Source organism: Amphiura filiformis, chromosome 6, assembly GCF_039555335.1.
Source record: "Amphiura filiformis chromosome 6, Afil_fr2py, whole genome shotgun sequence".
NCBI lineage: Eukaryota > Metazoa > Echinodermata > Ophiuroidea > Amphilepidida > Amphiuridae > Amphiura > Amphiura filiformis.
Window position 1 is genome coordinate 67,484,085 of NC_092633.1, and position 72,089 is coordinate 67,556,173.

Sequence of the window (72,089 nt, forward strand, 5' to 3'; positions counted from 1 at the left end):
TTATTTACATTCGATTCATTTAAAATCCACATAGTAGACATTAATATTGGCAAGAGTTTTCTCTCTCTGGAACGATGATGCATCAACTGGCTCCGCGTAATGAAAAGATCTAACATGATTGGTCAATTTAGCTCCATGAAGCGTTTAAAAGTAAGCTACTGGCGTAGCAGCAGCTCCATCGCCAGGCGTGTTACGGCCAGCCATATACTGATCATGCGAAAATCGTAAAACATAGAATAGAAACAGTGTGGCCGGCTCTCAAAATCTCAAATTGTATGCATAGCCTGAGTCGCACGGCCTATCTCGAACAAAATCACCATGAGTAGTTGTTGAAAAACGCGAGGATTCATCGTACTACCACGGCAATTTTTAACACGAAGATATAGGGATGATGACGGTGTGTACCGTATACTTCTATGTGATCGCAGCCTTGTGAACAAAAAAGCAATAGAGGGTATGCAATACAACGTCACTCAGAGTCATCCTCATTTTAAAAAAACTCTGTCCTCCATAAGGTACCACAGGGCAATTTGCATGATACTAAAATAAAACAGGTGATAAGTATGAATGGTTGTGGAATCAATCTAGAGAACTGTCCCTCTGTCATCTTAAGCTATCTTAGAACTGTCCTCCAGCATGGCTGCCATTTCAATTGTTATACCGTTCCAGTTGATTTATTGCATACATTCTATAAATCTCATCCCCAATGGCAGTACACTACAATACTGTGTTCTATGCTATGGGCCTTTGTGGGATACACTTTTACTTCTTTGTAGTGTAGAAAAAAAACACCATATGAAAAATGGGATCACCCTCCTTAAATAAGGGAAGACTTGGCACAGCATCATGGGCAATTTGTAATTGACTGAAATATAGCACTAAATGATGGATGACAATAAGTTTACTATAACTTAGGGTGTTAATAATTTAAAAAGTAATATTTTAGTTTAAAAATGACCAAAAAGGATGCACATAGCTGCACATGTAGATATAATTTGAAACATAGCCCAATATATTGGTCATACTTGATTAAACATACATAATAATAATACTGATATAATTATCATTATTATTACCATAATTATCAAAACAATACTGATACGATAAATACATATAAAATATACATCAAAATTATATAAGCTGGTTAAGAGTTGTTCATTGGTATTGATCCCAACAAATTCCCTTTGAACAAATTACATTATACTTAGTTCAGCACCATTTGGGAGAAAATTGTGGTTTTTGGTATTAATGCATGCCAAAACTTGATGCACATTTTTTGGGCAATTTTCAACATTTTTTTTAAAGGTACGAATAAAAGTGCACACATGGCACACATACAGGCCATACATTCACTGTGTCCAATTTTAGAGATGCAATATTCCTATGAAGGATAGCAATACATATGCAAGCTATGTAGCCTATATCATATTGACCCATATTTAACAACCCTTGTACTCAAGCAGTCATGATTACTTTGTATACTGCTTTTTCTCTTGCACAATCAGTTACTTCAATGAGAGCAAGTTCACAATGTGAAGATTTGCTCAAAGTGCTGGCAGCACTAGTGAAAAAGCAGAGTAGACATTATGATCATCTTCCATTTTCTTTAGGAAGATGACAATTCACCGTTTCAGTAAATCCTAGAAGCCTTTGCAGGTAGACACGCACAGCTATACGTGAAATGTGCTGTTATGATGTTCACTGCCAATGTGCACATTCATGTGATCTGAAATGATGACATCAGAGGTCTACTCACAAAGGCTTAAATGGGATTTACAGAAACATTTAATAAATATTTCCAGTAACTGTACCACTTTCAGGAAACAACCAAAGAATTGATATTGAAGAAAGCATATTCCATTTGTTCACTAAGGGAGATTTGTCATTTTGGATTGTCAGACATGGGACCAAAAAGTGTCCCTTCAGCATATCCAATAAAGGCAAAGATTACAACAAAATATACGTCTTGAAAAGCATCACCTCAAATATGAGCCTGCTATTGGCAAAGTACAAACTTGCTTTCACTTAAAAATCTGAATAACAATTTTCCTTAAGTTGCTATTATGGAGTTGCATCAAAGAAAAAAATACATAAAATTTATGTTTATACTTTTTAAAAAGGAGCACTTAGGTTTCATGGAAACATCACTATTTGATTGAAACTTTGTTTCACATTAATAAAACCAACAAAACAAAAACAGCTTTTCATGCATAAAATACAATGATCCAAAAAATTAAACATGATACATTACATGTACTGCAAATTTGTACAATTTTAAATTGTTCATTTCATTCAAACTCATGCTTCTGCCTCTTGGCTTGGTGCATCGCCATTTGTTGTTGGTGTTTCTGTTTTGTCTGATTTTACAGGCTCTTCCTCTTTGTTAGCATTTTCTGCTTCCTTTTCACCCGCTGCTTCCTCTTGCGTTGATGGTCCATTCTCGGTAGGTTTTGGTTCTTCTTCTTTGGTCTCTTCCTCTTTTGGTGTTTCTTCTTCTTTAGCATTTGGTGTTTCTTCTTCTTTTGCAGTTGGTGTTTCTTCTTCTTTAGCATTTGGTGTTTCTTCTTCTTTTGCATTTGGTGTTTCTTCTTTTGCATTTGGTGTTTCTTCTTCTTTGGATTCCTTTGGAGTTTCATCATTGGATTCCTTTGGTGATTCTTCTTTGGGTGTTTCCTCTGCTTTTGGGGTTTCTTCATTGGGAGTTTCTTCTGTTACTGTAAAAGAAAAGAAATTTTGAGGTAAAATTAAAGAAGTAAATTTTTTTATCCCAATGGAAGCAAGATTTTCTTCAACAGATAAACATTTTGTGACTCACTTTTGAGAAAACTAAATGTCCAAGCGATGTGATCACTTTCTATGCAAAAATCTTTAATCTCTTCCATGGCTTACCTTCCGTCTTTGTCTCTCCCTCTGCTGCCTTCTCTGTAGGTCCATTAGCTCCTTCACCTGATGCATCAACATCCCCATTGGTTGCTGCTGCTTCTGCTTCTTGCCCTTCAGGAGCATCTCCACCTGGTCCTCGATACTTCTTGGATTTCTTGACAAAACCAGCTTCAATCACAGAGTAGGCCATCTCAATGATAGATTCCTTCAGGTCTCGTGGTTCAATCTTCAAGACGTCTTTCATCTGAAAGTAATGAAGCAATATGAAAGGGTTACTTGAATCTGGATAATTCAATTGTTACTATAGAATAGTAAATATATTGATGAATTTTCACTATCATCTACTGTGTCGAGATGATCGGTAGGTCTAAACTTTTGAGTAGTAGATGCTAGTAATAGAGAAATGTAAAGTAAATTCCAAAGTTTAATTCTCATTCTTAGTCAGTTATTTTAATAAATAAAAACTAATTTTATTAAGCAAACCATTATGTTACCATCATGAGAATTCCCCTTGTTCTAAATTGAATGAAAATTATTCAAAACTTCAGTTGCGCATACTGTGATCATAAGCGTGTATTAGGCATTATACCTACAACGCGCCAAATATATGCTGCTAATGAGGCTACGATGACCTCCAGTTACCAAGCACTTTGTCCCTAAACTATGTATTTGGACTGTATAAGTGATATGATATAAAAAATATTACACATTAAAAGGAGAAAAAAATTTACATGTTTGTTCTGCAGTCGTTTTGTGGATACAAGAAGCCCAACAGCTAGCTCTGTATGCTGCCATCGTGTGATTTGAATTATGTGCACACCTCCAGTAGGCTCTGTGATATGCGACTTCTGTAGTCTATCATATGGCTTCATAGTCAACACCCAAGAACCAATGAAATTTGAACTTACAAGCTAAACCACACATACTGACTAAGAAAGTACTTGTGGTTAACTGTGCCCAGTATTTTATCCTAACAGTCATCATAACAAGAACATTGTTGATTCCTCAACTATACACTTTTAAATTATTTACACAGGGCCAAAGTTCACAGATTTCTGGAAGAAAATCTTACTGTTAATGGTTCTTTTGAACAATTCCAGTAAAAATGTTGTTGATTACTCACTCTTTTTGTGGCGTTTCTCCACTACACTAGTGGTTTTTTTTCAGACTGGCAACTCATCACATCTGACTGTTTCCTTTTATAGGCAACAGGAACCGCCATAGAAGGTGTGATGAGTTGGTCAAAGATGTTGTTGAGTGAATAAATGTGAGCAACTAAAAAACGGCACTGAAAATGTGAGTAATCAACATGTTTTACTAGTTGTAGGATAGGCTTTTACGACGGGAATTCATAACAATTAGTGGATTCCACTCAATGATTTCTAGAATTGTTAAAAAGAACCATGTTAACAGTTGATTCCAAATGAACACGTTCAAAGATCTACTCTCTTATATTATTCTTACTCTTAAGTTGACCAAGAAATAGAAAATAAATCTTTTGCTAGGATCTGAGCTTAGGACCTCTGTGTCTCTAGATTAGTGCTCTTACCAATGTTTATTACTCACCCTTGTGCTGTCAAATTTGGCAACTTTATTCCAATTTGAAAGTGCAGCTTTTGTATCCCTGTTGAAGTAACTGTAGAGCTTCAAACCAAATTTAGGAGCCATCATAGACGGTACATTATATCCTGAAAAAAGAAATTTAGTAGATTTTAGTAATTTTCTTTATCTATAATTGTGTTAGATGGGATAAGATGTTGAAAAATTGTATTTTTACACACACTTTTTATGCTCTATATAGCTTCTCTGCTGTGCAATGAGTGAAAATAAAATCAAGATTCACTTTCGGTTTATACCTGGGTACTTTACTGTTTTCAAAGTATTTTGTTTCAGGTTGTGAATGTCCAATCTACCTATTTCTATTTTCGCATCATGAAACTTTTTATTTTGTTATCTATTAAGGGATCTGGAATGAGCGTTTTGACAATATTTTTTGTGGGACATGAGAGCACATCAGATATATCGAATTGCATTCTGAATACGAAGAATGTCTTTCTGATATTAAATAATTTTCATTTTTTGAAATTCATGATATAATACAAATTTTATGACAAATTATTAAAATTTGATATTTTTCACATTTTTGATACATAACAGTCCTCAAAGTAAATTTCATAAATCTAATGATATATTCTTAAAGTGTGTGTAGCTAGGAGGAAAAGCTGACGATCAATTGAAAAGTTTGACCTTTCATATTGAAGATATGGATTTTTTTTTCCCCAAAAGACCTTTTTTTTTTTTTGGTGTTTTGGGAAAAAAAAATCCATATCTTCAATACGAAAGGTCAAAATTTTCAATTGATCATCGGCTTTTCATCCCACCTACATACACTTTAAGTATAAATGATCAGATTTATAAAGTTTACTTCGAATACTGTTAAATATCAAAAATATCAATTTTTAATCATTTGCCATAAAATGTGTATTGCATATTTCAAAAAATCAAAAATTATTTGATATCATCAGGACATTCTTCGTATTCAGAATGCAATTCGATATGTCTGATGTGCTCTAATGTCCCACAATAAATACTGTCCAAACGTTCATACCCCATCCCTTAAGAATAAGAGTAAGAGGTATTGTAGAGTGTGATATTTTCACGATATTAATATTTCACGATTTGAACTGTTTGGAGCAGTTTTGCGGTTTCTAATATTCGGGCTGGCTTGTTAATTTGCGCTTCTGAAATTAACCGCATAAAGAAAAACCTTGCAAAATTTTCCCCGGGTATTTCTGCCATTTGGTTAAAATTACCTGGTGTATTCAAATCACTATTTATCGGGAAGATAATATTTTCCACCCTAGCAGTTTTTGGTGGCAAAGCTGCTTGATTTTCACAGTGGTGGAGCCAAAACTAGTCATAACAGTGATGATCTTTCAGAAATAAAGTTGCTCTTTCTTGTGTGTTTAATTTCAAAATTAGAACTCATTTGGGGTTAACTGTTTATATGTTAAAAGTAAGCCATCAATAGAGCACAGCTATCACAAAAAAACAGACACACCAAACCTTTATTTGTATTGCCTTTAGATTAATGACTTGTGGTTTGGGGCATTAAGCACTTGGTCAGATAGGGATGTGCACAATTTATTTTGTGGTGTGCTATATACTCCAGAGTACTAATTTTTGATGATTAAAAAAAGATATCCTGTTTTGTCAAATACAATATATAGTTTAATCGTTTATTTGGATCTAACTTGCAATAAAGTTAATTTGGCAAATTTTTGGAAATAGGGCCAAAACATGTGTGACGAAAAAACAACAAAAACCCTGTATTAAGGGCGGATGGAATTTTCCAGTAGGTTTAGTCGGTCAGGGTTTTTTTCTGGAAGCTAAAATATCACTGAAAGCTTGAAAATGTGGCAACAATTTTAATGATTTTTTCACAAATATATTTTGAAAATGTTCCAAATTTTTTTTCAAAATTTGTCAGTCAAAATCAATCAATTTTGGCCCCAAAATGGCTGATTTCACATGATTATAGCAGTAAATTAAAAACAAAATCTCCCACAACATAAAATCTGGGTCGGTCGGGCCCGGTAAAACAGAAAACAGGTTGGTTTGTTTTTCGTCACCTGATCAGTATACACTCTTAATTTTAGGAAACACATTTTCTATTCTATTTTATTACCAATAATTAAAACTTTAATCCCAAAAAATTATTGCTGTATTTTTCTGGAATTGAGAGTATATCATGTCATTTTGGTTCATTTTATGTGACACATTTTTTATACTCAATACTTATTGAATGCCCTGGCCTCATACCTTGTGGTTTGAATTCCTTGGAGAGTATGTCAGCCATTTCTGCCCACCACATATTACCAGCACACAAAAGATGTCTGTTACCTGGAATACGAGCATCATGAAATAATCAGCGATATCATCAATAATTGCATGTCTCTTTAATTATTACAAATAAAATGTAACTTATATCCAACTACTGATTGCTGTAAAAATAAATACACAAAATGATAAACACATTTATATGAATACATTTTATTTGGTCCAATGGGCTATTCCATTTAAAATCCACATATCCCCTGTGGAAGAATTTACTGCCGTCTCAATTCTAGTTGCACCTTATGGTCAATCCAGCTGCATATTGTTGACATTTTTAAAATTCAGGTGAAATTGGCACAATCTGACAATTTTGTTTGCAATTCCAAGATATTCTCACACCTCTTCCACTTTTTATGGATGGAAATGGATAGATCTGGACTACTGAGTTCCACTAGCAAAATATGAATTCAAAATATTGTAGTCAACAAGAAACTCGCCTTACATAAGCAAATCCTGAAGCGGCTGTTTTGGATGCAACCCAAGGTTATCAACTGCTTAATCAAAGACCAAAGGTTTCACGCAATGTTGCAATCAAAATAAGAGAGTTTCAGGTTGCCTAGAATACAGTATTTCATACTTGCATAAAAATTCATGATAATAATCGTTTTGATTTAAGTAGCAATCTTGACATAGCCCTAGCACTGTGATGATAGGGCCTATTTTAGTATTATTAAGAGGTTTATTGAGGCCATAAAAAATAATGTTTCAAACATATTTTATATTTCTAACATCAATTAGACTACATATCAAGGCAAATTAAAACAAAAGAAAAAATACCAAAAAAGTTAATATTTTGTTATATACTTGTTTGGTTTTAAGTTACTTTATAAATGGGTTGAAGCATACACTTTGATTTGTTACAATAGCCACTTACCAGCAGCTTCTGGGAGAGTGAGTGCCTTCACATGAGCCTCTGCTACATCTCTTACATCAATCATTGGAAGGTTCACTTTGATCACCATGGCTGGATTACGTTCCAGTAAACGTTTACTTATTTCAGCGCTTGTCCCACAAGTTGAATTCAGTACGGGGCCAACCACGCCAGTTGGGTTGATCACGGCTAACTCAATTTTGTCCTCATCTGAAAATCAAAATAAAAGGATTAGCATAAAGTTAATGGCATGGTTATTGAATTACATTGTGTCGCATTATTATAGTTTTTCGGTAAGATTCTTCAGCGGTCTACCAGTTTGGCACTGTTTACAATGTAAACATGGCAGTGGGGTTTTGATTGGCTAATTGAATCATGTGTCATGTCATCATCACATCGGCACTTCATTCACCGATCAAGCTGCGCAGCATTGCGTGACCTAGTTACTTCTATGCGATAATCAGGTTGAGCAGTTGGACACCGCTGAAGGGCCTGGCTGAATACCATAGAGCCCGAGCTACTGCAAAATGAACCACTATAATCATTTCCTGTAAACTTTTGATGAGAGCATATTTTAAGTGAACATCGCAGAACTTAGTGCGTTGAAATGCACTTGTCTCCGATTGGCTGCTGAGGCCACCTGATTTTGGGAGCACGTGTGGCCGAGTGGATAAGGCGCCCGACTCATAATGCATAGGTTGTGAGTTCGAGCCTCGCTCGTGCCAGCGTGTTGTGTCCTTGGGCAAGGCACTTTATCCTCATTGCCTTATTGGGGGATGTGGTTGGGTTGGATTGGATGTTTGTATAGTTGTTTGTTTCAATGTTGCAATATTGGCGCTGATTTAGCTGCTGCCTGCAAATTGCATTGTGTCTGTTTAGGTGTGTTTAATGTACAATTCTAGCAATTTGAGTTTGAAATAAAAACCTTCCTTTTTTTTATGAACTTTGCGCTATACATGTTTTTAGCTCTGACTTTGCAACATCACGGTAGTAAGCGCTCGTCAAAATATTATAGTACTGTATTGACAGCACATATGATCAATGACCAAATATTTCTAAAAAAATGAAATGTAGATTTTATTCATGAATTGTTAGAGATGAGCAGGGAAAGCTGCACAATTGATTTTGAGAAAAGTACGATAAATAAATGAAAAGTGAACAAATCTTTCTGAATGCTTGCATTACCAATTGCAGGGAGTGATGATGAAACACTCACATGAGCAGCTGTCAATTTAAAGTGTCAAATAGCTTTACATGACTACTGATATAGCTATCAATTTACATCTGCTTTTAGAAATGGTTTTTCCCTGCATTCATTTCACAATATTTACCTTTGAGTTCTTTCACAAAGTCCCAAGCAGCCTTTTCTGCTAAAGCTTTACTTCTTGGATATGGGTCCAGGCTGTCCATGTTTTCTGGCCAGTCTTTTTCTGAGAATTCTCCATTGTCTAATGATCCTGTCATGATGAGAAGAAAATAAGCAACAAAATCATTTAAATAATACTGAAATGGAATTTGCTTTCGCAAGTTTGTTTAATTTACTTTTTTGACAATATGGTTTTAAAGGTGCATTGCAGGATGTTTGTATACAATGACAATTTTTAAAAGTGGATTTAATAACAGATATTATTATCACACATGAGATATGTAAATTAGCTAGTGTGATAATGCTCCAAGTGAAACTGTCATTTCATAACGTAGGCTTAGATATCATAAGATACATGACCGATTTAGAATCCCCACAACAGCAATCAGTTTTGTTGGCTCTCAGACATGAAATTAGAAATTGATACGCATTTCTTGCACATGTCATTGCCTTTGGCTAATGTTTCAATTTCACAATATGAAAATCTCATTAGTACAAGCCACAAAGTCCTACAAGGCGGTTCTCGAACCACGAGTCTCGCCTGCTTTTGTGACCGCCTGCTTTTGCGATAACTGTTGGTAGAGAGGTAAATGAATTTGGCGGTTATCGGCTGGGCACGATTATCTGGCCGATGGTAACTGTACCCACCAAGTTTCATGTCCATACGACAGTTTTTACTAATTTGACCTCAGATGACCCCTGGTGACCCCAAAATGACCTTCCAAAAATTTGCCTTGAAATGTTGACTGTACCCATCAAGTTTCATGCCCATACGAGTTTTTAATAACTTGACCTCAGATGACCCCTGAGTGACCTCGGATGACCCCGTAATGACCTTCCAAAAATTTGGCAAAACCAAAGAACTATTTCATCTAAGTAATAAATCAAAACAGAAAGATGCTTCCTTTACGAGTTATCACTCATTGAAAGTGCTACTTTGCTATACTTTACATGGAAAGCGACTATCTTAAAGTCGTCATATTTCCTTAATTACATGACCGATCAAGCTGTTATTGGGATATGTGATGCACAGTTGAAAATTAATTATTAAAAGATTTGGTGACCTCAGATGACCTTTGACCTTGTATGTGACCTTGACCTCACGAAATTGGATAAAGTATGTTGCGCTGAAAAATCAAATTTGGCAATACCAAAGAACTATTTCATCAAATAAATCAAAACAGAAAGATGCTTCCTTTACGAAAGTTATCACTCATTGAAAGTGCTACTTTGCTATACTTTACAAAGAAAGCGACTATCTTAAAGTCGTCATATTTCCTTAATTACATGACCGATCAAGCTGTTATTGGGATATGTGATGCACAGTTGAAAATTAATAATTAAAAGATTTGGTGACCTCAGTTGACCTTTGACCTTGTATGTGACCTTTGACCTCATGAAAATCTAATCAGGTCGAGTAGCTCTAGCCACGCAACTCCCCCCACCAAGTTACGTCACTGTACCCCATACGGATCTCCAGATAATCTGTTCACAAGGTATTTTGCTTATTACGCATATATTATGCAAATTAGGTACTTAATTACCATATTTTACGCTCAAAATCTAATCAGGTCGAGAACCTCTGGCCCCGCTTACTCCTCACCAAGTTACGCCACTGTACCCCATACGGATCTCCAAATAATCTGTTTTGAAGGTAATTTGCTTATTACGCATATATTATGCAAATTAGGTACTTAATTACCATATTTTACGCTGAAAATCTAATCAGGTCGAGAACATCTGGCCACGCTACTCCCCACCAAGTTACGTCACTGTACCCCATACGGATCTCCAGATAAGCTGTCCACAAGGGGTTTTTTGCTTGATACGCATCAAATACGCATAAATGATGCAAATTAGGTACTTAATTAGCATATTTTGCGCTGAAAATCTAATCAGGTCGAGAACATCTGGCCACGCTACTAAATCTAATCAGGTCGACACCCTTTGGTCATGCTTCCCCCTATAAAGTTTCATCATCATAGCACTTACGGTTCTCAAGATAACGCGTTCACAAGCTTTTTCCGAACACACACACCCCCACCCACCCCTACCCACATAACCCTGAAAATGGGGACATGGGTAGAGATGTAGGAAATTGGGGACAACCTATTGCATGACATTATGCTTGAAATTTTTATTGCTTATGTGTAGGTATACCCTACTTATCAACAATCTGTAGTGGGAATTACAAATGTCAAATTCCTTGTCCTAGTGATTTTTTACATTGGAACTGTGGACACACCAATACACACTCAATGAGATTTTTAACATGAAATATGGGGATATAGAATATCCCCATTTTAAATGTAAAGTTCTGGAAGTGTGTATGGGTATTTAACATATTAACTGGGGACATTGGAACTGTGGACACACACCAATACACACCCAAATGAGTTTTTAACATGAAAGAGGGGAAAACGGAGTGTGTTCATATAAAATGTGAACAACCCCTCTCAAGTTCTGGAAGGGTGTGTATATAAATGTTTAAAGCCAATTTTAGCTACTTTAGGAAAAGTATTGAGAGCTAAAATGAAATGAAATAATAAGGAACCCTGAAAGTACATTGTATGTTTTAATTCTCCCAGTCCTGGGGTTCTTTCAGATCTGGAAAAATTATACTTGTGCAATATTTGCCACATTTCCCTTCAACATGGCAGGATTCCCACAGGAGTCAATTGGGGAAGTAGGGATATCTCCAATTCTGTTTTGATTACATGGGGGTGTGGCAGAATGTTGCAATTGGTCGTATGCCATGAACTGGGTACGCTAAAATGGGGGACCCATTTTTTGTCAAGTTTCATTCAAGTTTATTCTTAAAGTACTTGACTGTGTTCAAAGTATTTGGTATCAATTTATTGCTAGAGGTCTGCTCTAAAAATAAAACCATTTCCAGCACATTTGGACTAGTATTGCATTAGTGTTGCATTTGAACTACAGGGTGTCCCAAAAAAAAGAGGCCCCACATTGCGCCCTCTTTTTCTCCTATTTCTGAAACGTTGATCAAATATATTTTGGTATGTAAAGAAACCCTAAATCGTTAGCTTTAATTAAACCAAAACAATTCTTTCAATCGGCTCACAATTTTTGAAGATATGCCCTCTTTAAGAAATGTACCTGTTTTTCACTCTGTCCACGGATGAGGTTTGGCTACATCAAAGATTTAAACGAAACACACGGTTAATGACATGGATAGATAATAGCATTAGTCTTGGGAAAGCATTCGTCTTGGGAAAGCATTCACTATAAGCGAGGATCACCAGCTAGCTTCAAACATCTTCGCAACCTCAGATTATTGCTGCATTCGCAAGTATCCGGCGCACAACGCCTTAAGGATTGCACGCAACGCAACTAATGCAATGAGAACTAGGCCTGAAACCTGTATTCATCACGGAGGCAACCAGGAGAGGGCAGAGCAGCACAGTAAACTCACTTCAAAAGAACCAAAGACAAACTAAACAGCCCTTTTCAGGGGTACCTTTTATTCCAAAGAGAGAAATGACTTATGTTGTCAATAAAAAGAAAGCAAGAAACGAGAAAAACATAAGTAATTGCAAGTATAGCAAAAGAAGTCCCATCCCACATCAATTTCGCCCAAATTAATGACACTTAACAAAATCCATAACCCATAAGCCCACCGGTAAAGCCCATTCCCTTAAATAAAGTTGTTATTTTATAAAGTTGTCATCGAGGAATGTTTTATATTCATGCATGGTATATGCACTTTTCAATCTTTGAAGTAGCCAAACCTCCTCTGTGGACAGAGTGAAAAACGGATACATTTCTTTAAAAGGACATATCTTCAAAAGTTATGAGCCAATTGAAATAATTGTTTTGGTTTATTAAAGCTAACGATTGTAGGTTTCTTTACATACCAAAATATATTTGATCAACTTTTCAGAAATAGGAGAAAAAGAGGGCGCAATGTGGGGCCTCTTTTTTGGGGGGACACCCTGTACAAGTGTAGGGAATTGAAGGAAAGGATGTATACAAACAAGCTAAGCATGATTCAAATGTGGTTATTCCAACAGGTTGTGTTCTTTATGTTGGAATAGATATGATACATGAAAACAATAAATTTGTACTTCGGGTTCAAGACCATGAAGACAATATGTGCTCAATATCCGCCTAATAATATACCATATTTAAAGTCACCCTGTATAGTACCATTTTGCATAGAGATGACAAATAATATATGTACTTAACAGAATGTACAAAGGGCCATTTAATTACATAGAAGAAAATGAAGTTTGTATTCCATGACTACACTTACTACATTAAACCTGTTTAATTTTGATGAATTTCAGTACTAATGAGTCAAACATAATCACCCTGTATAATATGTTGAACGCCCTGTATACTTAATATTTGAGTATAACTATGGGCAGAAACTCACGACTCATGTATTTCTCTTTCTAATTTACATTTTCAGTGATGAAATATAGGACTGCTACTTAAATAAAGAAGTTAATTGATCTTCAAATTAATTTTTTGCATCAAAAAATACAGTCGAATTTGACCACCCTGTATGATCAACACAGAACACCACCAGTCGTCCCGTTTATGATTTGTTTGTGGGCCATTGTCATATTTTTTTAAATCCACATCTGTTTTGACTTGTACATTTTGGGAGAAAAAGATGACTCAGGTATATTAAAATTTCAAAATATGTATTTTTTTTTTATGTTACACCCTATAGGAATTTTACCGCCCTGAATATTGGATCTCTTTTGCCGTATCTAACATCCTTGTAATAAGCTTTCCAAAAATATATACGTGTGTGCACTTTAAATGTAAGGAATAAAAGTTATGCTTACTGCAGTACATATTGGTGACGTTTATGTCATTTTTTCAGTGTGTAATATTCATGACATACGACCAATTACAGACACTTATTTCATGCTGAAATTGGGGATACATACAAGGATTCTTACTAGTCAATTGGGGAAGAACCATGAAATAAGGATATCTTCATATTTCTCTTTTGTTTACATGGGGATGTGGCAGAATATAACAATCAGACACTTATTTCATGCTGAAATTGGGGATACACACAAGGATTCTTACCAGTCAATTGGGGAATCGAATTGGACACAAAGGTGTGGCAGAGTGTCGCTCTCACAGACACTTATTTCATGCTGCAATTGGGGATACACACAAGGGTTCTTACCAGTCAATTGGGGAATCGAATTGGACACAAAGGTGTGGCAGAGTGTCGCTCTCACAGACACTTATTTCATGCTGCAATTGGGGATACACACAAGGGTTCTTACCAAGTACCGCGAAATGTGAATATGGTCGAATCCAACCAAAAGTGTCCACGGGCCAAAAATAAAAGTCCGAAATAAAAATGTCTCCACATTTTTTTCCTTTTGCCCATTGATTGATGACATATTGGCCTTATAGGAACCAAAAGTGCCATTACTAATCTTGAAAAATAAATCCAGGACGTGTGATAGTAAATGTGATATCAAAACCCAATGTTACCTACGAATACCACTAGGATGCTTTCACTATCGCAATACTAATCAACCTAAAACAAATGGAATATTCCCATTAACGCTTTTTTTCGTGTAATGTAGACCACAGGGTGTCAGGAAAATGCTAGCTCAACCAGAAAATATTTGTTTTTATTTTTATAACGCGATCAATATGATCTTAGTCAATTTATGCTAGTTTATTTTTGAAAATGAAGTTTAGGTCAGTTTCTGTATTTTATTTATCAAATGAGTATGAATCAATTTACACATTGTATAAGAACGAGTAGGATATATGTTTTCAAGAATATTAGGAATTATAAGCATACACCTAACGCTTTATACAATGAAAAGGTGAACAAACCCGGTATTCGTAGGTAACATGAGCGATTTAACAATATCTATATTGAGTTTAGAGGTTTAAAGTTTGCTATTATGGTAACTAATTAATAAAATGGTAGTTTTAGATCTCTTTCAGATGGTACGTCCAAATGAATAAATGCTATTACCTTAGATCAAAATTTTTTGATGCTTTTAGCAAGATTTTGACCACTTCATTTTGATATACAAGTAGTTAATCAGCAATTTTACATAATAAATAATTGTTGAATGAATCCGTGATATCGTATATGGGTAATAATAGTGTCCTGGGGTACCGCTTAAAGTTTTTGACAATTAATTTCCATTGGTAGCGACACTTCATTACACATGTCATGTATTATGCTGTATTCGTAAGTAACATTTCAGTATTTGTAGGTAAGAATTAGACTTTTGGTGGATATCCCAATCAAAACTTCATTTTATAAAGCACTTTGAATGTATCATTTTCTTTATGTGCGTTTATTGATACTTTAGACCCTATCATGTATTAATAATGTCGGTTCACAGCGGTTGAAAGAGTATTGAAGTAAGAAACAAAGGCACTAAAGTGACTTTAATTTGCTTAATTGCACACAACTCGCTTAAAACCGTTATTGCAGACTTGTGAAGTCCATCTTGGAGTCAGTTACGTCTTGTGGCCTTTCGTTTGAGGGCAACTACAATTAGCTTTATACCAGGGTCCATCATTATGTTGTCTAGATCATGAGACAATGAGAACAGTCGTTTTTCCATGGTATTCAGTAGGTAACCTTAGCGAAAACGTCAAAAGTTACCTTCGAATAAATCAATTTGGACACAAATTACTCAGACACCAGAAGGTCGGTAAACATTTAAAATGAAGCACACATGACAGTTGACAAATCCAAGTATTTATCCCCTTTTCTAATCTTCTTTGAATCTGATTTTTCTTTCAAATGAGCAGACCGTCGTCTATTTCAGTACATATTTTTCAACAATTAAGCCGTATTCAGTTTTGCATGGTGGGCATGTATGTGAATTCGCAACTTTCATTGACATATGATTTGATAGCAAACATACAGGCCTTCGTTATGTACCAATATGGGCATTGGCATGAATGGCGGTGTTTCACAATACTGTCATGATGTCAAATTGTATTCAGAGGTAACATTCGGTTACCGAAATTTACCTCTGAATACTTGCTTTTATTGTTGACATCTCAGAAATATTTAAACGCAGGCTATTGAAACTTGGTAGAAATAAAGAGTGTATTACCCTGCACCTATTGCTTAACTATTGTTTACTATTCTCTCACTTTGTGGAAATGACACAGCTTTTAACATGTATTCGGAGGTAATGCATATTTTTACCAAACCTACCTTTGTGCCATTTAGAATTTCTGGCAGCTAAACACAATAATAAAGATGCCTGAATGCAATGCATTTCAGTATTGGACATATCAAAGCTTGTATCAATTGCGCATTTATTAGTGATTTCCATTTTTTAAAGATATATCTAGTGCTATGAAAAATTGTATTCAGTAGGTAATGTAAAAAAATACCACTCAAAAAATGATCACAAAAAATTCATAATTATGTACAAATATGTGAAAAATTGAACAGGAAATCTTTGAATACACGCCTTTCAGGAAATCAATTTAGATTCAATCCAATGACTTCTTTTCATAACTGATTTAGACGCGTTTTTAAAAATACTTTAAGAAATATTTTGAAAAAATGGGTAAAAATAGCATGTTTTGGGGTCTCTGTGTCTAAGTTTTTTTTTTTTGTTGTTCTTATTATATATGGCGTGCAAGCGTATGATCAAGGCGAATAAACACAATACAAAAATGAATGCCAATTGATTAATACTTTTAAGTTATGGCCCTGAACATGCCGTGTACACTTTTGGTTGGATTCGACCATATATTCATTGGGCATTTAGGTGTGGCAGTGTCACAGTGGCAGGGTTCTTACCAGTCAATTGGGGAAGTACCGCGAAATGTGAATATATCCATTGGGCATTAAGGTGTGGCAGTGTCGCTATCACAGACACTTATTTCATGCTGCAATTGGGGATACACACAAGGATTCTTACCAGTCAATTGGGGAAGTATCGCGAACTGGGCATATATTCATTGAGCATTAAGGTGTGGCAGAGTGTCGCTCTCACAGACACTTATTTCATGCTGCCATTGGGGATACACAAGGATTCTTACCAGTCAATTGGGGAATCGAATTGGACACAAAGGTGTGGCAGAGTGTCGCTCTCACAGACACTTATTTCATGCTGCAATTGGGGATACACACAAGGGTTCTTACCAGTCAATTGGGGAAGTACCGCTGAAATGGGAATATATTCATTGGGCATTAAGGTGTGGCAGAGTGTCGCTCTCACAGACACTTATTTCATGCTGCAATTGGGGATACACACAAGGATTCTTACCAGTCAATTGCATGGAAGTACTGCGAAATGGGAATATAAACATTGGGCACAAAGGTGTGGCAGTGTCGCTATCACAGGCACTTACTTCATGCTGAAAATTTGCTATTTCAGATTATCCACCCCCCCCCCCATTTCCAACTCCTTTTCCTCTCAATATTGCATGGGAATTCCCATCACGAAAATGCCTAGATTGAATGGCTATAATGCCTATTGCTCGGGAATTCCATTTATGTAAATACCTATTGTTTGGGAATTCCCATCAGAAAAATGCCTCTTGCATTGGAAATTCTCATCACAAAGTAAAGTACTCAAACAAAAATGTGCAATTGTATTGCAAAAAATAACCAAACATGAGATTAAAATTGGTCTGAAACTGGGGTAAGGGCTCTGGTATGAACGTTTGTCATTTGGACAGTATTTTTATGGGACATGAGAGCACATCATGCATCAGACATATCGAATTGAATTCTGAATACGAGGAATGTCCTGATGATATCAAATAATTTTGATTTTTTTTTTTTTAATTTGTGATATAATTGGCAAGATTTTTTGGCAGACCCAGAGGGGCTGGGAAGTGATTTTTTTCATGCTCTGAGGGGGCAAATGATTAAAAATTGATATTTTTGATATTTAACAGTCCTCGAAGTAAACTTTCTAAATCTTACTGATGATAAATCCAAGCAATCCAGGTAAATCATCCACATAGTAAATTGCTCAACCAGGCCATCCTACACTCATTGCATTATGTTCTGATGTTCTGATCTGATGAGTGTAGGTCGGCCTAGCCTGCTTGGCTTGCCTTCATGAAACAATGTTGTAAACAACTATGTTTTAATCAACCACCAAGTTCATTTTAAATATAAATCTAATGATGTTTACTTAAAGTGTATGTAGCTGGGATGAAAAGCTGACAATCAAATGAAATGTTCGACCTTTCGTATTGAAGATATGGATTTTTTCCCAAAAACACCTAATTTTTATTTTTTTGTGTTTTTGGGAAAAAATACATATCTTCAATAGCTACATACACTTTTTATCCCAGCTACATACACTTTAAGTACATATCATTAGATTTATAAAGTTTACTTCGAGGACTGTTAAATATCAAAAATATCAATTTTTAATCATTTGCCCCCTCTGGGCCTGCCAAAAATCACTTCCCAACCCCTCTTGGCCTGCCAAAAAATCTTGCCCCTCCCCCTCCCATGCTAAATTGTTTGGGATCTAAATGTGCAAACCTTAAGGGATCTGGAATGAGCGTTTTGACAGTATTTTTTGTGGGACATGAGAGCACATCAGGATGATCAGACATATCCATAATAATAATGATATCAAATAATTTTCATTTTTTGAAATTCACGATATAATACAAATTTTATGACAAATTATTAAAATTTGATATTTTTCACATTTTGATATATAACAGTCCTCGAAGTAAATTTTATAAATCTAATGATATATTCTTAAAGTGTATGTAGCTGGGAGGAAAAGCCGACAATCAATTGAAAATTTTGACCTTTCATATTGAAGATATGGATTTTTTCCCCAAAAGACCTAACTGATCGTCGGCTTTTCATCCTACCTACATACACTTTAAGTACATAATTATCATCAGATTTATAAAGTTTACTCGAGTACTGTTAAATATCAAAATATCAATTTTAATCATTTACCATAAAATGTGTATTACACTGCGAAATTCAAAAAATGATATCAGAAGGACATTCTTCGTATTCACAATGCAATTCGATATGTCTGGTGTGCTCTAATGTCCCACAATAAATACTGTCCAAACGTTCATACCCCATCCCTTAAATGGTCTATATTGTGAGTGCAACAAACAGGAAAATTTGCATATTTTAAGCATACTGCTTTTTAAGCATTTTATTTAAAAAGGGGCCCCATTAAGGAATCGGATAACAACGTTTGCACAGTATTTTTGTGGGACCTGAGAGCACATCAGACATACCGAATAAGTATTCTTTGAAATTTGCGATATGATACAAATTTTATGGCAAATTATAAAATATTACTATTTTTTTTCATTTTTGATATTAACAGTCCACGGAGTAAACTTTATAAATCTAATGATATGTAAAAGTGTATGTAGCTGGGATGAAAAGCCGACGATCAATTGAAAATTTTGACCTTTCATATTGAAGATATACATATACATTTTGTTTTGAAAAGAAATCTATATCTTTAATACGAAATGTAAAAATTTTCATATGATGAACGACTTTTCATCCCAGCTACTTACACTTTAAGTACAAAATTATCATTAGATTTATTCAATTTACTTTGATGACTGTTAAATTTCAAAAATATCAATTTTCAATCATTATATCGCAAATTTCAAAAATCTAAATTACTAGTATTTGATATCAGAAGAACATTCCTTGTATTCAAAATGCAATTCAATATGTATGATGTGCTCTCAGGTCCCACAAAAATATGTGAAAATGTCACTATCCGAGCCCTTAATGTGTGCCAAAAATCACTTGCCCCTCTTGGCTTGCCAAAAATGGTTTGCACCCTTCCCTCTCAGCTGGTCAAAATGTCTTCCTTCCAATTCCCAACCCCGCTCTTAATTATTGGTGAAGGGATGATTACATAATCTAATGTTCAGATATCAGTAGACCTATATTTTTAGAGAAAAGATTGGTATAGCTATATATTTTACCTTCATGCAAATTAATTGCTAAGTTTTAGGTAAAAAGAAGCTATGTTTTTGCATGCAAGACATGCATATAGAGATTGTAATATGGGTGGTTGTGAAGAAATTCCAACCAAAAGGCCATTTATTCCATAGGGAAAAAGACACTAAAGTTTCTCTATTTTTGAGGAACTATATAAAGTTATCGTGAGAACGTGTTTAGATTAATGGTGATCAAGACTTAATTGATCTTAATTGATCTCATCAGCTACATTTTGCTCAGCTTAATTTAGGTATATTTGTTCACAGTAGAAACATAAATCTGCATAGCTATATAACTTGGGTCTAAAATGCCTAACTTTTTGACATTGGCAATTTGGTCCATTTTAAGTGACGGAGTTTTTCTCTAAAAATGGAAAATGCAATGTCTATTATGGCATTGTGTAGGCCTATGCTAACATAAAGTGATGTTCTACTATGAAAATTAAGCATGAGTGGTTTTGATTTCATTCAAATGGATATCTTTTCTTTATTAGAAAAGAGTAGACCTATTAGTAGGCCTACATATCATAATAATGAAAATCTATAGTTGGGTACAATAGGTATATAGTTTGTATTTGTTTGGTATAAACTGAGGAGTAGGCCCTATTATACAAGTGCCTTCATAGTGGGTGACAACACCGGGTGGACTCCATAAGTGGGTTTATCCTCTGTGGTGGTTCTGAAAAGAATGTGTGATTGGAAGCATGTAGGTGATTTATTTTTTCATGCATACATTTTGAGAAACATAAATGCTTTTAAGGGCATATTTTTAACCCATTTTTCAAATAGGGAGCTTGCTACGGAATTGTTTGAATGTTTTGACCACGAATATGTATTTCTAAATAAAATGATGCAAATACACTTTCAGCTCTTCATTAAAGCATCAAATTATACATTATCTGAATAATAATAATAAAATATATTTTTGAGCGCCTCACAACAAAAGCAAGTTCACCAAGCGCTTTACAAAGCAAAATACATGAAAGCTAAATACACAAATTATTTGCAAGGTACAAGCCAGCTGTACAATGCCATAAATTAAAAACAAGGTTACTATACCATAAATTAAGTACAATAATTAATCTACATCTTGAACGACAATTTGAATAAGATGAGTCTTTAGGAATGTTTTAAAGTTTTGCAGAGAAGTGATGAATCTAAATGATATCTGTAGTATTTAGGCATTTATTGGTTCATGATTTTATGATTATACCAAGAAAAAAAAAAAAGGTTACATGTAGATTTGTGAAAATAATCTAAGTTGCTGTTAACAAATATTAATGTCCTTTTCACATGACATAATCTTTGTACCTCTACTCGTACCCTGTGAATGTCAAGTTCTAACGTATGCGATTTAGCCCGCATTCCAAATTCCTGAGCAAGCTGTTTACTATGTTTACGGGACATAATGCAACACGAGGTTCGCTGCCCGCACACAGCGCACAGTAGGCCTACATTTGGCGGGTCATTTGAGTAGGTCCAGCCATAGCATGGCAGATGCAGTATTATTCTGTTGAACAGAAAGTTAATTTTGTTCAGTTTTATTTCAAGAGACCAATCAGAAAATGGACAATATTCTTTCAACTCAACAAAACCCAAACAAAGCCTAAATGCAAATTATTATTAATTTCATTATGTTGATGGCAGAAGATACAGCGTGCAGAAATGCTTTTACCAAAAATTGGTGACTCCATATGTTACATTATAATATTTTATGTATTAAACATAATACTTTTCGTGACGTCAAAAAGTATATTACAAGTCAAATAAAAATGGGTTCCACGCCGAGTTGAATCACATTAAATAGCGCGCTATAATCCCGACTCTTCATTGTTTGCTAGATTCAAGCGAGGTCATCCAAAAATCTATCAAAGATAAATTTCTACTGATGCTGCTAAAAAATCCAAGAGGTGCTTTTGGATGTTTATTCTGCACTTTACCAGTAGGCCTACTATAGTAATAAATTCACCAGATCTAAATCTACCGTGCCAGGAAACTGAATTCCTGTACCATTGTGTACTCTGTAGTGTTTTTCATTGGCTTTCCCTACACCATGACATCTAATTTCATAAACTTATAAAACAGTTATAAGATACACACATTTGCTTGCATTTTCTTCATTAATGTTTATAATGCACCCATATTTATAAACAAAATTTCAGATTTTCAAGAATATGCCTATTTTTAAGCACATATTCTTACTAATTCGACATGTCCATTATGAAACCGTGAAACTGACCTCGAATCCAAAAAAATTGGACCCCTCAAATTCCAATAATTAAATTCCTTTTGCTGGAAAATAAACTAGGCCTATTATTATGTCAAGGACTCACAACATGCCCTTAGGCTTTTCAATGATGTTCACTTCATTCAATGCAAATCAATCACTACTATTCACTATGGATGTGAAGTCCTTGTACACCAGTATCCCACATGACGAGTGACTACGAGCTTTACGTCATTTCCTTGACAGGCGTAAGATCAAAGAACCATCAACTGACACTATTTGTCGACTTGCTGAACTTGTTCGAATCTCACTTGCTTTGAATTCAATGGACAGTTTTACCTTCAGACCCAGGGCGTAAAGATGGGTACCAGATTCGGACCAGTATATGCTTGTATCTTCATGGGTTTCATTGAACAACAGTTTCTACAACAGTATAAGGGTCCAAAACCTCATCACTTCCTCAGATACATTGATGACATAATCGCGACGCTAACTGCAGAGAAGAAGATTTGTTACACTTCATGGAATTTGTCAATCAATTCCACCCGGCGCTTAGATATACCTGGGAAATCTCCAACGAACAGATCAGTTTCCTAGACATCATGATCACCATCGATGGCAATCATCTCTGCACTTCAGTACACTACAAGAGCACCGACTCCCATTCGTACTTGACCTAAACATCATCACATCCAAAGTCATGTAAGAATTCCATACCGTTCTCACAACTTCTCCGCCTGAGACGACTATGCAGCAGTGAAGCCGACTTCAGCAAGCAATCCTTGGACATGATCCAGTTCTTCAAGTCTTGTGGTTACCTCGACAATGTAAACTCTGCGGCATTACAGCAGGTTCATACCATCACCAGAGAAGAGAGCCTTCGCACTGAAGAGCGTGCCGACAATCACCAATGTCCCCCGCTTGTACTCACATATCATCCAGCCACTGTTGCAGTAAGTAATGTGATCATGCGCAACTGGAAGATAATTAGTGATCATCCTACAACCACTGATATCTTCAAAGAACAACCCGTTGTGTCCTACCGTCGCGACAAGAACGTTAAAGATCACCTTGTTCGCTCTTCACTACCACAAACAGATGAAGAGACGGTAGCCAACCACGGCACGGTAACCTGCAAGCGACGCAGATGCAACACCTGCCGCCATCTGAGGAGCAACAACAGCGTAGCGGGACCCTGAGGAGTGTATCACATCAAGAAAACATTCAGTTGCATTTCAACCCATGTGATTCATTGCATTAGTTAAACGCCATCCCACCTGTCTATATATCGAGGAGATAGAGCGAGGTTGGCCGACAGATTTACAGAGCACAGACACGATATCCTTCAGTTCTGCGTGACATCTCCCGACGTGTTTATGTTGTAACCAGTTCTGCAACTCTTATTAATTTATTGTTTTACCCGTAAGTAGAGTGGCGTTGTGAAGTGTTGTGTCATCCTGCTTTTTTTTTATTCCAGCAGTAGGCCTCTAAATACCGTACCAAACTATTCATGATTATTGATAACATGAATAAAATCAAAGCAATTTTTATTACCGTATTATTATGTGGGATGTCTATAAAATTAATGTAGTAAATTATCCGTTTTTTTTGGTTTGTTTGTTTTAAAATTAGTAATTAAAGTATAAGCCTACTGTACAGTTAAAATATTATGCAAGAAGACATCAAAAGGTGTTCATCATTGCGTGTAAGTACACTCACTAAATTTACCACTCTTAGAAATTGAGCAACTCCTTATGAATTAATTAAGCAACACCCAATATAACAAAATATATATTTTCCAGGTACATACTTCTCATTCCACGTGTAATACTTTTTGACGTCACGAAAAGTATTATACATAAAATATTATATGTAACATGTGGAGTCTGCAGACTGCCTTAAGCGGTACCCTTGGACAATAGTATTACCCATATACGGATTCATTCAATAATTACCATTTTATTCATTCATTAACAATAGTAAAATTTGAACCTCTAAACTCAATATAGATATTGTTAAATCTATCATGTTACCTACGAATACCTGGGTTTCTTCACATATCATTTAATAAAGTGTTAAGTGTATGCTTATAGTTCCTAAATGCTGCAATTGGGGATACACACAAGGATTCTTACCAGTCAATTGGGGAAATGCCGCAAAATAAGGATATACCCCCATTCCTCTTTTTTATAACATGAAGGTGTGGCAGAATGTCAAAATCACAGACACTTACATGTATTTCATTCAGGATAGATACAAGGATTCAATTGGGGAAGTACCGTGAAATAGGGATATCTTCATTTCTTTTTGTTACATGGGGATGTGGCAATCAGACACTTATTTCATGCTGAAATTGGGGATACACAAAGGTTTCTTACCAGTCAACTGGGGAAGTATCGCAAATTGGGCACAAGGTGTGGCACAGTGTCGCTCTCACAGACACTTATTTCATGCTGCAATTGGGGATACACACAAGGATTCTTACCAGTCAATTGGGGAAAAATAATACCGCAAAAATAAGGATATCCCCATTCGATCTTCTTTTGATAACAGAATGTCACAATTGAAACTAGGCCTGGCATTTTCGGGTAATTTTGTACCCGGGTACCCGCCGCAATTTTCGGGCGGGTAACCCTCCCCGGGTACCCGAAATTCAAATTCAATACATTTTGAAATCATTAATAGACTATGACATGAATACAAATTATCAATTTTCATATAAAAATAACAAAATATCTTGAAATTTTTTTGAATGATCCTTTTTATTTTTTCGGTTTTGTAGTGTCTCTGGACCTAGACCTAAATGCCAGGATCATTCATGGTTGACCTAAAAAAAAAAAAAAAAAAAAAAAAATTTCATGTCATAGTCTATTAATGATTTCAAAATGTATTGAATTTGAATTTGGTACCCGGAGGGTATTTCCTACCGGTAATGTAATCTCGGCGGTACCGTTTACCCGACCGAAAATGCCAGCCTTAATTGAAACCTAAGTATGGGCCCAATTTTCAGCAGCTGTTCTCATAAAAGATTCTTCTCTACAGACTCCAGTACAAGGTATCAATTTGGAATTGGAGTGGCATAATTATAGTTTCTGTATTTTCTCATCTTCTCTGGTTTAATCAACAGTTCACACACCATGCAAAATGGAACAGGACATTGGTAAATGCCAGTTTAGGGATTGTGCAAGGTCTTGATCGATGTGAATAAAGTGTTAAGTTTGTCACCCATTTTCCCTTGTGTGCTGTATAAGCATAAGAATTTATAAAGATGTTGTTTTAACAATAATAATTTTCCCTATCCAGTAACGATGTCCTGTGTTATATGAGATGATAGATATTGGCCTATACTGGTACACAAAGAAATGTTAGTACCAAACTGGGGATGACGTACTACAATTACAAATCAGCAGGCCTAGGACCAGGCTAAGGTAGCCTAGGTCAACATAGTAGGCCTTATCCTGACAAAACCAAATCAACATCAAAGTTAAGGTCAACAGGAATATCCCCATTTCGCGGTATTTCCCCAATTGACTGGTAAGGATCCTTGTGTGTATCCCCATTTACAGCATGAAACAAGTGTACATAAATTATGGGTATAATCAGAAATAATGGCACCAAAGTGTGACAAAGTGGTCAAAATTACAAAGAGTGTTCTTGCGACAAGTGAGTTTTGGAACATTTATTTTGCGCACCATGTAGTCTTTATATTTTCATAAGTAGACTATTAAGTGACTAATTTGAAAGAATGTGGTACTTAATAATAGCAAACATTTCAGAAAATGCCATGAAAACCCATGCAAAACTTTTTAACTTGTACATTTTTTACAGTGCATGTTTCAAATACAAGTACCTCTTTTCACGCTAGCATGTAACACTCCTGACCATATGGGGAAGAAAATTGGGCATATTATTTTTTACATGACAGCTATGACACCATATACAAAACACAGTTTTTGAAGGATGAATTTCCGTGCTGGTCTTTTTCATACAACAACCTCACGGTGCCATTATTTTTTACTTTACCCATTATACATACCATTCTAGTTTTACTGTTTATAATACAGTGGCCATAAACCAGTAGAAGGGGGCCTATTAGATACCATTGTCAAATGAATAGAACTCACACCCTAGCATGTGATTTACTATGAGTATGAACATCACAAATTGAAAATCTAGGCCCCTATAAATAATATAAACCCGGAATATAAACTCGTTAATGAAGAAAACAGCATGAAATCAAAACAGTACTCTGATATCCACATTGCTGATATGAAATTCTGAATAGATATCAACAAGTAATCATGGTAATGACAAATTGGCTTCTGACAGAGTTACAACAATCCCCAGAAATCAAGATTGGCAGCCAGAATGTTGACAAATTTCTGTAGGCTACATACTTGTCAATTTCAGCTTATAACCATGCAAAATTTAGTTGCAACCCAGCAAACACAAAAACGTTTTAAAAACGTTTTAAATAAGTTATATTTTGGCTTTTGGTTTAGGTAAAAACGTTTTGATAACATTAAAATGTCGGGTTATATAAAGGTCATGATAACGTTTTAAAACGTTTTTGTATGAAAACACACTACAACAATATTTTTTAAATGTTTTCAAAAAATGTTATTTTAAACTATTTTTGCAAACATTTTTGCCAAATATTTTGTCAATACTTAAATAACATTATGTTAAAATATTTGAACCCAGCAAACACAGAAATGTTCTTAAAATGATTTTTAAAACCTTTTAATAACATTTAAATGTCGGGTTATATAAAGGTCATGAAAACGTTTTTAAAACGTTATTGCAAATATTTTGGGCAAACATTTTTCACAAAATATTTTCAATAACGTTTTTAAAACTTTTTCATGACTTTTATATAACCCGACATTTGGAATGTTATTAAAACATTTTATAACTTTATATGTTTGCTGAGCAGTAGATTATCAAACAAAGTTTTATACTCTTAATATACCCTTTATATAACCCAACATTTAATCGTTTTCTGACAACCTTTTATATCCTTTTGCGAATGATGTCGAAAACGTTTTGTGTTTGCTGGGAAGTTACTTACGTTGAAGTTGAAAAATATGCACAAGTCAAATGAGCTGCTGGCCACATTATAGGTTCACTTTTGTCCATGGAAACGGGGACATCAAATTGGGTTGGCTTATTATATTTTGTCAGTGGAAATGGGAGATCACATCAGTTTTTTTTTTTTCTGTGGAAATGGGGACACACTCAGCTTGATTTTTGACTGTGCAAATGGGGACGTCACAACAGTGTGGTTTTTGTCTGTTGATATGGGGATGTCACCTAAACTGTGTGTAAACTGCATTGTTAAAGCATCTTACACACATGTGTGTGGCAGATTGGGATAAAACCATGCAAACTGGGTATGTACCTCAAATCACCCCAGATTTTCAAAAATCCATTTTTACATCAAATTTTAACATATTATGACCATTAGAGAATTGGGGATATCCCCATTTCACCGTATGTCCCCAATTGATTGGTACGAATCCTTGTGTGTATCCCCAATTTCAGCATGAAACAAGTGCACCCCACACACACACACACACGGACACACACACACCATAGTGATTACTAAGTCTCTCCCTGAACATTCAGGCGAGACAAAAATGGTGTATATAGCTAATATCCTATTTGCTGCATTGCATAGCAAGATGCGATCAATCCATTTTGGACTATTTTTTCTCTGGCAAATAAATTGTTGGCAAAGCGATAAAGTGCACCAATAATGCAAATTAAAACCTATATCGCATAATGAACACAGTTTCCAACATTTACCACATCATTATGTAGAAATCTGAAAATGATCAGTCATCTAAAAAGTGTTTTTTTCCTACTTTGCAAGTGTAAATAACCTCATAGTTTAAAAACATTCAAATGTGTAGGAATGATTTAGACTATTTTTAGATAAAGTTATGATCAGCAATTTTCACCGTGCAAGTATACCACATTTGATCAAAATCAAGGGATTTTTAAAGATTTCAAGCATTAGATTCTTCTGTGGGCACAACCAGGTGGATGTCAGTTCATAAGAGCAATGTCGGGGATTATAGATCACAATTTTTCAATCGATGGGGAGAGATGAGGTCCCACCAGGTCCGACCGAGTCTCCTACACAGGTTACGCTCCCTGTGGAAGGCGGAACCAAACTGGCTGATGTGGAGACTAAGCCAGTTTGCGTCGGTCTGATACTCGTCTATCCTCGTCTTTGACCATGCGCAGATCTGGCTGGTCAGGAAGATATTTAATATCCCGAATTTATAATATGCCTACCAGTTCCACCGTATAACCGATTTGCTAGAGAATATTTGTTACCATGTTTAATAAATTCGTATTAATCGTATAATAAAATGTGGCCAAATGTATATTTGTGTACATAGTGTGTGGATCCACTCTTCTACGGACTTGGCTACTAAGCATGTCGGGAAGGATATGGCGGTATGCTGACCTGGGTCAATATGTTCTGGGCAGATGAGGTCCCACCAATTGCCTACGACCTTGTGTGCGATCATGTGTGACAGGCAATTCCCGATAATAATAGAGGTTCCCTGGCACAACTCCTCCTATCCTGGACGAAGAAACCCCAATTTTTAAAGAAAAAAGTTCATAACTTCATAAATTGTGTTCAACACCCGGTTCAGTAACAAACATGACAAAATACATCACAGCATTACAGCATTCTATCACAACAGAACAAAACTGAAATATAGCACAGTAGTTTCTTTGCTTTTTATTTTTATTTCTTGGTAAAATGAATGTGAACTGTGAGTGAACAAATTTGTAGAGTATAAATAGATAGTTGTGAGAGCTTATTTTAAGCTTTCTATGATCTAACTTTAAAAGAAGGAAAAGGAACTACTTTGCAGTTATATAATTTAGTCTGTGTAAGGCCTAGTTCATACTTTTTATTTGATGTCGAATATTCAAAGCAGCAAATATTTGTTATTCAATCTATTTCCAGTAATGTTTAACTTCTAAAGTTCTAACGAATGTTTGCTGATGAAAATTGATAACATATTTACATCAAATATAATTTGACATAAACATTCATATTAGAAGATAAATGAAAAAGAATTGAAACAGATTGTTGCATTAAATATTTAAATTATATACAGAATACGAATCGGCTCTAAATGTTTGAGGTCCATCATAAAATTGACACATCCCTAATTCCATGTGAATTAGGAGTTCATTAAAATATTAGAATTGAGGGCATGATCAATAATAAACACCTGAGGCAGAAACTATTCTGTACTTTTTTGGGGAGGGGGGGGGGAGCTGGGGATATCCTTTTTGTAAAAAGGTAAATCCTATTCCTTGCTATGGGCCACAGTTCAATGTTCTCTTTTCCCCGTTTTACAAATAGATATACTAGTATACAGTCATTATTGTCATGTTTTTCGATCCTTTCTACAACAAAGAAGAATAACATTTGTCACAGTCTGGTGTGACTCATATTACCTAAAATGGGAGGTATAAAGCTTTATGAAATGACATCCCATGAGAGATTCAATCTATCATCTACATGATGTATAAAACATATGAAACCACTAGTGCAAACACAAAGCATCACATGCTTGTACTGTAGGCCTATATCCAGGGCCTAAATAAATAACGAATGAAGAAACTTTAGGTCCTATATCCTAACCATAGGCTTGAAAACTTAAGTTTTTTCCCCTGATAGCTCCTCAGATAGATGTGCAAAAGATGTATGTGTATGTGCACCTCTGACCTGGTCTTGTACCCATTCAATAAAGTTACTGTATAAGTCAGGGCCGTAGCAAGGTTGAAAAATGTGGGGCGGCCAAAATACAAATATATGCCCAAATTGAAATAAAGATATAAAGAAAAACATAACAAATTTCTCAAAAAGTGGGGCGGCCATGGCATCCCTGGCCGCCCCGCTTGCTACGGCCCTGGTATAAGTTGAATTTTTGTGTGATTACTTTTTTGCCATTTGCCAATTTTGAACAGTTTCCCTTGTTTTTAAATGGGAAACTAAGAATCTATTCGCACATTGTTATTTTTGTGGAAGCATCTTGGAACATGAACAGCTTGAAAATAAATGTAGCACGATAAATGTCCACTTTTACAGTACTGCTAAGTGTACATGGCGACACATTGGGGTTAAAGACTTGTGTCCTTTGAGATGGGAATGGATGAGCTCCTAACATCCAGTCATGCAACCATGCATAGTAACCAGAAAAATTTGGTCATTGACAATTCTCTCATAAAGGAATCAAAAAAAGCATTGATTTTCCTTTTTTTTAAATTTTGTTTTCACTTTTTCCACACTGATTTGTGTAAATATTTTTCCAATGAGAATTTGAGGAAGACAAAATTCACTAGGGGCTATGCAATACGTGCACCAATGGGGGTGGGGGTGGGGGTAAAATTTCCAAATGGTGTGCCAAAAATTGCTTGCCTCCCCCCCAGCCAGCCAAAAATATCTAAAAATCCTAAAATTGAAACTATTGATAAGTATCTGTGCATCTGTGGTTTCTGTAACAATGATGATGATGATGCGGTTAAAATGGAATCCTATCTGAAACACAGGTTTAAGGGCATGGTATAACAGTGATGAAAGCTTCAACAGATGCCTTCATGTGTACAAAGAAAATTGTATTTTTGGTGCATCATCAGTCACGGGTTCTACATAGTGTGATAATAATGTTTCAGACTGCTTCCGAGTAAAGGAAATTTATGACAATGAAAGTTATCTTATTTATCGTTTTGACTATCATATTTAGGAAGGAAAAAGTTGTTGTTATTAATGTTAAAGATATTTTGACACTGTGGGTCAGTAATTATAACCATTTCAGTTACAACACATATCCTAGAAAGAAAAAGTGACCCATACAGATACTTAGATTATGCAGATCTAAATTTATTATAAATGTTACACTCATATGGTGAGGGGGACAAGCTGTGAGCTAGCACTGAGTAAGTGCCATAAGATTTCCCTGATTTATTTTTAGCGAATTTAACAATATATTTGGTTACTGAATCAGATAATGTTGGCATTATGTGATGTGGATGAGAGCCAAGTCAGTCTACCAGCTGCTAACTGTAATGTCTAGTATAACATGAGTCATGTGAACTGGGGAACTTAGCCATGATTCAGGGACACTGGTATGGTCATCTCTTGATTTTTTTTCCAATTCCCCCCTCCCCTCATGTTTTAAAGAGTGAACATTTACACAATGGAGCAAGTCAAACATGGGGATGCTTTCAGCATTTTTTGCCCCAAATAGTGACATTTTCATGGGGTTCTTCAGTCAGTTTTTGATTGCAATGTCCCCCTTGTTCTTCAAGTGAGGGATGCAACCACGTCCCTTCCTTGATGTTGATGTTGCCAACATATTTTTCATTGATTGTAAAGCAAGAAGGTATTTTCCAAATTTACTTGTTTTAAAATATGCTGTTGTTATTATGTAACCCAAATCTAACATCAGTCCCAAATTAGCTGAATACCAGATGCATGACACAATGAAAATACCTATTCACTTTTTGTCACATTAAATAATTTGTTGCATTGTATTGTACCTACCTCAGGCCTAAATTCTTTTGTTGCTTTGTGCTCTGGTCTGCTGTTGTAATTCTTTGCTATTTTTCTCTCTTTGTATTTTCTTACTATGCACTTTAGTAAACAACTTTTAGAATATTTTGAAAGTGAATCAAACTGGGCTGTCTTTGTTCTTTTTGTTTGCTGTTTAATGGTTCATCACAAAACATGTTATGTATTGTAACAATACATTAACAATTTGTAGTATTCTTGTCTACCAAAGTGAGTTTCTTATGAACAAACTCAAATTTCAATATTTCCCTTTCATTTTTGTGAACATTTTACATGTGAAAAAAACATTACCTATGATTCTTTGGTCATTTTGTTTAAGATTTCATAATCAGTTTTACCAACATGATGGCAACATTTTCATGATCACATCACAGATCCTGGAAAGGTAGGATCTGTGATCACATCAAACTGTTAAACTACAGGTTTCTGACAAGTTGTCAAGAGATTGAAAAACACTGAATACAAACATATCAAAACAAAACAAAAAACAAATCACACCACACCATAGCAAACCAAAACAAAATTAAAATATAATGTACGGACAAAATAAAATGAAACAAAACAGAACCGAACAAACACAAATTATTATCAAAACAACACAAAAGCAAACCATCAAAACAACAATATTTTAATGCCTGTACCAGGAAGGTGTACCAATATATAAAAATATTTTGATACAATACCCTAGTTACTTAACCCCAAGACTGATGAGTTAGTAATATTTTCTTACCACATACTGCCAGACCAGCACTAGTCATAACCACTCTTTTGACTGTCTTTGAATCCACTGCTGCCTGAAGGACATTCCTGACTCCTTCCACTGCTGGGTTCACAACAACTTCTGCTTTCTTTGGAATGAGGAATGGGAAGGGGCTGGCACTGTGGACGACATACTTGCAATCTGCTACAGCACTAGATACAAAAAGGGGGAAATTTGGAGTGGTAGGCTTATTATATCATCCATTAAACATTCAAATTCCTTCTGCACAAGATCAAGAATTTTTCATCTTGGGCTCAATTTTACCATTTCTTTGCCCTACTATGATCACTTTCAATGCCCTTCTTACATGTTGTGTGAGTAAACCAAGGCACTTTTACAGGCAAATGGATGAAAAAATAATACCCTGTTTTGCTAAATAGAACATAGCTATATCCTAACCCTTTTTTAATAGGTGGACCTAAAAGGCATGGCAATAAAAGTCAAGTTTTAATATTAATTTATTATATTTATTATTTAATTTATTATATTTAAAATTTAATATTGGACACATTTTGGAAATAAGGGCAAAAAAACATGCATTTTAGGGTGTTTTTTGTTTTGAAAGTTCATTAACACCCAACAAAAGTTTGAGACATTTGTCTGAACCACCATAATCAATTAAATTGAAGACATGTATTAACTGGCAACACAATTAATTAATGTTAAATGCGATTTTTAGCATCCATTTCCTTATTTTAATTGGAACAGCAAACAGGTGTCAATGGCCAATTTTTGAAATCAATATTTTGTGGTGCTCTCTTATTCATTTACCCACAGCTTCTATAAAGTAACATATTAATTTTATATTAGAATCAAGTCCAGTTAATTAGGGTTAATATAAGCACATAATTTAAATTAAAACAGGAAAGGTAAATTAACAGTGATAAATGGTTTTCAGAGAAATATTTAAGATAGGAAAGATGCTATGCCACAAAGGTACAAACAATTCAAAGCAAATGCTGCCACACAGACATTCAAAATTCCGAAACTGATATTATAAAATGACACCAAAGTCACCAAGAAAATGTTTGAGCAAGAAATTAAACTTTGAAGGAAACTATATTCTCTGAACTTTACAAGACAGAAAAATACCCAAGACCAATTTTGGAAGCTTTTGGAAAATCTACCATTGTACTTTTCAAATACTTTACCTTCCAAACTTCAATATTTACTGGAACAAATCTCTTCCTGATCTAAAATATTCACTGAGTCACAGTGACCAATAGGTCAATACAAACCCCAGGGCATTCCTATCCCAATACCCTCATTCTTGGATATGAAAATTAAATTGTAACTCCACCACCTTAATGTAATAATAAAGAGGGTTGTGGTTTCAAGTCTCATATCAAGAAGAAATATTGACACACACAAAATGATATGTTTTGAATAAAGAGTTCCCATGAACTATGTGGAACATAGTTGAAATGACCTCTTATACATTAAAAGTTCACACACCTTAAGGGAAACTGTGAAACTTAACACAGCATTCCTTTAGATTTGAACTAAAAGTGAGTATTGACTTAAGGGCAGGAAAGGCAGGTTTTGCAGTCTGGCAGATAGTGGAGAGAATGCCAGGTAGCTTTGGGGGCTATTATAGATTATAGAATGCATTGCTCTTTTTAGGTTTTGTCTATTCAGTATTGGCAGGTGGGGTTTGCTCAATCCTCCTAAAATAGTTTCCTGAATATTTGTATGGAATACCTGCATGTTTTAAATCACATGCTTTGCTAGGTCTCTTTTATCATGTTTATTACAATCAGTAAATATTTTTCAAGATGTAAGTGATATTATAAAATAGTCAAATTCCTAGACGTTTACTTGGTATTAAATATCCTGGTATAAATATATTTAATTTGTGTATTTAAATGTGTATACTTTCTTTGTATCTCTCAACTTTGGAGGTTATACAACTTGCAACAACAAAAAGCAAAAGTTTCTAGTCTACTGTGGAAAGTTCAAGTTTACTTGAAAATTGAAATCTCATGATAAAAATATGTTTGGAATAAAATAGTGCACTTAAAGTACCATTGAGTGATTTATTGTAAATATAATGTGCCTACCTGCTTCATGATAGATTTACAAGTATTTGTAAATAGGTCATTTTGATCATAATTTATAGATCTTACTTTTTGCATCATAAAACATATATATTATTATTTAAGCATTTTGCTTTCCTATGTTGAGTATGACAGCTTGGCTTGTGTGAAAATGGAAAATAATACTTTAGTTTAATAAGTTTTGCAAGTTCCCAAAATTAATGGTTTTAAAACAAAATTCTAACTTCATGTTTTAATGTCAGATCTTGCTATTGTTATATTGTTTTCATTTATTAACATAATGACCACTTGTTCAACAATTTTGAGGCAGAAAAACAATCACTGCAGCACAAAACCCTGAATTGATAAGTTTAAAATGAAACCTGCTGCAGCTCGATACATAGTCTACCTTATTATTTAGACTATAGCCCTGATTGTAAAGAACCTGGGATGAATATTACTAGGAATATTTTGGACATAAACATTAGCGAGAGGTTTCTCGTACTGTGGTATGAAAATCTCAACTTTTGTGAGAAAGTGGGGAGATTTTGGATCATGGATGCCTCTTTAATTCAGGGCTTCAACTGTATATGCAACAGATATAGTAACAAGTGTATTCCCCCGGCCAGGCAGGGTTTTACAGGAACTTGTAACATTATATATAGTATTTCATTTAATACACTTCCTATATTACAACATTGAGCTCATAAACACTTCCTGTTGATTCTAAACTAATTGAACTGGAAATGTTCCAATTTAAAAATCAATCTGCCAGATCAGTATGGGTGGCTATGATAAATTTCAAATTAAGGAATACATAACTGCCTTGCATAGACAGTATATACTTATTGGTATGATCAGATTTAGAAATTAAGTGTGTCTGTTCCCTTTGAAAAAAGGGAACTGGGGAAACAGCATCCCTATTAAAGTCCAGAGTACTTATTATGTGCCATATGACATTATGTTAAAAGACTCTGGATTTAACACTTTAATATCCCCAAAAGATGTTGTCCAATGTTGGATATCTCTGGTTGCATGAAATGCATATCATGTATTACTTTTCCAGAATTAAAGTGCAAATTAAGTATGTCATAGGATCCATGCAGGAGGCCCTGAGGTTTACAATTTTTTCAGAAATAATGTCAATCCAAAGATACTAAAATCTTTGGTAAATCCTATAAATTTACAAGTACCCCTGCCCTGAGCTGTGCCCTGTCCATGCTGTCACCAAATGACCCTACTGTTCCTATTTTTAGTTCACCTTTTGGGTAAATCCCATAAGCCTTTGTGGGTAGACCTCCGCCGATGTTGTCACACCGATGCGCACAACGTTACTATGCACATCACAGCTTTCAGATGCACGTAACAATGTTCGCGAACAACATCATAATGTGTGCGAGATGCTTATAGACGCACTCTTTGCTTTCAAATTATACATGCCATGTCTGAGAAATAAATATAGCAACAGTAATGTTGTTTTTTTGCCAGCCACCAGCCAGTTTTTGTTTTGCCAACTATATTTACATGGAGTGGGATGATCACCAGAAGTGAAACTATCTTTTGAATAGCCCATGTCTGTTACTATGAAAGTGTTTCATAATTTCCAAAGATTTACTTCAACTTCACTCTGTAGTAATACAACTGGACACATTTTCGTATGTCCAGATTGTAAATATTTACAATTGAGATATATGCCCCCACCCAGAATTTAAATTGCTTTAATAGTACAAAAGCTTACAAATTTTTATTTCACTTGATATTTTTGGAAAACAAGAAATGTCTTTAAAAAAGACAACAGCATGGATGAAGTTTGTTTACCTTTTCCAGCTGTCAGCATTTTGAAGATCAGCTTCTACAAGTTCTACCTCATGTGCTGCATCTGGACATAGTTGTTTGATGTGCTTTATTTTGTTTTCATCACTGAGACTACGAACCGAACCCCTGACCTTATATCCTGCTTGCTGTAGTTGTTGTATGATATGCCCAGCGACATAACCAGTAGCACCAGTCACTAGAACTCCTGTATTTGAGAAAATAACAATAGATTTTAGTATATTAATCATCACTTCATAGTTTAATCCATCAAAAAATTGTGTTTTTGTCTTTTATGTAATTTATAATTACAGTTAATGAGTTGTATGTAAATTTTTGCACAATTTGTAATTTTCTTGTTGCATTTCTGCCTTTAAAAGTGATCCTATTTTGCATTCCACATCCCAGAAAGGGAGGTTAAGAAACAGCAGAAAACAATGAAACAAACAAACAAGCAAAATGTGACATCATACCAAACTTTAAAAACACAGAGAAGACAAGAATCTCATCACTGACAAACTGGGTCACAATGGTGTACAACTTTCATGTTTGTCTCATGACAGGGCTGCAAGGTGTCAAATTTCATATGAAACAGTTGAATAATTATTATGATGACAGGACTAGATGTTCATGTTGGGCAGTGATTTTCAAGCTGACAAACATCCAGAACAGAACAGAAATATAGCAGGGTTTTTCAAAAGTAAATGTTTTTAGAATTTAATAGCAATCTTATGCTTAGTATTAGTTTATGTAATTCAACAATGTGTGCAGTTGTGTAAGTAACCTTTTATAAGCAGGTTCATTGTTGAAGGTAACGTTGGTAAAGTTAAGATAGGCCTACAGATATACAAACTTAGGGGTTGTGCAATAATTATGAGCTGCGGGGAGGGGGAATTTCCAAACGACTCGTCAAAAATCACTTGCCCCCTCTCAGCCTGCCAAAAATTGCTTCCCCCTTGTTTAAAGGGTGGTATGTTAACACTTTCATAAATTGAGTAAAAAATGGTAATTGGGGGCAAAACATTGGGCCTATATTAGGTAAAACTCTGGAGGTGGGGGTGGGGGTGAAAATGATCATGCTCTAACATACTAAGTACTCCTTGGTCAGTGTGTTCACAGCTCTGGAAAGTACAGTTTGAATCTATTTTGAGCGAGAAGGGCAGTAATCTTGGTGTAATTGAGGTTGGTTCATACTGTGCAATATGTGATGTGATCAGGATTTCAAGAGTTTGAAGAGTAATAGTGACAGAACACAAATTAGCACCACCTTATAACCAGTGACCATTTGAACTCTATTTCTTCCACATTCCTTGCCTGGATGTGTTTACAATGGGCACTAGTCACCCATTCATTGGGGTTACAGACAAACAAAAAACACAATTACAGTTTTTGCAAGAATCACAGAGTTACAATAAAACAATGTAAACTGAAGCTTTTATGACAATGACCCAAAACACCATACCCCATTTTTGGGCCCATTTTACTTACTGAATTTGTATGATAATACTTGTGGGCCAAATTGTTTTAAATCATCCAGAAAGTACATGTTCTGAACAAAGTATTCCAGGGCAAAAAGTTTGATAGGTGCTTTTGTGAGGGCAACCATTCACAATTTATTCCATGCTAGGGAAAGGCAATCACATTTATACATGCTAAAGAAGTTTTAATTTACACATTTGTGGAGGCACCAAGGCTAAGGCATAAGGCACCCAATGAAATTATTGTGTCTTGTTTTGGTGCGGGGGCACTCCCACTTTGGAGGTGACGCATATGCAGGGCTGTTAAGACCCCCCTTTTCAGACCCCAAATCGAAAAACAATAAATGTAGAAATTGAACTTCAATCAAATTATGCACCATATCATTTTTATCAAATCTAGATATCATGCAAATTGGTCTATGAATGAATGTATTGATTGAATAAATAAATAAATAAATAAATAAATAAATAAATATATATATTATAATTTAAAATAAATAAGATAAACTTTTAAAATGTTTAATCAGTAAAATTTTTCATGTTCATAAAATATTCAATTTCAAGATTTATTATTTAATTCACAGATGAGATGGGAGTGATGTACTTTAAAAACCTGCTTAATTGTACTAGAATTTTTCTCCAGGATCTGTGATATAACTGAAACATAATTGTGTATGTTTTTATTTTCACACTAGCTAATAGGCAAAAGGCAAGTATAAAAGCATGCATGAACATTAATGTTATGTAAAAATATCACTTTCACAGTTTGTATTTCAAAGAGTTCCCATGACATTTTGATCTCATCCCTAAATATTCCTACCAACCTAAAACGTGCCAAACTGCTCGATTTACTCAAACCACAGCCTCTGGCGGAAAAATCACCCTGCTTGAGCTATTTACAACAAGGCTGTTTGAAAAGCTTTTGAGTTCTCCACTAGAAAGGTTCTCAAATTCAAACTGCATGGTATAGATGCATGAAACTATAACAAGTATTCTCCACTTTGAAACGGTGATTTTGATTTTCCATGTTTTCTTTATGGTCATGTTGGTGTCATGAAGTGGACTTGTGTTTTGTCAGTAAATTTCAAGGATCATGCATCATTTGCATTGAAACACTCATAATTTACACTAAATTTAAAAAGAAAAATGTCCAATCTTTCCAAAAATGTCAACTAAATTTCAGTAGGGGCAAGCAAATATGTATGAAAAAGTTGTCAAAAAAAGTAGCAACTGCTTAAAAATAAGTAACATCGTAACCATAGCACCTCTAAACAAAAACAACCTTATCAAAGTAGAAGTAATGGCCCATCTAAAAATGTATATTTCCCCAGGGATTTCCCCTAATTGATGTACTTTTATTAGGCCAAGAAAAAAAATAGTTTGCTTGCCCTCAAATGAATTTTAACAATTGGGTCAGTCAGTCGGGATTTCTTTCTTTCCTGTTTTTAAATTGCTAGCAAACTCTACTGTTTGTATTAATTAAGGCTCAAAATATGAAAAATCAGACAATTTCGGTGAAAAATGAATCAACTAACAGTGAAAATGTTGAACACAAGCTCTAAAATACATTTATTTACATCTTCAGAATGCAAAAAATTTGAAAAAAAAACCCCTTTTCAGGAACTTCCAAAATTAAACAAACAATGTACGGTACTAAACAGACTCAGATGATCAGTATTACTATTATATGTAGGCGCCTACTTGTATCTCTAGCTACTCGGAGAGTTGCAAAATATCATCATAATTATTATGGGCCGGAACATGAATCTGTAACATTAAACTTTCAGGATATTTCAGGAAGTTATTTTTGCGGTACTGTGTTGATCGAGTATTATAGGCCCAGACTACACTATACATGCAGCTGGAAAAGGCCTAACTGTATAGCGTGGGTTTCATTTTTGCACTTTTTGCAGTCATTCATGCAGGCAGCCACAAATTTTAACCACACAAAAATATTTATTACATATACATGCAGTGGTGGCACCAGGGATTTTTTTCGGGGGTGGGATGTGCATTGGGGGGTGGGGCCGATTTTGCCCAAAATTGCTGCAAAAAGTGGAAATTTACGTAATTTGGGGGTTTTGCCTCAAAAGTGGGAGGGGACTAGGGGGAAAGAAAAATATTTTTGGGGATTTAACCAGCGATTCCCACTGTTGTTTTGGTTCCACACCAGTACCCTGGCACACAGTTTTGGGACCTGTCGCCAGCACCCCGAAAGCGCCTAGCACTCTAATGATAAAATAGTTAATATGCAATCGTTGATTTGCGATCGTTCTGACATATTATCATAATCTGAAAATTATGATAATATGTCGGACCAACAGAAAATCATCCTGTCTTACAACAAATAGGGCAAATTTCACAGTTTGCTCATAGATGTAAGTTGGAAAGCCCTAAGTATTACAAATATGTCAAAAAATCGGTTTTGAAAAAAATAAAGGTATATTCTGAAAAAAATTGTACATTAAGGCTTTAAAGGAGGATTTCGTGATCGTAGCATCCTCTTTTTATGACATTTTTCAGTAGATATCCACGAAAAAAGCTTATTCCCAAAATTTCAGTTGATTCCGATTTTGCGTTTGCAAATTTATAAAAGATTATGTGTATTACACTGCTCCATAGGCCACTGTTGTAATTTTGTTCTGGTATACCAGAACGAAATTCAAATTTGGCGATATTTTTGCTATAAAAATCTCAACTTTTTTTGAGAAAAGTGGGGGATGAGCGGGGGGATGAGGCTGTGGATCACGAAATTGAAACTGTGTGGATATTGCTATTTGTCTTATGTCTTACTTGTACATGTCCCAGCTGTGTGAAGCTCAGCTGAACAGTACTTACTACATGAAATTGGTGAGCTAGTACATACTAGCCCTACTACAGGGCCTTATTTTTTTAATTTTTTTTACATGCTATACTCAGAGACACGCTATACCCCGAGAACTGCTTAACCCACTAACAGACACGCTATACCCCGAGAACTGCTTAACCCACTAACCGCTGTCCCCGAGAAATAAGGACAGCGGTTAGTGGGTTGTGAGCTATCACTGGGTTTTTAGCAGTTCTCAGTTTATAGCATGATGTCTCGGAGTATATAGTATGTAAAAAAAAGAAAATAAGGCCCTGTAGTAGGGCTAGTACATACTGGAATAAAATAGCAATTTTCTTCGTTTTGTGTTTTACCCTCTCTGTCATTTGTTGGGCTCTAAATTAAAAGGGGACAAATGTGATCAGTGAAAACTACATATAGGAATCTATTCTTTATGTAAATCACTTTGCTCATATACAGCTAATATTTCCAATAGATCAAAATGATCATAAAGATACAATTTGGGATTCTCAAATGCATTGGATCACTATATTTTCATCAGTCATCAAACCCAGATGGTAGAGTGCTATTAGTCACTTCTTTTGCCTCCCAAATATTAGTCACTGAGTGACAAAATGATGGATTCATTTTAATATGGTTGGTCATAAAACCATGCCTCTTTGTGACACTGATCATATATCAGGGATCTACACAGAATTTAGATGAGCCTTGCCTTGGCAGAAGAAGAGAAAATTTATACAAGCAAAATATCTAAACAAATAAATATTTTTACACAAACCCAGGCACAAAAAAACACCAGGCCCCAGTGACCCACCCACACACAATATTTATAGCCTAAGGGACTGTTCATAAATACTTTGGTGGGGGGCTTTTTTGACCTCCTCCAGATAACCTGAAACTTTTTGACCCCCCTCTTTAGACATACAAAACTTTTTGACCCCCCCCCCATTTCCAAGAGGTTAAAAAACAACTTACGGTACGGTACTTCATTTGTGCAGTAACAAACACAATTAGACATCAGGTTTGTAGTATACATAAATATTTCGGGGCAAAGACAAGAAAAAATTAACGGTTGCATGATTTGCATCATTTTGACCCGGTATTATCGGTGGGATATATACATATGTGATGCGATCAAGCAAAATTTGCTTCATTTTGCTTGATCGCATCACATATACCCTTTTTGGGGTGGTGCAATAAAATTTATGTGTACCCCGGGGTGGTGAATTTTCAAAATGGTCTGTCACAAATTGCTTGCCCCCCCCCTTTGGTTGTGCCAAAAATCTTTGCCCCCCTTTTGATGTGCCAAAAATCTTTGCCCCCCATGCAAAATTTTTGGGAACCTGAATTTATAACCTTAAAATTGTCGTATCATATATGGTCATTTTCACGGTAAAGGGTGTAACTTTGGATTTTTAACATTTTGATCCGTAGTTTTCTAATAAAGCCACAGAATTCCATGATTTTTTGGCCACATAAGTCATCTAGTTAGCAGCTACCTTGGGTAGCATAATCATCTTCGGGAGTTACTGCGTTCAGTTTTAGCAGGCTTAAATGTACCTAATATTGCCATTTTGAAAAACTGTAAAAAACAGTAACATTTTTGTAAAACCCTGTGTTTTCTTCAGTTAGTTCATGGATAATTTTTCTTATCCTGAAATGTACGGTCATATGTTCAGTAAACACTGCCACATTAGATTTAATTGTGAACAGCCCTGTATTTTTGAGAACCGGACTTGATATTTGTCGTTTCGAGGCTTCATTTTCCGTTAACAATTGTTAACAAACTTTGTGGGTATAGCTTTGGTTCATAATTCTTGGTTATTTCTTCACTTCTTCTTGATTCATAACAGTTGATATCTTAACTTGAAATGGGTAACAAAAATTAGTTGATTTGCAAGCTTTTAAAATTTTTATAAAATCTTGACTTCAAAGAGCCGATTTTCCGTTAACTTTTTTGATTTTTTCGAAACAAACTGTTCAGCAAGCTTGGGCAAATATAAATAAAAGAGCTCATCCAATCTATTTATCAAAATGTAGCAAAGTAGATCCTCAAGTCACTTGTTTTTAAATCATGGAGATATATATCACCGTTTGAAAATGGGACCCAATACAAACTTTCCGTTAACAATTGAAGCCTCCGAAACAAATGAAGCCTCCGAAACAACAGTAAACTTAATTATCATCTATGCATATCTAAATTGGTATGTTCCATATTGATATCTGCATTGTAATTGTTGCATGATATGTGCAGAATGTCATAAATTTAAAAAAAAATTGATATTATGGTTAATGCTTGAAAAATATACTGATATCCAAGAAAGCCCGTTTCGGAGGCTTCACATGCAAATAACACCATACTTAACAAATGGGTGAAAAAAATTATCATGTTATAAATCTGCAATATCTGCCGCATAGAATCATTGATTCAATACACACAAGAAAATAACAGCTTAGATGATCCCAACAGTGTTGTTTTCAAAAAACTACTTCTGCCATGTTTAACCATTGTAAACATGAAGCATAAGAAACAAAAAAAATGACTTGCTGTGATAATTTAATTTTTGTCACAACTGAAATTCAATACTTAGAAGCAAAGCATGAAAATTGGTAATTGTGATATTTTTTACCTATTTTTTCATGTCAACTTGTAGTAGTTAGCCAAATATTTTACTTTTATGATCACCTGTGTTGTTAACTGAAGCCTCCGAAACACAAATCGCTTGAATTGCCAATTCTAAAAATAACTCCAATTTCTGTGAAACTTGGCTGGGAGGTTCCTTTCATCAAGTAGTATTTGTACATGAAGTTAGACATTTAAATTATTTTAGGAACCCAATTAAAACTTAAAAAATATGTTTAAGGTTGGGAAATTTCCATTGCAAATGACCCTTGATGTTAAAAATTTTCAAAATTGCAATTACAAACATAGCAAAACATGGTATAAAATTTAACTTATATCTGTTGACTTACTTTGGAATGGGATTTCACATGTATTCCAGCTTTCATGTCATAATTTTCTGAGCTTATGTAAAATACATTTTTCTTAGATTTTAACCAAAATGTTATGGAAATGTCAAATTTTTATCAGAAATCAAAAGGTTTAAGCCTTGAAACACTATTTTACTGGAATTTAAGTTGCTTCTATGCATGATTACAGTAAACAGAAACATATTTAAGTGGTTTGAAATTTTGACCCTAAAAATCAAAAGTTACACCCTTTACCGTGAAAATGACCATATGCGAGTGCAGCGAGTAGGAAATTTTGCATTTTTATATTTGAACGTGTTCCTAACGTTTTCCTACACCTTTTTAGGGCGTAAAATATCTGTGCCAAAAATCACTTGCCCCTCCCCCTTTCGACCTGCCAAAAGTCACCACCCCAGGGGTACACATAATTATTGCACCACCCCAATAAATTCTTATAGAGACTGTACAATACAGTAGGGGCCTACATGTAAAGTCTTGGAGCTTCCAAAAAGGCTGTAATGGGATATTGGTAACGAGCATGCGTAGCGCGCAAACAAATGTATTTTACACTGTTTTGGGCCATCAGGGGTAAAAAAAGGCTTTATTGGTACAATGTGCATGTGTAGCGTGCAAAAAATTTGTATGCTCTTGTTCTTTTGGTATTTTCTTGTTTAAAACTTTTTGACCCTACTCCTTTAGTAACCACAAATTTTTGGCCCCCCTTGTGCAACTTCAAACTTTTTGTGTCCCCCCATATTTTGCCCAGCCCCCCCCCCACCAAAGTATTTATGAACGACCATCCCTAAAAGGCCACATAATTACTTAGTATTTTGTTCCCCCAGGATTTGTTCAAGTCCAGAGTATTTTTATGAGTTGATATAAAAGGATGAGTTTCTTCAAATGTAAATTTAAGTAGTTTTCAGTCTTTTCCAACAGTGCTTGAGGTCGGGGGAAATCGAGAAGGCCCTTTTCATATGTGGGATTCTGAGGGATAGCCTCAACCCCTAGACTTGAAAATGATGCTTGTTCATTAGGCCTATATAAAAAATTTAAAATAAATAAATAAAATAAAAATGACCATTCTCAGGAATGAAGACAAGAAAAATAATGGGTAATATGGGTTCTGTAATTTAATTTTTCTGAATACTGAATTGGTTTTCCCAAATATATTCTTCTTTCCAAAATATTGTATGATATATTTCTTGTACTAGTTTTACACTGAATTTTGCCTGTTCCCACCATTTATCACACATACTTGTTTTATTGAAGAGGTCACAACCACAGTTTCCAATGCTGACAGATAAAGGTAAAGTACAATTATCTTAAGGTCAGAGGGGGACACCTGATCCTACCCTGACCCAAAATGTAAGTGCTTGACACTTGCCACAAAATATGCTAGAAATGTTCAGCTTTGTAAAAACAACTCAACTTTGGCAGAATTGAAAGTAAAAGCTTTTATGTGCATTCAACATGCTCAATGAAACAACATTTGTAATTGTATGGCCTGATTAAACTGTTGAATGTAAATCCATGAATCAAATTAAATCAAATCAAGTCAAATTTGGGTCTTTGGGTATAAAACTTTGTCTTTCTGTACCCTTCTGAAAGTTCTTTATTAGATTTTAGTACCGTAATTACCATGTACGATTTTTACAAGAAAGTAGGCCTATTCAAGATTTTGCTTGGTTCAGATTACATTTTTATATGATTTTGAAATAATGTTTCATACAGTCTTTAATGTTACAACCATTGCATTTGCATAATTAATGAGCTAATTTGCATAAATGCTAATTAATCATGCAAATTAGGGGGTGGCTTCACTATAAAATAAATAAGAACATACTAGTATTAGAAACACTTTGACCAAGTTTCAAGGCAAAAGTATGCAAAATAAAAGTACCCTGAACATTTATGCATGGATTTTTAGCAATATTGGCAAAAATTATTAATGATCGAGCTTCTCCAGTCATTTTACCTCATTAACTTCATTGCTTGTTGATAAAAACAATACATAGAAAATATAAAATTGAGGAGGGAGGGAGGTGTTTCTGCTGGTTTTTTTGGTTGCTAAATTGACAAAATACAGCAGTTTTCACATAAAATTGACATTGCTAGCAGTTTTCACTTTTCAGCATCTTCCAGGAATTTTTAACCATTTTTTTTATAGATTTTCAAAAAAAAAAACACTTGGAAGTGAGCTGATAAATAAAATTTAAAACTTGTTTATCAGCATTAACATTTTACTTTATTAGAAATTTAATATGAAAATTGAAAAACAAAACAAAAACATGACTGCAGAAAGTGAGGAGACACAAAAGTGACAAAACTAATTGTTTTTTATTTGGCCTCCGTTTCCATGGAAACTGTCCATTTTGACTTTCATAAACAGAACATAAACTTGTATAATTTAAAAAGCTGTAAAAAGACAATAAAAATGTGTGATGCAGGATTTCTTTCTTCAAAATTGCATTATATTAGCCCCATCATGTCTATGACCTTTTTTTGCTGCTTTGAAGCCAATATATTTGCATGGAAATATGACATATATGGACTGGTGTAGCCCAGAGAGTAGCCCGACACATCATGGCCCTAAAAGGCCAGTGGAAATCGCAGTGACGGAGGTGTGAGTACCTCGGGCTAGGACTGGTGGGGTGATCTAGAAAATTAAAATGTAGGCCTATATAAAATGTGTCTTTATTTCTCCCTGAAGTGACTTCAGCGTGTCCTGGGTGCTAATTAGGTCACATACAGTGAGTAATTTTTGTTTCCTAGAAATGCTGACTCAAAAATGTTAATTGGCATGGACAATGACAACATTGTTTTGTTTTCATTTTTGTGAACCCACCAAGAACTCATTTGAGCTCTCAGACAGTCTCTCTTTTTTTTCGGTAAAACTCTGTATTTAAAATATAAAAATGTAAAAAAAAGCAAAAAAGAAGAAGAGAACAAGTCATGCCTTGAGTTCTCTCTCAAATTGTAAAAATATTATTTAGAAAAAAAATTGTAAACAGCACAACTTGGGTTTAATTTTACAACAAAGACAGCAAGCCAACAAAACATTGTCTACATTTTTTTTGATCGAGACGAGACAACAAAGGGCACACACTCCCAGACTGACAGACATGCCCTTGTAAAACCACTTGAGCTTATTAAAAGCGCACGTGGGTCCGTAGTATACATGCTCGCTGGGGCGTGGCAATCAATTACACACAAACATGGGGAACTCAGCACCTCACCGCTCACAACAACATAAACAGTCACACACTCCATCACAAACGACTCAATTTCTACATTTTTATATATTAAAAAGTTACAAACACTTATTGAAATTAATATATATTTATTATTCTAGCAAACAACACAATATTTAAAGTAAAATGCTGTGTGGAAAAATAAGAAAAACTCAAAAAAGTACTCACTTTCGATTTCAACTGCGTCTGCCATCGTGCTTGATCCTTTCGTGCTTGATGAATATCAATGAATGGGATGAATGAGCTAGGGGCGCTAATACAATAACAAAAAGGGGCGAGTAGTACCACCTAAGATAGCGAAAATAAAGTTCTTTGTTCATGTAGCGAAAACTGTGAATCGTGTGTAAGATATTGATAGCGAATTGAATGAGTCAAAAAACCATTTTAGGCCTACCTTTTATAAGAAAAAAAAACACCTAGAAACTATTAATAAAATATAGCCTATTGCAACTTCAACTGACCAGCAGGGAACCAAAGGAAGGATTCAATATAGGCATCTTACAATATTAAGATATGATCAAATACATTGAAACATATAGAAATAGGTAAAAATAAACAATATAGTTATAAACTACAACAAAATGATGCATAATAGTTAATACGTTTATCAAAAGATGAGTTTACAAACTGAATAACTTGATGGATGGTATCATAGAGCTTCATAATAAAGATATCTCTATCAGATAGACTGTCAAAGTCATAGATGCTTCTAAAATTATCAAGCAATCGTATCCGCAAGTCATTGTAAAAAGAACACTTCATAACAAAGTGAAACTCATCTTCAACATCTTTACTATCACATAACTTACAAATCCTATCTTCAGGCTTAATATTAAAATGACGACCTTTTTCAATCATTAGCTGATGGAAAAGGAAACAGCGCATTTTTACAAAAAAAAACATAGAATAAGGGCGGAAGTCTTAATAAATCATTTTATTTCATTCGCAAATGCTTGAAATAACATATGTGATTAGTTTTAGCAATAATGTATTTTTAGTTATCCAAAAATACAGGTCTCTGACGTTAAGAAAAGCATCAAAAATCTACTTATATGAGCGCTTTTGCTATAAAATTTATACCAAATCAGAATAACGTATAAAACTTGTATTTTTGCTTAAAATGCCAAAATCAGTAGGCCTAGTTTGAAGACAGAGAACGAGAGGGGGGTAATTTGACTCAATTATGTAAATAGGCCTATATTTAAGGTATTAAAATATTTGTACACACATAAAGTACTTTTCACAATTAAAAAATTAAAATTAAAGAGTATCTTTTTGCATAAAACATTCAATTTTATATCCAACCTCTTCAAACTTCTGCATGCTGATAAACACGTTGAAATTTGGGTCTTTTGGTGATTCGGAACTGATATTTAGAGCACCATTTCTTCCGAACGGAAAGTCGTAGAGGGATGAAATCTTGGGAAATGACTAGAAACTGTCTCTAGTTTACTTAAAATGTAAAAATTGGATTTTGATAACTATTGACGTTTATAAGAGGGCGCACCACCAAATCACTCCACGATTTATGTACCAGTGAAATTCGGTTAAAATAGTCCACCGCTTATTTCAGCTTGTTGCGGCTTTATTTTCTAAAGATAATGTCAAAATTTGCACTTTTTCAGCTCATTTGCTTCCGACAAGTGTCTACATGAAGGAATCTGAGAAAAAATCCCAATATTTTATTTCAGAGGTGAAGTTTTGGCGCGAATTTGAACAACGTCCGGTTTCAAAAATTGAGTGATTTTTTAGGGTTAAATTTGCACGTTTTTTCTTTGCGGCCAAATAGCAAAAAAAGTAGATGGTCACCAATATATTCTGTTAAAAGAATAATATTCTACAAGTGATAAGCTTTAATTTGATACCAAACTTTTTATCTTTATTACGTTTTTGCAGTGACAAAACGCCATCCAAACGTGCGTATTTCCCTGTGTTATCCAATGGCGCAATCATTGGTGGTGCGCTCTCTTATAAGCGGCTTTTAAAGTGTGTTGCTATGTACGCGCATTTTACAAAAAAACATAGAATAAGGGCGGAAGTCTTAATAAATCATTTTATTTCATTCGCAAATGCTTGAAATAACATATGTGATTAGTTTTAGCAATAATGTATTTTTAGTTATCCAAAATACAGGTCTCTGACGTTAAGAAAAGCATCAAAAATCTACTTATATGAGCGCTTTTGCTATAAAATTTATACCAAATCAGAATAACGTATAAAACTTGTATTTTTGCTTAAAATGCCAAAATCAGTAGGCCTAGTTTGAAGACAGAGAACGAGAGGGGGGGGTAATTTGACTCAATTATGTAAATAGGCCTATATTTAAGGTATTAAAAATATTTGTACACACATAAAGTACTTTTCACAATTAAAAAATTAAAATTAAAGAGTATCTTTTTGCATAAAACATTCAATTTTATATCCAACCTCTTCAAACTTCTGCATGCTGATAAACACGTTGAAATTTGGGTCTTTTGGTGATTCGGAACTGATATTTAGAGCACCATTTCTTCCGAACGGAAAGTCGTAGAGGGATGAAATCTTGGGAAATGACTAGAAACTGTCTCTAGTTTACTTAAAAATGTAAAAATTGGATTTTGATAACTATTGACGTTTATAAGAGGGCGCACCACCAAATCACTCCACGATTTATGTACCAGTGAAATTCGGTTAAAATAGTCCACCGCTTATTTCAGCTTGTTGCGGCTTTATTTTCTAAAGATAATGTCAAAATTTGCACTTTTTCAGCTCATTTGCTTCCGACAAGTGTCTACATGAAGGAATCTGAGAAAAAATCCCAATATTTTATTTCAGAGGTGAAGTTTTGGCGCGAATTTGAACAACGTCCGGTTTCAAAAATTGAGTGATTTTTTAGGGTTAAATTTGCACGTTTTTTCTTTGCGGCCAAATAGCAAAAAAAAGTAGATGGTCACCAATATATTCTGTTAAAAGAATAATATTCTACAAGTGATAAGCTTTAATTTGATACCAAACTTTTATCTTTATTACGTTTTTGCAGTGACAAAACGCCATCCAAACGTGCGTATTTCCCTGTGTTATCCAATGGCGCAATCATTGGTGGTGCGCTCTCTTATAAGCGGCTTTTAAAGTGTGTTGCTATGTACGCGCATTTTTACAAAAAAAACATAGAATAAGGGCGGAAGTCTTAATAAATCATTTTATTTCATTCGCAAATGCTTGAAATAACATATGTGATTAGTTTTAGCAATAATGTATTTTTAGTTATCCAAAAATACAGGTCTCTGACGTTAAGAAAAGCATCAAAAATCTACTTATATGAGCGCTTTTGCTATAAAATTTATACCAAATCAGAATAACGTATAAAACTTGTATTTTTGCTTAAAATGCCAAAATCAGTAGGCCTAGTTTGAAGACAGAGAACGAGAGGGGGGGTAATTTGACTCAATTATGTAAATAGGCCTATATTTAAGGTATTAAAAATATTTGTACACACATAAAGTACTTTTCACAATTAAAAAATTAAAATTAAAGAGTATCTTTTTGCATAAAACATTCAATTTTATATCCAACCTCTTCAAACTTCTGCATGCTGATAAACACGTTGAAATTTGGGTCTTTTGGTGATTCGGAACTGATATTTAGAGCACCATTTCTTCCGAACGGAAAGTCGTAGAGGATGAAATCTTGGGAAATGACTAGAAACTGTCTCTAGTTTACTTAACAATGTAAAAAATTGGATTTTGATAACTATTGACGTTTATAAGAGGGCGCACCACCAAATCACTCCACGATTTATGTACCAGTGAAATTCGGTTAAAATAGTCCACCGCTTATTTCAGCTTGTTGCGGCTTTATTTTCTAAAGATAATGTCAAAATTTGCACTTTTTCAGCTCATTTGCTTCCGACAAGTGTCTACATGAAGGAATCTGAGAAAAAATCCCAATATTTTATTTCAGAGGTGAAGTTTTGGCGCGAATTTGAACAACGTCCGGTTTCAAAAATTGAGTGATTTTTAGGGTTAAATTTGCACGTTTTTTCTTTGCGGCCAAATAGCAAAAAAAAGTAGATGGTCACCAATATATTCTGTTAAAAGAATAATATTCTACAAGTGATAAGCTTTAATTTGATACCAAACTTTTTATCTTTATTACGTTTTTGCAGTGACAAAACGCCATCCAAACGTGCGTATTTCCCTGTGTTATCCAATGGCGCAATCATTGGTGGTGCGCTCTCTTATAAGCGGCTTTTAAAGTGTGTTGCTATGTACGCGCATTTTTACAAAAAAACATAGAATAAGGGCGGAAGTCTTAATAAATCATTTTATTTCATTCGCAAATGCTTGAAATAACATATGTGATTAGTTTTAGCAATAATGTATTTTAGTTATCCAAAAATACAGGTCTCTGACGTTAAGAAAAGCATCAAAAATCTACTTATATGAGCGCTTTTGCTATAAAATTTATACCAAATCAGAATAACGTATAAAACTTGTATTTTTGCTTAAAATGCCAAAATCAGTAGGCCTAGTTTGAAGACAGAGAACGAGAGGGGGGGTAATTTGACTCAATTATGTAAATAGGCCTATATTTAAGGTATTAAAAATATTTGTACACACATAAAGTACTTTTCACAATTAAAAAATTAAAATTAAAGAGTATCTTTTTGCATAAAACATTCAATTTTATATCCAACCTCTTCAAACTTCTGCATGCTGATAAACACGTTGAAATTTGGGTCTTTTGGTGATTCGGAACTGATATTTAGAGCACCATTTCTTCCGAACGGAAAGTCGTAGAGGGATGAAATCTTGGGAAATGACTAGAAACTGTCTCTAGTTTACTTAAAAATGTAAAAATTGGATTTTGATAACTATTGACGTTTATAAGAGGGCGCACCACCAAATCACTCCACGATTTATGTACCAGTGAAATTCGGTTAAAATAGTCCACCGCTTATTTCAGCTTGTTGCGGCTTTATTTTCTAAAGATAATGTCAAAATTTGCACTTTTTCAGCTCATTTGCTTCCGACAAGTGTCTACATGAAGGAATCTGAGAAAAAATCCCAATATTTTATTTCAGAGGTGAAGTTTTGGCGCGAATTTGAACAACGTCCGGTTTCAAAAATTGAGTGATTTTTAGGGTTAAATTTGCACGTTTTTTCTTTGCGGCCAAATAGCAAAAAAAGTAGATGGTCACCAATATATTCTGTTAAAAGAATAATATTCTACAAGTGATAAGCTTTAATTTGATACCAAACTTTTTATCTTTATTACGTTTTTGCAGTGACAAAACGCCATCCAAACGTGCGTATTTCCTGTGTTATCCAATGGCGCAATCATTGGTGGTGCGCTCTCTTATAAGCGGCTTTTAAAGTGTGTTGCTATGTACGCGCATTTTTACAAAAAAACATAGAATAAGGGCGGAAGTCTTAATAAATCATTTTATTTCATTCGCAAATGCTTGAAATAACATATGTGATTAGTTTTAGCAATAATGTATTTTAGTTATCCAAAATACAGGTCTCTGACGTTAAGAAAAGCATCAAAAATCTACTTATATGAGCGCTTTTGCTATAAAATTTATACCAAATCAGAATAACGTATAAAACTTGTATTTTTGCTTAAAATGCCAAAATCAGTAGGCCTAGTTTGAAGACAGAGAACGAGAGGGGGGGTAATTTGACTCAATTATGTAAATAGGCCTATATTTAAGGTATTAAAAATATTTGTACACACATAAAGTACTTTTCACAATTAAAAAATTAAAATTAAAGAGTATCTTTTTGCATAAAACATTCAATTTTATATCCAACCTCTTCAAACTTCTGCATGCTGATAAACACGTTGAAATTTGGGTCTTTTGGTGATTCGGAACTGATATTTAGAGCACCATTTCTTCCGAACGGAAAGTCGTAGAGGATGAAATCTTGGGAAATGACTAGAAACTGTCTCTAGTTTACTTAAAATGTAAAAATTGGATTTTGATAACTATTGACGTTTATAAGAGGGCGCACCACCAAATCACTCCCCGATTTATGTACCAGTGAAATTCGGTTAAAATAGTCCACCGCTTATTTCAGCTTGTTGCGGCTTTATTTTCTAAAGATAATGTCAAAATTTGCACTTTTTCAGCTCATTTGCTTCCGACAAGTGTCTACATGAAGGAATCTGAGAAAAAATCCCAATATTTTATTTCAGAGGTGAAGTTTTGGCGCGAATTTGAACAACGTCCGGTTTCAAAAATTGAGTGATTTTTAGGGTTAAATTTGCACGTTTTTTCTTTGCGGCCAAATAGCAAAAAAAGTAGATGGTCACCAATATATTCTGTTAAAAGAATAATATTCTACAAGTGATAAGCTTTAATTTGATACCAAACTTTTTATCTTTATTACGTTTTTGCAGTGACAAAACGCCATCCAAACGTGCGTATTTCCCTGTGTTATCCAATGGCGCAATCATTGGTGGTGCGCTCTCTTATAAGCGGCTTTTAAAGTGTGTTGCTATGTACGCGCATTTTACAAAAAAACATAGAATAAGGGCGGAAGTCTTAATAAATCATTTTATTTCATTCGCAAATGCTTGAAATAACATATGTGATTAGTTTTAGCAATAATGTATTTTTAGTTATCCAAAAATACAGGTCTCTGACGTTAAGAAAAGCATCAAAAATCTACTTATATGAGCGCTTTTGCTATAAAATTTATACCAAATCAGAATAACGTATAAAACTTGTATTTTTGCTAAAAATGCCAAAATCAGTAGGCCTAGTTTGAAGACAGAGAACGAGAGGGGGGGTAATTTGACTCAATTATGTAAATAGGCCTATATTTAAGGTATTAAAAATATTTGTACACACATAAAGTACTTTTCACAATTAAAAAATTAAAATTAAAGAGTATCTTTTGCATAAAACATTCAATTTTATATCCAACCTCTTCAAACTTCTGCATGCTGATAATCACTGGGACATTTGGGTGTTTTGGTGATTCGGAACTGATATTTAGAGCACCATTTCTTCCGAACGGAAAGTCGTAGAGGATGAAATCTTGGGAAATGACTAGAAACTGTCTCTAGTTTACTTAAAAATGTAAAAATTGGATTTTGATAACTATTGACGTTTATAAGAGGGCGCACCACCAAATCACTCCACGATTTATGTACCAGTGAAATTCGGTTAAAATAGTCCACCGCTTATTTCAGCTTGTTGCGGCTTTATTTTCTAAAGATAATGTCAAAATTTGCACTTTTTCAGCTCATTTGCTTCCGACAAGTGTCTACATGAAGGAATCTGAGAAAAAATCCCAATATTTTATTTCAGAGGTGAAGTTTTGGCGCGAATTTGAACAACGTCCGGTTTCAAAAATTGAGTGATTTTTTAGGGTTAAATTTGCACGTTTTTTCTTTGCGGCCAAATAGCAAAAAAAAGTAGATGGTCACCAATATATTCTGTTAAAAGAATAATATTCTACAAGTGATAAGCTTTAATTTGATACCAAACTTTTTATCTTTATTACGTTTTTGCAGTGACAAAACGCCATCCAAACGTGCGTATTTCCTGTGTTATCAATGGCGCAATCATTGGTGGTGCGCTCTCTTATAAGCGGCTTTTAAAGTGTGTTGCTATGTACGCGCATATTAACAAAAAAAACATAGAATAAGGGCGGAAGTCTTAATAAATCATTTTATTTCATTCGCAAATGCTTGAAATAACATATGTGATTAGTTTTAGCAATAATGTATTTTAGTTAAACAAAAATACAGGTCTCTGACGTTAAGAAAAGCATCAAAAATCTACTTATATGAGCGCTTTTGCTATAAAATTTATACCAAATCAGAATAACGTATAAAACTTGTATTTTTGCTTAAAATGCCAAAATCAGTAGGCCTAGTTTGAAGACAGAGAACGAGAGAGGGGGGTAATTTGACTCAATTATGTAAATAGGCCTATATTTAAGGTATTAAAAATATTTGTACACACATAAAGTACTTTTCACAATTAAAAAAATTAAAATTAAAGAGTATCTTTTTGCATAAAACATTCAATTTTATATCCAACCTCTTCAAACTTCTGCATGCTGATAAACACGTTGAAATTTGGGTCTTTTGGTGATTCGGAACTGATATTTAGAGCACCATTTCTTCCGAACGGAAAGTCGTATAGGGATAAAATCTTGGGAAATGACTAGAAACTGTCTCTAGTTTACTTAAAAATGTAAAAATTGGATTTTGATAACTATTGACGTTTATAAGAGGGCGCACCACCAAATCACTCCACGATTTATGTACCAGTGAAATTCGGTTAAAATAGTCCACCGCTTATTTCAGCTTGTTGCGGCTTTATTTTCTAAAGATAATGTCAAAATTTGCACTTTTTCAGCTCATTTGCTTCCGACAAGTGTCTACATGAAGGAATCTGAGAAAAAATCCCAATATTTTATTTCAGAGGTGAAGTTTTGGCGCGAATTTGAACAACGTCCGGTTTCAAAAATTGAGTGATTTTTAGTGTTAAATTTGCACGTTTTTTCTTTGCGGCCAAATAGCAAAAAAAGTAGATGGTCACCAATATATTCTGTTAAAAGAATAATATTCTACAAGTGATAAGCTTTAATTTGATACCAAACTTTTTATCTTTATTACGTTTTTGCAGTGACAAAACGCCATCCAAACGTGCGTATTTCCCTGTGTTATCCAATGGCGCAATCATTGGTGGTGCGCTCTCTTATAAGCGGCTTTTAAAGTGTGTTGCTATGCTATGTACGCGCATTTTACAAAAAAAACATAGAATAAGGGCGGAAGTCTTAATAAATCATTTTATTTCATTCGCAAATGCTTGAAATAACATATGTGATTAGTTTTAGCAATAACGTATACTCAGTTATCCAAAAATACAGGTCTCTGACGTTAAGAAAAGCATCAAAAATCTACTTATATGAGCGCTTTTGCTATAAAATTTATACCAAATCAGAATAACGTATAAAACTTGTATTTTTGCTTAAAATGCCAAAATCAGTAGGCCTAGTTTGAAGACAGAGAACGAGAGGGGGGGAGTAATTTGACTCAATTATGTAAATAGGCCTATATTTAAGGTATTAAAAATATTTGTACACACATAAAGTACTTTTCACAATTAAAAAATTAAAATTAAAGAGTATCTTTTTGCATAAAACATTCAATTTTATATCCAACCTCTTCAAACTTCTGCATGCTGATAAACACGTTGAAATTTGGGTCTTTTGGTGATTCGGAACTGATATTTAGAGCACCATTTCTTCCGAACGGAAAGTCGTAGAGGATGAAATCTTGGGAAATGACTAGAAACTGTCTCTAGTTTACTTAAAAATGTAAAAAATTGGATTTTGATAACTATTGACGTTTATAAGAGGGCGCACCACCAAATCACTCCACGATTTATGTACCAGTGAAATTCGGTTAAAATAGTCCACCGCTTATTTCAGCTTGTTGCGGCTTTATTTTCTAAAGATAATGTCAAAATTTGCACTTTTTCAGCTCATTTGCTTCCGACAAGTGTCTACATGAAGGAATCTGAGAAAAAATCCCAATATTTTATTTCAGAGGTGAAGTTTTGGCGCGAATTTGAACAACGTCCGGTTTCAAAAATTGAGTGATTTTTAGGGTTAAATTTGCACGTTTTTTCTTTGCGGCCAAATAGCAAAAAAAGTAGATGGTCACCAATATATTCTGTTAAAAGAATAATATTCTACAAGTGATAAGCTTTAATTTGATACCAAACTTTTTATCTTTATTACGTTTTTGCAGTGACAAAACGCCATCCAAACGTGCGTATTTCCCTGTGTTATCAATGGCGCAATCATTGGTGGTGCGCTCTCTTATAAGCGGCTTTTAAAGTGTGTTGCTATGTACGCGCATTTTACAAAAAAACATAGAATAAGGGCGGAAGTCTTAATAAATCATTTTATTTCATTCGCAAATGCTTGAAATAACATATGTGATTAGTTTTAGCAATAATGTATTTTTAGTTATAAAAAAATACAGGTCTCTGACGTTAAGAAAAGCATCAAAAATCTACTTATATGAGCGCTTTTGCTATAAAATTTATACCAAATCAGAATAACGTATAAAACTTGTATTTTTGCTTAAAATGCCAAAATCAGTAGGCCTAGTTTGAAGACAGAGAACGAGAGGGGGGGTAATTTGACTCAATTATGTAAATAGGCCTATATTTAAGGTATTAAAAATATTTGTACACACATAAAGTACTTTTCACAATTAAAAAAAATTAAAATTAAAGAGTATCTTTTTGCATAAAACATTCAATTTTATATCCAACCTCTTCAAACTTCTGCATGCTGATAAACACGTTGAAATTTGGGTCTTTTGGTGATTCGGAACTGATATTTAGAGCACCATTTCTTCCGAACGGAAAGTCGTAGAGGATGAAATCTTGGGAAATGACTAGAAACTGTCTCTAGTTTACTTAAAAATGTAAAAATTGGATTTTGATAACTATTGACGTTTATAAGAGGGCGCACCACCAAATCACTCCACGATTTATGTACCAGTGAAATTCGGTTAAAATAGTCCACCGCTTATTTCAGCTTGTTGCGGCTTTATTTTCTAAAGATAATGTCAAAATTTGCACTTTTTCAGCTCATTTGCTTCCGACAAGTGTCTACATGAAGGAATCTGAGAAAAATCCCAATATTTTATTTCAGAGGTGAAGTTTTGGCGCGAATTTGAACAACGTCCGGTTTCAAAAATTGAGTGTTTTTTTAGGGTTAAATTTGCACGTTTTTTCTTTGCGGCCAAATAGCAAAAAAAGTAGATGGTCACCAATATATTCTGTTAAAAGAATAATATTCTACAAGTGATAAGCTTTAATTTGATACCAAACTTTTTATCTTTATTACGTTTTTGCAGTGACAAAACGCCATCCAAACGTGCGTATTTCTCTGTGTTATCCAATGGCGCAATCATTGGTGGTGCGCTCTCTTATAAGCGGCTTTTAAAGTGTGTTGCTATGTACGCGCATTTTTACAAAAAAACATAGAATAAGGGCGGAAGTCTTAATAAATCATTTTATTTCATTCGCAAATGCTTGAAATAACATATGTGATTAGTTTTAGCAATAATGTATTTTTAGTTATCCAAAAATACAGGTCTCTGACGTTAAGAAAAGCATCAAAAATCTACTTATATGAGCGCTTTTGCTATAAAATTTATACCAAATCAGAATAACGTATAAAACTTGTATTTTTGCTTAAAATGCCAAAATCAGTAGGCCTAGTTTGAAGACAGAGAACGAGAGGGGGGTAATTTGACTCAATTATGTAAATAGGCCTATATTTAAGGTATTAAAAATATTTGTACACACATAAAGTACTTTTCACAATTAAAAAATTAAAATTAAAGAGTATCTTTTTGCATAAAACATTCAATTTTATATCCAACCTCTTCAAACTTCTGCATGCTGATAAACACGTTGAAATTTGGGTCTTTTGGTGATTCGGAACTGATATTTAGAGCACCATTTCTTCCGAACGGAAAGTCGTAGAGAGATGAAATCTTGGGAAATGACTAGAAACTGTCTCTAGTTTACTTAAAAATGTAAAAATTGGATTTTGATAACTATTGACGTTTATAAGAGGGCGCACCACCAAATCACTCCACGATTTATGTACCAGTGAAATTCGGTTAAAATAGTCCACCGCTTATTTCAGCTTGTTGCGGCTTTATTTTCTAAAGATAATGTCAAAATTTGCACTTTTTCAGCTCATTTGCTTCCGACAAGTGTCTACATGAAGGAATCTGAGAAAAAATCCCAATATTTTATTTCAGAGGTGAAGTTTTGGCGCGAATTTGAACAACGTCCGGTTTCAAAAATTGAGTGATTTTATAGAGTTAAATTTGCACGTTTTTTCTTTGCGGCCAAATAGCAAAAAAAAAAGTAGATGGTCACCAATATATTCTGTTAAAGAATAATATTCTACAAGTGATAAGCTTTAATTTGATACCAAACTTTTTATCTTTATTACGTTTTTGCAGTGACAAAACGCCATCCAAACGAGCGTATTTTCCTGTGTTATACAATGGCGCAATCATGGGTGGTGCGCTCTCTTATAAGCGGCTTTTAAAGTGTGTTGCTATGTACGCGCATTATTACAAAAAAACATAGAATAAGGGCGGAAGTCTTAATAAATCATTTTATTTCATTCGCAAATGCTTGAAATAACATATGTGATTAGTTTTAGCAATAATGTATTTTTAGTTATCCAAAAATACAGGTCTCTGACGTTAAGAAAAGCATCAAAAATCTACTTATATGAGCGCTTTTGCTATAAAATTTATACCAAATCAGAATAACGTATAAAACTTGTATTTTTGCTTAAAATGCCAAAATCAGTAGGCCTAGTTTGAAGACAGAGAACGAGGGGGGGTAATTTGACTCAATTATGTAAATAGGCCTATATTTAAGGTATTAAAAATATTTGTACACACATAAAGTACTTTTCACAATTAAAAAATTAAAATTAAAGAGTATCTTTTGCATAAAACATTCAATTTTATATCCAACCTCTTCAAACTTCTGCATGCTGATAAACACGTTGAAATTTGGGTCTTTTGGTGATTCGGAACTGATATTTAGAGCACCATTTCTTCCGAACGGAAAGTCGTAGAGATATGAAATCTTGGGAAATGACTAGAAACTGTCTCTAGTTTACTTAAAAATGTAAAAAATTGGATTTTGATAACTATTGACGTTTATAAGAGGGCGCACCACCAAATCACTCCACGATTTATGTACCAGTGAAATTCGGTTAAAATAGTCCACCGCTTATTTCAGCTTGTTGCGGCTTTATTTTCTAAAGATAATGTCAAAATTTGCACTTTTTCAGCTCATTTGCTTCCGACAAGTGTCTACATGAAGGAATCTGAGAAAAAATCCCAATATTTTATTTCAGAGGTGAAGTTTTGGCGCGAATTTGAACAACGTCCGGTTTCAAAAATTGAGTGATTTTTAGGGTTAAATTTGCACGTTTTTTCTTTGCGGCCAAATAGCAAAAAAAAGTAGATGGTCACCAATATATTCTGTTAAAGAATAATATTCTACAAGTGATAAGCTTTAATTTGATACCAAACTTTTTATCTTTATTACGTTTTTGCAGTGACAAAACGCCATCCAAACGATGCGTATTTCCCTGTGTTATCAATGGCGCAATCATTGGTGGTGCGCTCTCTTATAAGCGGCTTTTAAAGTGTGTTGCTATGTACGCGCATTTTTACAAAAAAAACATAGAATAAGGGCGGAAGTCTTAATAAATCATTTTATTTCATTCGCAAATGCTTGAAATAACATATGTGATTAGTTTTAGCAATAATGTATTTTTAGTTATCCAAAAATACAGGTCTCTGACGTTAAGAAAAGCATCAAAAATCTACTTATATGAGCGCTTTTGCTATAAAATTTATACCAAATCAGAATAACGTATAAAACTTGTATTTTTGCTTAAAATGCCAAAATCAGTAGGCCTAGTTTGAAGACAGAGAACGAGAGGGGGGGGTAATTTGACTCAATTATGTAAATAGGCCTATATTTAAGGTATTAAAAATATTTGTACACACATAAAGTACTTTTCACAATTAAAAAATTAAAATTAAAGAGTATCTTTTTGCATAAAACATTCAATTTTATATCCAACCTCTTCAAACTTCTGCATGCTGATAAACACGTTGAAATTTGGGTCTTTTGGTGATTCGGAACTGATATTTAGAGCACCATTTCTTCCGAACGGAAAGTCGTAGAGGAATGAAATCTTGGGAAATGACTAGAAACTGTCTCTAGTTTAAAAAAAAAAAAAAAAAATTGGATTTTGATAACTATTGACGTTTATAAGAGGGCGCACCACCAAATCACTCCACGATTTATGTACCAGTGAAATTCGGTTAAAATAGTCCACCGCTTATTTCAGCTTGTTGCGGCTTTATTTTCTAAAGATAATGTCAAAATTTGCACTTTTTCAGCTCATTTGCTTCCGACAAGTGTCTACATGAAGGAATCTGAGAAAAAATCCCAATATTTTATTTCAGAGGTGAAGTTTTGGCGCGAATTTGAACAACGTCCGGTTTCAAAAATTGAGTGATTTTTAGGGTTAAATTTGCACGTTTTTCTTTGCGGCCAAATAGCAAAAAAAAGTAGATGGTCACCAATATATTCTGTTAAAAGAATAATATTCTACAAGTGATAAGCTTTAATTTGATACCAAACTTTTTATCTTTATTACGTTTTTTGCAGTGACAAAACGCCATCCAAACGTGCGTATTTCCCTGTGTTATCCAATTGCGCAATCATTGGTGGTGCGCTCTCTTATAAGCGGCTTTTAAAGTGTGTTGCTATGTACGCGCATTTTACAAAAAAACATAGAATAAGGGCGGAAGTCTTAATAAATCATTTTATTTCATTCGCAAATGCTTGAAATAACATATGTGATTAGTTTTAGCAATAATGTATTTTAGTTATCCAAAAATACAGGTCTCTGACGTTAAGAAAAGCATCAAAAATCTACTTATATGAGCGCTTTTGCTATAAAATTTATACCAAATCAGAATAACGTATAAAACTTGTATTTTTGCTTAAAATGCCAAAATCAGTAGGCCTAGTTTGAAGACAGAGAACGAGAGGGGGGTAATTTGACTCAATTATGTAAATAGGCCTATATTTAAGGTATTAAAAATATTTATACACACATAAAGTACTTTTCACAATTAAAAAATTAAAATTAAAGAGTATCTTTTTGCATAAAACATTCAATTTTATATCCAACCTCTTCAAACTTCTGCATGCTGATAAACACGTTGAAATTTGGGTCTTTTGGTGATTCGGAACTGATATTTAGAGCACCATTTCTTCCGAACGGAAAGTCGTAGAGGGATGAAATCTTGGGAAATGACTAGAAACTGTCTCTAGTTTACTTAAAAAAATAAAAAATTGGATTTTGATAACTATTGACGTTTATAAGAGGGCGCACCACCAAATCACTCCACGATTTATGTACCAGTGAAATTCGGTTAAAATAGTCCACCGCTTATTTCAGCTTGTTGCGGCTTTATTTTCTAAAGATAATGTCAAAATTTGCACTTTTTCAGCTCATTTGCTTCCGACAAGTGTCTACATGAAGGAATCTGAGAAAAAATCCCAATATTTTATTTCAGAGGTGAAGTTTTGGCGCGAATTTGAACAACGTCCGGTTTCAAAAATTGAGTGGTTTTTTAGTGTAAATTTGCACGTTTTTTCTTTGCGGCCAAATAGCAAAAAAAAGTAGATGGTCACCAATATATTCTGTTAAAGAATAATATTCTACAAGTGATAAGCTTTAATTTGATACCAAACTTTTTATCTTTATTACGTTTTTGCAGTGACAAAACGCCATCCAAACGTGCGTATTTCCCTGTGTTATCAAATGGCGCAATCATTGGTGGTGCGCTCTCTTATAAGCGGCTTTTAAAGTGTGTTGCTATGTACGCGCATTTTTACAAAAAAAAACATAGAATAAGGGCGGAAGTCTTAATAAATCATTTTATTTCATTCGCAAATGCTTGAAATAACATATGTGATTAGTTTTAGCAATAATGTATTTATAGTTATCCAAAAATACAGGTCTCTGACGTTAAGAAAAGCATCAAAAATCTACTTATATGAGCGCTTTTGCTATAAAATTTATACCAAATCAGAATAACGTATAAAACTTGTATTTTTGCTTAAAATGCCAAAATCAGTAGGCCTAGTTTGTGAAGACAGAGAACGAGAGGGGCGGTGTGTAATTTGACTCAATTATGTAAATAGGCCTATATTTAAGGTATTAAAAATATTTGTACACACATAAAGTACTTTTAACAAATAAAAAAATTAAAATTAAAGAGTATCTTTTTGCATAAAACATTCAATTTTATATCCAACCTCTTCAAACTTCTGCATGCTGATAAACACGTTGAAATTTGGGTCTTTTGGTGATTCGGAACTGATATTTAGAGCACCATTTCTTCCGAACGGAAAGTCGTAGAGGATGAAATCTTGGGAAATGACTAGAAACTGTCTCTAGTTTACTTAAAAATGTAAAAAATTGGATTTTGATAACTATTGACGTTTATAAGAGGGCGCACCACCAAATCACTCCACGATTTATGTACCAGTGAAATTCGGTTAAAATAGTCCACCGCTTATTTCAGCTTGTTGCGGCTTTATTTTCTAAAGATAATGTCAAAATTTGCACTTTTCAGCTCATTTGCTTCCGACAAGTGTCTACATGAAGGAATCTGAGAAAAAATCCCAATATTTTATTTCAGAGGTGAAGTTTTGGCGCGAATTTGAACAACGTCCGGTTTCAAAAATTGAGTGATTTTTAGGGTTAAATTTGCACGTTTTTCTTTGCGGCCAAATAGCAAAAAAAGTAGATGGTCACCAATATATTCTGTTAAAAGAATAATATTCTACAAGTGATAAGCTTTAATTTGATACCAAACTTTTTATCTTTATTACGTTTTTGCAGTGACAAAACGCCATCCAAACGTGCGTATTTCCCTGTGTTATCCAATGGCGCAATCATTGGTGGTGCGCTCTCTTATAAGCGGCTTTTAAAGTGTGTTGCTATGTACGCGCATTTTTACAAAAAAAACATAGAATAAGGGCGGAAGTCTTAATAAATCATTTTATTTCATTCGCAAATGCTTGAAATAACATATGTGATTAGTTTTAGCAATAATGTATTTTAGTTATCCAAAAATACAGGTCTCTCTGACGTTAAGAAAAGCATCAAAAATCTACTTATATGAGCGCTTTTGCTATAAAATTTATACCAAATCAGAATAACGTATAAAACTTGTATTTTTTGCTTAAAATGCCAAAATCAGTAGGCCTAGTTTGAAGACAGAGAACGAGAGGGGGGTAATTTGACTCAATTATGTAAATAGGCCTATATTTAAGGTATTAAAAATATTTGTACACACATAAAGTACTTTTCACAATTAAAAAATTAAAATTAAAGAGTATCTTTTTGCATAAAACATTCAATTTTATATCAACCTCTTCAAACTTCTGCATGCTGATAAACACGTTGAAATTTGGGTCTTTTGGTGATTCGGAACTGATATTTAGAGCACCATTTCTTCCGAACGGAAAGTCGTAGAGGATGAAATCTTGGGAAATGACTAGAAACTGTCTCTAGTTTACTTAAAAATGTAAAAATTGGATTTTGATAACTATTGACGTTTATAAGAGGGCGCACCACCAAATCACTCCACGATTTATGTACCAGTGAAATTCGGTTAAAATAGTCCACCGCTTATTTCAGCTTGTTGCGGCTTTATTTTCTAAAGATAATGTCAAAATTTGCACTTTTTCAGCTCATTTGCTTCCGACAAGTGTCTACATGAAGGAATCTGAGAAAAAATCCCAATATTTTATTTCAGAGGTGAAGTTTTGGCGCGAATTTGAACAACGTCCGGTTTCAAAAATTGAGTGATTTTTAGGGTTAAATTTGCACGTTTTTTCTTTGCGGCCAAATAGCAAAAAAAGTAGATGGTCACCAATATATTCTGTTAAAGAATAATATTCTACAAGTGATAAGCTTTAATTTGATACCAAACTTTTTATCTTTATTACGTTTTTGCAGTGACAAAACGCCATCCAAACGATGCGTATTTCCCTGTGTTATCAATGGCGCAATCATTGGTGGTGCGCTCTCTTATAAGCGGCTTTTAAAGTGTGTTGCTATGTACGCGCATTTTACAAAAAAACATAGAATAAGGGCGGAAGTCTTAATAAATCATTTTATTTCATTCGCAAATGCTTGAAATAACATATGTGATTAGTTTTAGCAATAATGTATTTTTAGTTATCCAAAAATACAGGTCTCTGACGTTAAGAAAAGCATCAAAAATCTACTTATATGAGCGCTTTTGCTATAAAATTTATACCAAATCAGAATAACGTATAAAACTTGTATTTTTGCTTAAAATGCCAAAATCAGTAGGCCTAGTTTGAAGACAGAGAACGAGAGGGGGGTAATTTGACTCAATTATGTAAATAGGCCTATATTTAAGGTATTAAAAATATTTGTACACACATAAAGTACTTTTCACAATTAAAAAATTAAAATTAAAGAGTATCTTTTTGCATAAAACATTCAATTTTATATCCAACCTCTTCAAACTTCTGCATGCTGATAAACACGTTGAAATTTGGGTCTTTTGGTGATTCGGAACTGATATTTAGAGCACCATTTCTTCCGAACGGAAAGTCGTAGAGGATGAAATCTTGGGAAATGACTAGAAACTGTCTCTAGTTTACTTAAAAATGTAAAAATTGGATTTTGATAACTATTGACGTTTATAAGAGGGCGCACCACCAAATCACTCCACGATTTATGTACCAGTGAAATTCGGTTAAAATAGTCCACCGCTTATTTCAGCTTGTTGCGGCTTTATTTTCTAAAGATAATGTCAAAATTTGCACTTTTTTATTTTATTTGCTTCCGACAAGTGTCTACATGAAGGAATCTGAGAAAAAATCCCAATATTTTATTTCAGAGGTGAAGTTTTGGCGCGAATTTGAACAACGTCCGGTTTCAAAAATTGAGTGATTTTTAGGGTTAAATTTGCACGTTTTTCTTTGCGGCCAAATAGCAAAAAAAAGTAGATGGTCACCAATATATTCTGTTAAAAGAATAATATTCTACAAGTGATAAGCTTTAATTTGATACCAAACTTTTTATCTTTATTACGTTTTTGCAGTGACAAAACGCCATCCAAACGTGCGTATTTCCCTGTGTTATCCAATGGCGCAATCATTGGTGGTGCGCTCTCTTATAAGCGGCTTTTAAAGTGTGTTGCTATGTACGCGCATTTTACAAAAAAACATAGAATAAGGGCGGAAGTCTTAATAAATCATTTTATTTCATTCGCAAATGCTTGAAATAACATATGTGATTAGTTTTAGCAATAATGTATTTATAGTTATCCAAAAATACAGGTCTCTGACGTTAAGAAAAGCATCAAAAATCTACTTATATGAGCGCTTTTGCTATAAAATTTATACCAAATCAGAATAACGTATAAAACTTGTATTTTTGCTTAAAATGCCAAAATCAGTAGGCCTAGTTTGAAGACAGAGAACGAGAGGGGGGTAATTTGACTCAATTATGTAAATAGGCCTATATTTAAGGTATTAAAAATATTTGTACACACATAAAGTACTTTTCAAAAAAAAAAAATTAAAATTAAAGAGTATCTTTTTGCATAAAACATTCAATTTTATATCCAACCTCTTCAAACTTCTGCATGCTGATAAACACGTTGAAATTTGGGTCTTTTGGTGATTCGGAACTGATATTTAGAGCACCATTTCTTCCGAACGGAAAGTCGTAGAGGATGAAATCTTGGGAAATGACTAGAAACTGTCTCTAGTTTACTTAAAAATGTAAAAATTGGATTTTGATAACTATTGACGTTTATAAGAGGGCGCACCACCAAATCACTCCACGATTTATGTACCAGTGAAATTCGGTTAAAATAGTCCACCGCTTATTTCAGCTTGTTGCGGCTTTATTTTCTAAAGATAATGTCAAAATTTGCACTTTTTCAGCTCATTTGCTTCCGACAAGTGTCTACATGAAGGAATCTGAGAAAAAATCCCAATATTTTATTTCAGAGGTGAAGTTTTGGCGCGAATTTGAACAACGTCCGGTTTCAAAAATTGAGTGATTTTTAGGGTTAAATTTGCACGTTTTTCTTTGCGGCCAAATAAAAAAGTAGATGGTCACCAATATATTCTGTTAAAAGAATAATATTCTACAAGTGATAAGCTTTAATTTGATACCAAACTTTTTATCTTTATTACGTTTTTGCAGTGACATAACGCCATCTAAACGTGCGTATTTCCCTGTGTTATTCAATGGCGCAATCATTGGTGGTGCGCTCTCTTATAAGCGGCTTTTAAAGTGTGTTGCTATGTACGCGCATTTTACAAAAAAACATAGAATAAGGGCGGAAGTCTTAATAAATCATTTTATTTCATTCGCAAATGCTTGAAATAACATATGTGATTAGTTTTAGCAATAATGTATTTTAGTTATCCAAAAATACAGGTCTCTGACGTTAAGAAAAGCATCAAAAATCTACTTATATGAGCGCTTTTGCTATAAAATTTATACCAAATCAGAATAACGTATAAAACTTGTATTTTTGCTTAAAATGCCAAAATCAGTAGGCCTAGTTTGAAGACAGAGAACGAGAGGGGGGTAATTTGACTCAATTATGTAAATAGGCCTATATTTAAGGTATTAAAAATATTTGTACACACATAAAGTACTTTTCACAATTAAAAAAATTAAAATTAAAGAGTATCTTTTTGCATAAAACATTCAATTTTATATCCAACCTCTTCAAACTTCTGCATGCTGATAAACACGTTGAAATTTGGGTCTTTTGGTGATTCGGAACTGATATTTAGAGCACCATTTCTTCCGAACGGAAAGTCGTAAAGAGATGAAATCTTGGGAAATGACTAGAAACTGTCTCTAGTTTACTTAAAAATGTAAAAAATTGGATTTTGATAACTATTGACGTTTATAAGAGGGCGCACCACCAAATCACTCCACGATTTATGTACCAGTGAAATTCGGTTAAAATAGTCCACCGCTTATTTCAGCTTGTTGCGGCTTTATTTTCTAAAGATAATGTCAAAATTTGCACTTTTTCAGCTCATTTGCTTCCGACAAGTGTCTACATGAAGGAATGCGAGAAAAACTCCCAATATTTTATTTCAGAGGTGAAGTTTTGGCGCGAATTTGAACAACGTCCGGTTTCAAAAATTGAGTGATTTTTAGGGTTAAATTTGCACGTTTTTTCTTTGCGGCCAAATAGCAAAAAAAAGTAGATGGTCACCAATATATTCTGTTAAAGAATAATATTCTACAAGTGATAAGCTTTAATTTGATACCAAACTTTTATCTTTATTACGTTTTTGCAGTGACAAAACGCCATCCAAACGTGCGTATTTCCTGTGTTATCAATGGCGCAATCATTGGTGGTGCGCTCTCTTATAAGCGGCTTTTAAAGTGTGTTGCTATGTACGCGCATTTTTACAAAAAAAACATAGAATAAGGGCGGAAGTCTTAATAAATCATTTTATTTCATTCGCAAATGCTTGAAATAACATATGTGATTAGTTTTAGCAATAATGTATTTTTAGTTATCAAAAATACAGGTCTCTGACGTTAAGAAAAGCATCAAAAATCTACTTATATGAGCGCTTTTGCTATAAAATTTATACCAAATCAGAATAACGTATAAAACTTGTATTTTTGCTTAAAATGCCAAAATCAGTAGGCCTAGTTTGAAGACAGAGAACGAGAGGGGGGGGTAATTTGACTCAATTATGTAAATAGGCCTATATTTAAGGTATTAAAAATATTTGTACACACATAAAGTACTTTTCACAATTAAAAAATTAAAATTAAAGAGTATCTTTTTGCATAAAACATTCAATTTTATATCCAACCTCTTCAAACTTCTGCATGCTGATAAACACGTTGAAATTTGGGTCTTTTGGTGATTCGGAACTGATATTTAGAGCACCATTTCTTCCGAACGGAAAGTCGTAGAGGATGAAATCTTGGGAAATGACTAGAAACTGTCTCTAGTTTACTTAAAAATGTAAAAAAGTGGATTTTGATAACTATTGACGTTTATAAGAGGGCGCACCACCAAATCACTCCACGATTTATGTACCAGTGAAATTCGGTTAAAATAGTCCACCGCTTATTTCAGCTTGTTGCGGCTTTATTTTCTAAAGATAATGTCAAAATTTGCACTTTTTCAGCTCATTTGCTTCCGACAAGTGTCTACATGAAGGAATCTGAGAAAAAATCCCAATATTTTATTTCAGAGGTGAAGTTTTGGCGCGAATTTGAACAACGTCCGGTTTCAAAAATTGAGTGATTTTTAGGGTTAAATTTGCACGTTTTTTCTTTGCGGCCAAATAGCAAAAAAAGTAGATGGTCACCAATATATTCTGTTAAAGAATAATATTCTACAAGTGATAAGCTTTAATTTGATACCAAACTTTTTATCTTTATTACGTTTTTGCAGTGACAAAACGCCATCCAAACGAGCAAATTAACCAGAGAAAACCAATGGCGCAATCATTGGTGGTGCGCTCTCTTATAAGCGGCTTTTAAAGTGTGTTGCTATGTACGCGAATTTAAAAAAAAAAAAAACATAGAATAAGGGCGGAAGTCTTAATAAATCATTTTATTTCATTCGCAAATGCTTGAAATAACATATGTGATTAGTTTTAGCAATAATGTATTTTTAGTTATCCAAAAATACAGGTCTCTGACGTTAAGAAAAGCATCAAAAATCTACTTATATGAGCGCTTTTGCTATAAAATTTATACCAAATCAGAATAACGTATAAAACTTGTATTTTTGCTTAAAATGCCAAAATCAGTAGGCCTAGTTTGAAGACAGAGAACGAGAGGGGGGTAATTTGACTCAATTATGTAAATAGGCCTATATTTAAGGTATTAAAAATATTTGTACACACATAAAGTACTTTTCACAATTAAAAAATTAAAATTAAAGAGTATCTTTTTGCATAAAACATTCAATTTTATATCCAACCTCTTCAAACTTCTGCATGCTGATAAACACGTTGAAATTTGGGTCTTTTGGTGATTCGGAACTGATATTTAGAGCACCATTTCTTCCGAACGGAAAGTCGTAGAGGATGAAATCTTGGGAAATGACTAGAAACTGTCTCTAGTTTACTTAAAAATGTAAAAATTGGATTTTGATAACTATTGACGTTTATAAGAGGGCGCACCACCAAATCACTCCACGATTTATGTACCAGTGAAATTCGGTTAAAATAGTCCACCGCTTATTTCAGCTTGTTGCGGCTTTATTTTCTAAAGATAATGTCAAAATTTGCACTTTTTCAGCTCATTTGCTTCCGACAAGTGTCTACATGAAGGAATCTGAGAAAAAATCCCAATATTTTATTTCAGAGGTGAAGTTTTGGCGCGAATTTGAACAACGTCCGGTTTCAAAAATTGAGTGATTTTTAGGGTTAAATTTGCACGTTTTTCTTTGCGGCCAAATAGCAAAAAAAAGTAGATGGTCACCAATATATTCTGTTAAAGAATAATATTCTACAAGTGATAAGCTTTAATTTGATACCAAACTTTTTATCTTTATTACGTTTTGCAGTGACAAAACGCCATCCAAACGTGCGTATTTCCCTGTGTTTTTCAATGGCGCAATCATTGGTGGTTCGCTCTCTTATAAGCGGCTTTTTAAAAGTGTGTTGCTATGTACGCGAAATAATACAAAAAAACATAGAATAAGGGCAGAAGTCTTAATAAATCATTTTATTTCATTCGCAAATGCTTGAAATAACATATGTGATTAGTTTTAGCAATAATGTATTTTAGTTATCCAAAAATACAGGTCTCTGACGTTAAGAAAAGCATCAAAAATCTACTTATATGAGCGCTTTTGCTATAAAATTTATACCAAATCAGAATAACGTATAAAACTTGTATTTTTGCTTAAAATGCCAAAATCAGTAGGCCTAGTTTGAAGACAGAGAACGAGAGGGGGGGGGTAATTTGACTCAATTATGTAAATAGGCCTATATTTAAGGTATTAAAATATTTGTACACACATAAAGTACTTTTCACAATTAAAAAATTAAAATTAAAGAGTATCTTTTTGCATAAAACATTCAATTTTATATCCAACCTCTTCAAACTTCTGCATGCTGATAAACACGTTGAAATTTGGGTCTTTTGGTGATTCGGAACTGATATTTAGAGCACCATTTCTTCCGAACGGAAAGTCGTAGATGGATGAAATCTTGGGAAATGACTAGAAACTGTCTCTAGTTTACTTAAAATGTAAAAATTGGATTTTGATAACTATTGACGTTTATAAGAGGGCGCACCACCAAATCACTCCACGATTTATGTACCAGTGAAATTCGGTTAAAATAGTCCACCGCTTATTTCAGCTTGTTGCGGCTTTATTTTCTAAAGATAATGTCAAAATTTGCACTTTTTCAGCTCATTTGCTTCCGACAAGTGTCTACATGAAGGAATCTGAGAAAAAATCCCAATATTTTATTTCAGAGGTGAAGTTTTGGCGCGAATTTGAACAACGTCCGGTTTCAAAAATTGAGTGATTTTTAGGGTTAAATTTGCACGTTTTTTTTTTGCGGCCAAATAGCAAAAAAAAGTAGATGGTCACCAATATATTCTGTTAAAAGAATAATATTCTACAAGTGATAAGCTTTAATTTGATACCAAACTTTTTATCTTTATTACGTTTTTGCAGTGACAAAACGCCATCCAAACGTGCGTATTTACCTGTGTAATCAAATGGCGCAATCATTGGTGGTGCGCTCTCTTATAAGCGGCTTTTAAAGTGTGTTGCTATGTACGCGCATTTTTACAAAAAAACATAGAATAAGGGCGGAAGTCTTAATAAATCATTTTATTTCATTCGCAAATGCTTGAAATAACATATGTGATTAGTTTTAGCAATAATGTATTTTTAGTTATCCAAAAATACAGGTCTCTGACGTTAAGAAAAGCATCAAAAATCTACTTATATGAGCGCTTTTGCTATAAAATTTATACCAAATCAGAATAACGTATAAAACTTGTATTTTTGCTTAAAATGCCAAAATCAGTAGGCCTAGTTTGAAGACAGAGAACGAGAGGGGGGGTAATTTGACTCAATTATGTAAATAGGCCTATATTTAAGGTATTAAAAATATTTGTACACACATAAAGTACTTTTCACAATTAAAAAATTAAAATTAAAAGTATCTTTTTGCATAAAACATTCAATTTTATATCCAACCTCTTCAAACTTCTGCATGCTGATAAACACGTTGAAATTTGGGTCTTTTGGTGATTCGGAACTGATATTTAGAGCACCATTTCTTCCGAACGGAAAGTCGTAGAGGATGAAATCTTGGGAAATGACTAGAAACTGTCTCTAGTTTACTTAAAAATGTAAAAATTGGATTTTGATAACTATTGACGTTTATAAGAGGGCGCACCACCAAATCACTCCACGATTTATGTACCAGTGAAATTCGGTTAAAATAGTCCACCGCTTAT

At 34.2% G+C, this 72,089-nt stretch overlaps 1 protein-coding gene across 2 annotated transcripts; it reads right to left on the minus strand.

Annotated features, from left to right (window-relative positions):
* Window positions 1–487: 487 nt before the first annotated feature.
* Window positions 488–47,223, minus strand: LOC140155888 (uncharacterized). Of its 2 annotated transcripts, XM_072178888.1 has the most exons (10): window positions 47,113–47,223; window positions 36,425–36,626; window positions 32,541–32,722; window positions 8,983–9,108; window positions 7,655–7,861; window positions 6,706–6,786; window positions 4,450–4,571; window positions 2,890–3,127; window positions 2,550–2,714; window positions 488–2,483 (listed from the first exon to the last, which is right to left on the minus strand). In XM_072178888.1, the coding sequence occupies exons 1-10, from the start codon at window positions 47,135–47,137 to the stop codon at window positions 2,299–2,301; spliced, it is 1,533 nt and encodes a 510-aa protein (XP_072034989.1). In that variant the 5' UTR covers window positions 47,138–47,223; the 3' UTR covers window positions 488–2,298. The 2 variants fall into 2 exon arrangements, with proteins under 2 accessions (XP_072034989.1, XP_072034988.1); XM_072178887.1 differs by having other exon boundaries at window positions 489–2,714.
* Between the last annotated feature and the right edge of the window lie 24,866 nt (window positions 47,224–72,089).

Coding starts and splice junctions, on each gene's coding strand:
- LOC140155888 (XM_072178887.1), bottom strand. CDS start 47,137: ATGGCAGACGCAGTTGAAATCGAAA. Junction 36,627..47,112: donor AGACGCAGTTGAAATCGAAA/GTGAGTACTTTT, acceptor TCTCAAATACAG/GAGTTCTAGTGACTGGTGCT. Junction 9,109..32,540: donor TGCTGGTCTGGCAGTATGTG/GTAAGAAAATAT, acceptor TCATCATGACAG/GATCATTAGACAATGGAGAA.